General features: G+C 35.0%; 5 protein-coding genes and 2 long non-coding RNA genes across 7 annotated transcripts; 5 read left to right on the top strand and 2 right to left on the bottom strand.

The window, feature by feature from the left end:
• Positions 1-11,333: 11,333 nt before the first annotated feature.
• Positions 11,334-20,521, top strand: LOC142639108 (sodium/calcium exchanger NCL-like). The gene is made up of 7 exons (XM_075813207.1): positions 11,334-12,042; positions 14,260-14,445; positions 17,195-17,376; positions 18,392-18,537; positions 18,624-18,891; positions 19,026-19,334; positions 20,116-20,521. Exons 1-7 carry the CDS (start codon positions 11,667-11,669, stop codon positions 20,362-20,364), a joined length of 1,716 nt encoding a protein of 571 aa, XP_075669322.1. The 5' UTR covers positions 11,334-11,666; the 3' UTR covers positions 20,365-20,521.
• Positions 20,522-26,401: 5,880 nt separating this feature from the next.
• Positions 26,402-36,682, top strand: LOC142639192 (sodium/calcium exchanger NCL-like). The gene is made up of 7 exons (XM_075813318.1): positions 26,402-27,119; positions 29,233-29,418; positions 32,977-33,158; positions 34,382-34,518; positions 34,603-34,879; positions 34,989-35,297; positions 36,265-36,682. The coding sequence occupies exons 1-7, from the start codon at positions 26,747-26,749 to the stop codon at positions 36,511-36,513; spliced, it is 1,713 nt and encodes a 570-aa protein (XP_075669433.1). The 5' UTR covers positions 26,402-26,746; the 3' UTR covers positions 36,514-36,682.
• Positions 35,154-36,047, bottom strand: LOC142639193 (uncharacterized). Its single transcript, XR_012845144.1, has 2 exons — positions 35,931-36,047; positions 35,154-35,700 (listed from the first exon to the last, which is right to left on the bottom strand). It is a non-coding gene; the product is annotated as an uncharacterized LOC142639193 (long non-coding RNA).
• A 1,888-nt stretch (positions 36,683-38,570) lies between the features above and the next one.
• Positions 38,571-41,298, bottom strand: LOC142639070 (uncharacterized). The gene is made up of 3 exons (XR_012845115.1): positions 40,498-41,298; positions 40,143-40,282; positions 38,571-38,864 (listed from the first exon to the last, which is right to left on the bottom strand). It is a non-coding gene; the product is annotated as an uncharacterized LOC142639070 (long non-coding RNA).
• A 1,079-nt stretch (positions 41,299-42,377) lies between these two features.
• Positions 42,378-43,511, top strand: LOC142639726 (uncharacterized). The gene is made up of 2 exons (XM_075813865.1): positions 42,378-42,666; positions 42,763-43,511. Exons 1-2 carry the CDS (start codon positions 42,378-42,380, stop codon positions 43,509-43,511), a joined length of 1,038 nt encoding a protein of 345 aa, XP_075669980.1.
• Positions 43,512-43,589: 78 nt separating this feature from the next.
• On the top strand, positions 43,590-45,500 carry LOC142639725 (uncharacterized). Its single transcript, XM_075813863.1, has 3 exons — positions 43,590-44,175; positions 44,350-44,489; positions 44,736-45,500. The coding sequence occupies exons 1-3, from the start codon at positions 43,590-43,592 to the stop codon at positions 45,498-45,500; spliced, it is 1,491 nt and encodes a 496-aa protein (XP_075669978.1).
• A 1,384-nt stretch (positions 45,501-46,884) lies between these two features.
• Positions 46,885-49,195, top strand: LOC142639724 (uncharacterized). The gene is made up of 4 exons (XM_075813862.1): positions 46,885-47,230; positions 47,789-48,202; positions 48,343-48,412; positions 48,484-49,195. The coding sequence occupies exons 1-4, from the start codon at positions 46,885-46,887 to the stop codon at positions 49,193-49,195; spliced, it is 1,542 nt and encodes a 513-aa protein (XP_075669977.1).
• Positions 49,196-71,450: the final 22,255 nt, after the last annotated feature.

Here is a 71,450-nt window from a genome sequence, read left to right as displayed (position 1 = left end):
ATCAATTTAGAAAAATTTTAATATTACTTTCATGAAAAATATAAAAATGAGTCAAAAAATCAAGGCAAAAATATCATTTTGGTCCTTACATTTTAGGATCACAGTCAATTTGGTTCCTACATTTTGGTAGCAGTCAATCTGGTCCCTATTATTTTCAATTTGCAGTCGATTTGATCCCTACCATTAATTTACTAACGGAAAATGCTTACGTGGCAAACGGTTTGTCTAATTAGCATGTTTAGTGTTAAAATATTAAATCAGATACTAATGCATCTAATTTTTAGTTGCCACATTAGCAAATTACTTGGCAAAAAAAAAGAGTCATATCTTCTTTTAAAAATATTTGTTTTTATACCAATTTTTTTCCTTTTCTAAAAAAAAAAAAAGACCACAAACATACATTGGATTTCAAAAAAAAAAAAAAAAACGTCTCCAACTTACATATGCAAGTCTCAATAACATATATTAAGTACTATAAAAATCTAATCAATGACTACCACCAAATACAAGTCATCATCATCCCTATTATGAACTTAATTCATCTTTTTCTCTGACCTTTCACCTATTGACTCTTGTACTAAGAAATATACCAAGAAAATCTGTGTCTTAACTCTGATTTGTTTTTCTTTATTTTGATGGTACTCTAAATGGATTCTTTGAAATCTAGGATTCCACTAAAAAGAGAACTTTTTCTGGTATTTTTCTTTTGGTAGAACCGAGAGCACCCATTTTCATAGAGACCAAGTGCAAGATTCTCAAGGTTATTGTTGTTTAAGAAGTTAGATTAATTACATCTAATGGATTTGTGTTGTGGCTGTTTTTTTTTTTTTTTTTTTTGGTGGTGCTCTTCCAAATGTTTCTGCCTAGTTCCATGGTGGAAAAGTCTAGAAGTCAATTCTAAAAATTTCAAATTTTTGAGGAAGATGGGTGTGGAAACCCAGCATCTCCAAACTCAGATTCACCACAACCCAACCTTCAAGTACCACAGAACGTCAGAACCACCATGGTGCCTAGTCTGTGGCCACAAATCCGCCCCATTAGCAATCGTGCTGCCACCGCGAAATGACTCAAGAGTCAAGACATCATTGCTGATCTCGTATTGAAATACACGTAACATCGCCGATCTCCTTGCTCTATGATGGATCTGTGGTGCTGGACGGTTGTGTTGCAGTGAATCTGGGTTTAAGGTTTAGTCTGAATTTGGGGATTTTGGCTGAAACTTATGGAGTTAATTTGATCTTTCTTAATTGATGGCATAAAATTTGCTATGATTGAAAGCCAAATTGAAGGTTAGAAAGATTATGATCTGTGATTGTTGGACTATAGATTAGTGTTTGGTTACCAAGAAATGAATTAAAATGAAATTGGTTAAAAAATTGTAAGAATACTCAAAGAAGAAATAAAGAAAACGGAAAAAAATTGGTTAAAAAAATATTAAATCTAATGTGGCTTTTTTTTTCCATGTAATTGTTGATGTGGCCACACATCAACATTTGATTTAATATTTTAACACTAAACATCCAATTGGACAAACCGTTTATCACGTAGGCATTTTCCGTTAGTAAATTAACCGTAGGGATCAAATTGACTGTAAATTAAAAATAATTTGGACCAAATTGACTGCTACCAAAATATAGGGACCAAATTAACCGTGACTCCAAAATATAAGGACCAAAATGGTGTTTTCACCAAAAATCAATTTTTTTTCTTTTCCCAATTCCCATAAAATATTTCTAAAAATATTTTCTAAATTAATATCCTCGGATCATTTAGTAACATTTTCCTTTTTGTATTTAAAATTTTTTAAAAGATGTATCTTTTGTTATAATGGTTAATGAGAGTATTCAAAACTGTTCAAGTAAAACAATTTCTCTGTGTATAATCTTATGTCCCTAACACATTAGATAATTATAAAGAAAAATCCTTTGAATAACTCTAAGATACTTATTAGTACCTTGGAACATAGGATTTCATGAATCTAATAGGAACTTAAGGGGCTACTTGGTTTTCTTTATGTCATCACTCATCACTCCTTACTCAATTTTCGTCACTCATCACTTATCACTTAAAATACTCTAATTTTTCAAACCTCACCCGTTTGGCACTCATCACTCAGTCCTACCGTTACTTTGTTTAAAAAAAAATAAAAAGTCTCAAAAGTCAAGATATGCTAGGCTTTGTTTCAAAAAAAAAAAAAAAACCAGAGTCAAACATTGCGACTCACATTTCAAAATTTGTGGGTTTGATTACGAAAATGCCATTGAAAATTGAGTTTTGAAAACTGAAAATACCTAAAATATATTTTCAATTTTTATAACTTATCACTAAAAAATCAGAGAATTAAGTGATTGAAATAAAAGCTAAACACACTTCTCAACTATAAGTCCCATTATTTTTTAATTATGAGCGAATAAAATAGAGTTATGAATTAAAAAAGTACAAAAATCAATCACCTCCTAAATAACTACTGGTCAACCCTCCGGAATAAAAAGAGCTGAACATGAAAAGGAGATATTTTTTATAAAAAAAATTAAAACAACATCTTTTTGGGGATTTGAAACTTCAATTCTTCAAAGGACGGGAAATATAGTGACTTTATGTCGGGAGGATTTTATTGGGTATAATTTTAACTCAGATGGCCTCGCACGAAAGTGAGGAAATATGCTTTAGCTAATATCCACTGATAGTGCCAAGTGGCCTGTAGATCAACTGATTCATAAACCAATCGAAAAGTTCGAATATTATTTTTCAAAAAATCGAATATTAATGTATCAGTGTCAACTATAAACTTCATGATTTAACGTATAAATTTTGCGGACAAAGAAAAGAATGTGGAGAAAACTTCAAGAGATAATGGCTTATTCATCCAAAATTACAAAAAAGCTTTTGCTTTATAAGAAGAAATGATACTATTACAACCAAACTATGAGAATGGTGATAACCGATAACAGGGCTAACTCTCTATCTCTCCTTAAGACAATACATCAAAAAATAAATACTAAAAGATTTGTTAAAAAAAAACCCCTATAATTTTTATCATATAATATAATAACTTAAATTAAAATAAGGTTGTTATTGGGTAGTCCGAAACTATATTTCCTCCCTCTCATAGAAGGGGTGGTTCTCACCCACCATGGCCCCCCTCTAAGGGAAAGGGAATATAGTCTCAGACTATACAATAATTTTCCATTAAAATATACGCTAAGTGATCTTAATGATGGTAGAGCTAACACCGTGTGGGCTTTTCAGGTGGCATTTGAGGAGCACTTTCAAACGTGGAGAGAGCTACAAAACTTTATTTTGCAATAAGTTTATGCATGCAAATAATTTTTCAAAAATTTTTACATTTGTCTATAAGTAGCAAACTATTAATGGTAGGTAAAAAAGTTATATCAATAGTGAATTTAAATGATAACTAGTAAAAAGTTTTCAACTTAACTATTGCAAAAAAAAAAAATTATAAAAATTTCTGTGTATGTAGCGTTAACTGCTTTTGTTTTTTATGTTCTTAACAATTGTAGATATAGGTCTATATCCATGTAATGCTTTGGACTTTATGGCCTGTTTGGAAGTTTAGAGAGGGAGGAGAGTAGAGGAGAGGAGAGTAGTGGGGAGGAGAGTAGAGTGAAATAATTACTCTCCACCTTGTTTGGATGTTTTCAAAATTAGTAAGGGGGAAGGGAGTAATTAGCCCTTCCCCTTGTTTGGATGTTTTTAAAATTGAGATGGAGAGGAGAGGAAATGATTAAATAGACAAATTTACCCATATTTGAAAATAAATTGCAATATTGGTCTATGATTAATTGGTTTGTAATTTTGTTAATTTAAAAAGGGTAAATTGGAGAATTCATTTGGTCAATAATTTATCTACTCTACTCTCCCTCCAAATCTCTCCAATTTGGGGAAATTAAAAATGAAGGGTTAGAGGTAGTTGAAACCCCCCCAAACCCCTCCAAATCCCTCCCCCTCCTCCCTTAAAAAACTTCCAAACAATGGATTTAAATTACTCTCCCTCCCTCTACTCTACTCTCCCTCCTTTTTTAAACATCCAAACAGGCCATTAGGAAGTTGTTTTTAAGTTGGGTAAAAATAGAGTTGAATGGTGTAGCTCATGTTATGGCTAAGCTTAAAACTTTTTACAATATTGTTTTGTGTTGCAATAAATCTTCCCACTTAGTATTGTTTGGATTGCTTGGAAGAAGGATATTGTTAGTTGTTATGCCTAATAAAATTATAGATTTGTCTGAAAAATAAATCTAATCTACTTTTTTTCTTTTTTCTCTTTTTGTTTTATATTAGAAAATGATAAAACTAATATCAATTTTACTATAAAAAAGTTTATAAACTGATATGATACGAAATGTGATTATTGTCATTGTCACATTAACAACATAGTAAATAAATTATATTTTTTTATGTTATGTTTAAAAGTTAAGGTGTCAATTTGTAGGGTTTATGTATTAAAATTATAGTATTTTTAACATCATTATTTTTTAGGTGAAAGTTATTTTTAACTAGAGGCCAAATTTATAATTAATCTATATTTTATTAATCTTTAACTTGTATTCTTAAGGTACTTATTGACCGGACCACTTAAAAAAATAATAATAATAATAACCCGACCACTTTTTATAATGGCGTTGGAAACTTGGCCACACTCTCACTTTTCAAAAACGGTGTTGCTGTGTTGGGAACTCGGCCATACTCTCATGGAATGGGGTACAACTGCATTTTCCCCGTGGACCCTCTTATCAAACCAAACAATATATATATATTAAGCATGCATTACAATTCATAATTAAACATTTTATTGATCTTTAATGCACACCTTTAAATGCTCATAATCATAACCTTTTTTTTTTTTTATATTGGTGCTAAGATCTTGGCCCACACTCTTAGTTAGGCCTGTCCACAGGTCGGTCTGGGTCAAGTTTGTGCTCAACCTAGAACCGACCTGATCACTTCGGGTCGCCTAAACATGGACCCACCGCCAACCTGCCGATGGCAACGGTTTGGGTGGTCGGACGTCAAAGTTTTCCGATCAGGATCGGACTATGCGAATCACGCCAGTTTTTGCCAAAATCTGCTTAGTTTTGTTGGATCTGACTAGATTTCGAAGAGATCTTGGCTGATCTCAACAAGATTAGGCCGACTCTTGAAGAGATATCAGCAGATCTCAACGAGATTAGGCCCGATCTCAACAGATCGGACAGAATCATACCAGCGAACTACTTCAATCGGCGAAGAAAGCTATTTCCAGTGTGTTTTCTGGTCGGGTCGGTTGAAATCGGTTTTCCATGCTCTAACTCGTTAGGTTTCGGAATCGGAGATCCGTCGCCGACCATCACCGACATCGAGTCAGCCGGTTCTAAGGCCGCATCGGCCTGGTTAGGCGGGTGGGTCGGGTATCAGGTCTGGTTGGACACCCCTACTCTTAGTTAGTTAATTGTCAAAAATGGTGATGGGACCTTGACCTAACTCTCACTTATCAATAATGGTGTTGTAGTGTTAGGAATTTGGCCATATGTACCCTTATTATCTCATGGAATGGGGTACAATAACATTTTCCTTGTGGACCTTCTCGTCAACAAAACAACTACATAAAATCCAATAAAAAAGAAAAGAAAGAAGCTTTGTTTCTTATCACCAAAAAGAAACAAAACAAAAAAAAAAATGAAAAAAAAAATCAACCATCAAGTATTCAAGTTACCTACCTTTTCCATTCCCATTGTCATTCAAAATTCTCATACAACCAAAGACGAAGTCAAGACTGAAAGTTAGAGGGGTGACTCTAACTGTTTGCTTTGCTACTTCTTAGTTGCTGAGATTTTTTTTTTTTTAGTTTTTGATGTGTGCGTTTTCTACTAGGTAAAGACACAATTATTTTGTTTAAAACTTTTTAAAGGGCTGGTTGTTTGTTTTGAGTAGAATTGGTTAATTAGACGTAATTATTTTTTATTTTACTATTAGTAATTTTTGTTATTGCATTAATTTTTTTGGGCTTGTATATTTTGTTTTAGATTTTAGATTTATAAATTTTTTAATGGCCTTTAAATGAGGAAAATGCTAGTGCTACAAATTTTTTTACAAATTACTAATATGGTAAGTGGTTATTAGTAAATAAAAAAGTGATGTAAGTGATGGGCCCAAATGTGAACCAAAAAGAATTTGTACCTCAACGGTTTTTAAAAATGTTGTAGATAAGTTTGTGCCCATAACATTACTCTAAAAAGAATAAATGATATTGTTTTTTTTTTTTAAGAGAGTTTCAACCTATGGTGTTTGCTTTTGATGATGACTCATTATCATCAGATCAAGGTATCGATTGATTTATGGTGTAAGCAGAGATTAAACCCCATATCTCTTATTCAACCATCAAAGATTTTACCAGTTGAGCTAACTGAAACTCACAATCAATGATATTATTAAGGGAGGCAAAATGCAATTTTATTGAACAAAATTGTTAAAATTAGTACATATATATTTTAATAAAAATTTGGGGGGAGGGTGTTGCCCCCTAGTCAATATATGCCTCCGTCCTTGCATACAACCAAATGCAAAAAGAGTTTGGAGTTATTTTAACTAGTATTTAAAGTGTTTTAGTATTTTCAAACGTTGTGGTTTTGCGATAAGCCGATAAGTGATCAATCCATAACGCCAGCCTAAGCAAATTTGCCTTCCAAAATTGAATATCTCAAAATTTTAATGTTTTTGAAAATTATCAAATCACAAGTATCTAAATCATAAGTTTCTTTCAAATAAAAATTTGGGAAAAGTTAAGATGGTTTTTTTTACAAGATATGCAGAGCAGTTACTAGATAACTACCAAGCAGTTTCTGGTTTTCTTGATATTTAGATTTGCTGTGTAGGGGCTAAAAACGTGGAGAGAAGACCAAGACAACATCAGTTAAAGGTTTCCTAAGTCAGACCACAAGTGACAGAATGTCCAAGACCCAGACAGTAACTGCCATAACAGTTATTTCTATGTATATGACCCTAATGTTGTTGGGGGTATCAACAACAGAGTGTATTTGGCATTTGAGAGAATTCTGTGTATTTCTCTAGGCGTGTGATAGGTTTGCTTGGGGTGGGTTCCTTATAAACATAGTGTGTACTCTGTGTGTGTGACCCTAAAGAATTTGTTCTAAGTGTTTCCTACAGTGTGTGTGTGTGCGTGTGGTGTGGTGTTGGCTGAGACTAAGTCAGGAACTTAGGGCCATCATAGACAGAAATTTGAGTGAAAAATTTAACCATGTGACACAATGTGAGGTTGGTGAGAGATTAAATTGAATTAAGAAATTTTAGCACACTCAGCCGTACCGTTCTATTATTGGAATGGTAGTGTGTCAAATGCCAAATTGATTTGGCATTTGACACATCTCATGAGACTTAGTTTTTGGTGTTTAGTGTGCCAAATGCTAAAATTTTAGTATTTGGCACACTTGATGCCAATGCTCTATAAGTGTATGGACACAAATGCTAAAACAAATTATTCTATTTCTCTCTCCTCTCTTTGACTCTCTTTCTTCTCTCTTCTTGCATATCTAATTTCTTCTCTTGTCAAACCTCACACTGTCTTTTCTCGCATATTAGATTTCTTCTCAAATTTTAAATAGAAGATGTGATGTAGGGTGTATTATAAAATGGTGTGCTAAAATAATAAATTAGCCTTTTGATTTATTAAAGTGGTATATTTTTACAATAGCTAATGATGATGCTCTTAATGGCCAACTCCTCCTCAATCGATTTGTTCTATTCAAAACATTTATAAGTTTTTCCAAATTTACAAAAATAAGCATAATTAGCATTAAATTGCATAATTATAAAAATAGTATTTACACGTTAGTTAAAGTGCTCATTCGTTAATATTCTATTTACCATTAAGCCTTGTAGAAGATATTCAATTTTAAATTTCTTTTTTTTTTTTGTGGAGAAAAAGGTAAGTCATCAATTTTAAATTTCTTATTTAAGAAAAAATAAAAATTATCCTTTAAACTAACTAAAATCTAAATAGGGTACCAAAAGCTTTGTAGCTTCACTAGCATTTTCTAATATTTTTAAGTAAGACGTCTACAATTCAAATCTTCAACTCCCAATTATGGATGTATAAAAAATAATCTAAAATAAGGTAATATTCTTAAAAGGAAAAGAATCATATAAATTTTTTTAAAATAATTATAATTTTATATTGTACTATGAAAGTAAATCATACATAATAAACTAAACAAAAGTGTAAAATATTTCTTATCAAACAAAAAAGTGTACAATATTTTACTTATGTTCAAAAAAATGCACAATATTTATACTAATTGTTTTGAATTATTATTAGTATAGTATTTTATTGTTCCCGATTTGGTAAAAAAGGGCGAACACAAAGAGCCATAATCACACAAACGCAATCCGGCCTTCAAACTTTGATGATTTACTAGTGTTGGCTACACGTGCAAGGCGCGTGCTGCCCCAGTAGTGAGAAAATTAATATAGATTTTGTGTGTGAAACCGTAAATTTTGGCTCACCTAATTTGACTATATTAAAAAAGAAGTCTAAGAATACAACAAAATATCACAATATTTTTACAATATCTTCATTTTTAGGATCAGAATAGATATTTTTTAATTTTATTTGAAGAAATGCTACATTCATAACATTTTTAGTACAAATTCTAAATGACAAGTTATTATTGGTTTTAAATTGATAACATTGTAATTGTTATTCTCAAAACATTTATTTTTAGTTGTGGTTGGTCACAGTTTCAAATTTTATTATTTTATTTCAACTTGTAAGAAATTGATACTTCAATATTTGTAAAAATATTGTGAAATTTGTTGTGTCGGTATAACAATATATATGCCAGCTTACATAAATATTTAAAAGAAAAAAAAAACACAAACCGATTACTGGGAAAAAAAAAACTTTAGGCACGGTAGAAATTAATGTTATAATGTTGTGGACTTAGCATTTTTTTATTTGATCTATAAGAAACTAAGATCTCAGCAGTTGTGAAACTATTGTGATAATAATAAGTGTTGTAACATTTTTTCAAAACATTTATTTTCAGTTGTGGTTAGTCACAATTTCATATTTTATTATTTTATTTTGACTTGGAAGAAATTAACACATCAATAATTGTAAAAATATTGTGAAATTTGTTGTGTCAGTATAATAATATATATGCCAGCTTACATAAATATTTCAAAAAAAAAAAAAACACAAACCAATTACTGAAAAAAAAAAAAAAAAACTTTAGGCACTGTAGCTACAGTGCTATCCATCAATAATAGCTTACCTATGATTTGTTGTGAAATTAATATTAAAATATTGTGGATTTAGCAATTTTTAATTTGATATATAAGAAACTGAGATCTCAACAATTGTGAAAATATTATGATAACAATAAGTGTTGTAACATTTTCTCAAAACATTTATTTTCAATTGTGGTTGGTCACAGTCTCATCATATTTTATTTTTTTATTTCGACTTGTAAGAAATTGATACCTCAATAATTGTAAAAATATTGTGAAATTTGTTGTGTCAGTATAATAATATATATGCTAGTTTATATAAATATTTAAAAGAAAAAAAAAACACAAACCGATTACTGGGAAAAAAAAACTTTAGGTACTGTAGAAATTAATGTTAAAATGTTGTGGACTTAGCAATTTTTTTTATTTGATCTATAAGAAACTGAGATATCAACAATTGTGAAAATATTGTGATAACAATAAGTGTTGTAACATTTTTTTCAAAACATTTATTTTCAGTTGTAGTTGGCTACAGTCTCATATTTTATTATTTTATTTCAGCTTGTAAGAAATTGACACATCAATAATTGTGAAAATATTGTGAAATTTGTTGTGTCAGTATAACAATATAAATGTCAGCTTACATCAATATTTAAAAGAAAAAAAGAAACACAAACCGATTACTGAAAAAAAAAAGTGACTAACTAAACCAAAGCACTGTTGTGGCTACAGTGCTACAGTGTATTGTGATAACAATAAGTGCTGTAACATTTTTTTAAAACATTTATTTTCAGTTGTGAAATTTATTGTGTATCATCACATTATTGAGTGTCCATTTGGCAATAAAATGGTCTATTTGGTAAGAGATTTTTAATAACATTATTTAAGTGTTGTGAAACTATGTGTGGGTGAAAAAAATATTGTAAAAATAACTAAATAAGTGTATTGTTATTTAAACAACGAAAACTATTGTTTAAACAACAACACAAAACAAGCCCAGAGCTTTTTGCTAAATGTAAGATAAAAAATATATAATTTTTATATTAAATATGTGACAACAAACTTACACTTATTTTATTTTTTTAAATTGAGATAAAAAGAAAAAGTAAATAAGCAAACATGAAAAAGTCTCGAATGGACACTGATTTTTATTTTATTATTTTATTTCAACTTGTAAGAAATTGACACGTTAATAATTGTGAAAACTAAACCAAAGCACTGTTGTAGCTACAGTGCTATAGTGTATTGTGATAACAATAAGTGTTGAAACATTTTTTTAAAACATTTATTTTCAATTGTGGTTGGCTACAGTCTCATATTTTATTATTTTATTTCGACTTGTAAGAAATTGACAAGTCAATAATTGTGAAAATATTGTGAAATTTTTTGTGTCAGTATAACAATATAAATGTCAGCTTACATCAATATTTAAAAGAAAAAAAAACCGATTACTAAAAAAAAAAAAAAACCAATCTCATATTTTATTTTATTATTTTATTTCGACTTATAAGAAATTGACACGTCAATAATTGTGAAAATATTGTGAAATTTGTTGTGTCTATATAACAATATAAATGTCAGCTTAAATCAATATTTAAAAGAAAAAAAAAACCGATTACTAAAATTGTTGCAGCTACAGTGCTGCACAGTGCCAATACACTGGATGCACAGTGCGAAAGCACTGTAGCGGCATTGTCACTTTTATTTGTGAAATTTTTTGTGTCAGTATAACAATATAAATGTCAGCTTATATCAATATTTAAAAAAAAAACACAAACCGATTGCTGAAAAAAAAACCAATCTCATATTTTATTTTATTATTTTATTTCGACTTGTAAAAAATTGACACGTCAATAATTATGAAAATATTATAAAATTTGTTGGGTCTATATAACAGTATAAATGTCATCTTACTTTAATATTTAAAAGAAAAAAATACATACAAACGGATTACTAAAAAAAAAAAAAACGAAAGCACTGTTGTGGCTACAGTGCTACACAGTATCCATACACGCACGGTGCGAAAGCGCTGTAGCGGCACTGCCGCTTTTATTATAAAGAAAATTTTGATTACAATCGCACCTTCTCGTAAAGAGTCTAAATCTTCAATCTCATCCATTCTAGATCTCCACTCATCACAGGAGATTTGTACTCTCTCATAAAAAGTGACTCAGACGTGTTTCCAACGCTTATCTCACACAAACGCTCTCTCTGTGTACTCTCTCGCTCTTCTCTGTCTCTGTCGCACCTTCTCTGTCTCTGTCGGCTCACACAGACACTCACCACCATTCACGCACTAGTCAAACAACGCTTGCTCTTCTGTCTCTACAATTCTAAAACAGATATATATATAAATACAATAGAACAGAATCGGATTAGCCACAGCACCAAAAAGATAAGAGTGAAGGTTCCCACAACCATCCATGGCTAGTAAGTCTAAGCACCACCTAACCGTCTATATCTTCCTTTTCCTTGTAATCATCCTCTGTGCTCCCACCTATGCCCGATTCATCGCCCTCCGTTCATCGCCGGATCTACTCTCCGATGGGGTCCACCTCACTCTCAACCGATTCGCCGCGGAGACTTCAACGTGCGACGAGACCTACGGCTTCTTACCGTGCACCACCTCGGTTCTCGGAAACATCTTTCTAATCGCTGTGTACGGTATCCTTATGTTCATAGCTGCCAAGTCATTGTCCAATGGGAGCGAGCTCTTGTTGGAAACTCTAGGACCTGGTATTATTGGCGGTCTTTTCCTCCCTATTCTCGGTGCTCTCCCTGATGCCATGCTCATTCTAGGTACGCTTTTCTTTTCTTAAAAAAAAAAAAAAGGGTATATGATAATTACTCTTTATTATTATTATCATTATTATAATTAGCAATATTTTGTTTAGCCACTGGATCTCTTATTATTGGATGATAAATAAACTTGTTGGTTAATAAGAGTTTAACTATCACTTTTTTTTTTTTTTCCTGTTTGGTTCATTGATAGAATATTTGTTGTTTAATAAATCAAGATTTTGAAGCTGGCTATGTCAATGTGTTGTGTTTTTTCACCCAAAAAGAATAAGAAATGAAATAAATGTTAGAGGTTGACGGGACGGGAAGTTTTGGTTACCATACCAGGTTCAGGTGTAGGTGTGTGGGGACCAAAGTATTAAAAAATAGATTTAGCCTTTTGTCCGTACCCACTATTAATGGAAACAGAAATTCAAATTTGGATCCAGATTGAGAGATTGAGATTGAGATTGTTAATAAGTTTTTCTAATTTTTCTTTGCCTTGTGTTAACTTTTTTAAGCGCTTTGTGTGGAGTGGTTGAGATCCATCTATTCTTATCTATTCAGCGCAATCACAGAGAATGTTCACCTTCACATTTCAGATTTTCTTTTCTCATTACTATGCTTGCTTCTGTCCCATCGATTCCTTTAACTTTTTTCTTTTTTTACTTTCCGGCACCGGCACCGGCACCGGCACACTGCCCCTGAATCCATATATAATAAGTCTTTTACACCCCTCTAAAATCGAATACTATCAGAGAGCCCCTTCAATAAAAAATTTCTATTAGGAACTCTTGACTCAAATGATACCTGTGGGTTCAAATATTATGTAATCTCCTATTTTGTAAAAATCAAATAAATAAATAAATTTATCTCCTTATAATACGATTTTTTTTTTTTATTTTATACGTAAATAAGATATATGTCATAACTCATAAGAGTCCCTCATACAAATATTATGCGATCCTTGTTTCTCAAAAATATAAAATGGGCTCCAATTGAAATAAAATTACCTAAACATACTATTGAAGAAATCAAGCCAAATTATCTTGTAAATTAAGCACGTGCTTTTAAAATATTTGTCAATTCTTGTTTGAAGTTTTTAGTTCCATTATTTCTCAATTATCATCAAAAAAGAATTAATTGGATGGGCATAATATTGTAGTAATATATTCAAAATTAAAGGTTGTTGAATGAATGTTTTTTTGCATTCCTTCATATACTCCTACAAAAAATCTAATGATTTTAATTGAATTTTCTGGATAAAAGTATCAAAATAATAGCTAAAGAGCCCGTGCTCAAATGGCGTCTCTTCTCTTTGTATTCTTGATGCAAACATTAAAATAAATCTTGCTCTGTATTTTTGAATGGTTCTTGAGTTTTCAACAAATTAAGTTCTAAAAAATTATTGAAAAGAAATGAAATGACTATCTTCTTTTCTTAATGAACGAACAACATTCTTGACGCCCGATTCTAAAATTTAAACTCTGCAATATCTTGAATAAATTTTCAATGAAAGATATATTGAAAGGACATTGGCTTTTATTGGTTTAAAAAAAAAAATTAACATATTAAGAAAATATTAATTCTAAGATGTCATCATGTGCCACCCTAAAAGAAATTTTTTGCCTTCCACCACTGAATAGGTGAGCAATTATTTGTACATTATTTAGATGCACTAAAGAGGAAATCTTGTAAATGATGCACACCGTTTTTTTGTTTTTGTTTTTTTTCCTTGAAGCTGGAGTAATTTATTCCTTGTTTTCCTGGTACCATTAACAAGAATTGGCAATGTGTACACAAGATTAGGCTTAAAAATGGAACCTATTGGAATAATTAATTTGAAAGGATACACAAGTTAATCCTATGGAATTTGGTGCAATTCAGTCCTTTGCTATTGGATTGCATGAGGAAGATTTTTCAAATCTTTTAATTTTGATAATTTTTCAGTGTTCGTAAGTCAAGTTGCTGACCTTAGTTGACTTACATGTCATCGTCTTGGGTTTTGCTCATTGTTCTTTAAGTGTTCTTATCCTATCGCTTTGTTTACAACCTTTTTCAATATGATTCTTTTGCAATCAAGATATTTCTTACCTAAATTGTACAAAGCTTATAATTAAATTTTGACTATAATCCTCTCTCTCTCGGTACTGCAGTTTATCAATTAGAACTTTCATACAACCTAGACTTGTTACTTGATTTTCTAACGCTTCTAATCAACTTTCTTGTCTTCTATAGTATCTGGTCTTTCTGGATCGACAGACACTGCTCAGAGTCAAGTCTCTGTTGGAATGGGATTGCTAGCTGGGTCAACTGTTATGCTTCTTACAGTAATATGGGGATCGTGTGTTATTGTTGGGAAGTGCGACCTTGTTGATTCGGTTGCAAAAGATGCATTGGATACAAAAGGGTTCAGTTTAACGGGTTTGTACTTGGGAATTTATTTTCTTCATTAGAAGTCTCTATAACTACTTAACAATATCTGTACACACACACACGCATTTGTGAGTGTATAAAGTTCAAAGAGTTGGCTTTGTGAGCCCTCTTTTGGGTACTTGAAACATTGAAAAATGCATTTCTTTTTATTCTGTGTGGGGTGGGAATGGTAATCCCAGTCCTATGTCTATGGTGGCTTTTTTATTAGGGTTGTGTTAACGGGCACCGTAAGGTGCCCGTTAATAATACATTTTGAGTAATTTTTTGTGTAGTTTTTTTAACTTTTGACAATTTTTCAGTTTTTGGAATTTTTTTTTATCTCTTTTAGCAATTTTTTTACAGCTTTTTTTCCACTTTTTAAGTTAAACACAAAAGAGGAAACGTTAACCAGCACCGTGCGGTGCTGGTTAACATTTCCCTTTTTATTAATACAGTACTATGGGATACAGAATATTATTAAGGGATAGCAATGGTTGATAAACAATCCAAGGCATTAGGAGTCTCTCTCTCTCAAAACATGAAGAGAGTGGATAACCATATGTTATGATCCTAATGTGCCACATGGATTAAGTGTAAGCTTAACCATGAGTTTATAGGATGGAGGTAACGATGGAAAATTGTCAAGATATTACAAACTGTAAGGCAATGCTTGGGTTAAAATTAAAAATTTGTTTGAAATGAAGTGTGAAATAAGTAATATAACATTGTTTAATATGAGGCGTTTGATTTATGACAAATCTATTACTCAGGTAAGAGGTTGCCATGAAAGACCAACAGGAGTAATCACATGACATACACATGATTTTTGCTGTATAATCTATAATTTTAGATTGACATTATTACACTTCACCATCCATCCAAGAGAGAAAGAACTAAACAATATTTTTGAAGCCCGATGACAAGAATCCCAATCAATGGTTTTGCTTCTTGTGGGCATTCAAAAGTTTGTTTATTCTAGCTTGTTTGCCTCCATTTCATCTGTGAAGATTCTCTCTCTCTCTCTCTATCATAGTTGCCGAACACTTGTTTGGGATTTTTTGATCGCTCTTCATGATGAAGGTAGAGGGGTTTTATTTTTTGTTTTTAGATAATGTAGGGTAACAATGTCATTTCCATATTATTGATGATGTGACAAAAAAAAAAAGGGTATGTTATATGATCAAATCAAATCATTTAGGATTTAATGAAAAGTTTTAAATGAAGGGTTAAATTATCACAAATCTGATGTTTGTTCAAATTTAAAGTCTAAAAAAACAATTGACACTTAAATCAATGTCTGAAGGAAACATTTGTAAAAATCCCTTAATGTTATCTTCTGACCTGTATGTTGGGGAATTCTTGTGTGTTTATCTGTGTTAGACTAGACTTGTAGTAAAATTTCCTTGCTTTAGGAAACAATATAAAAAACGACATGTGGCTAATTTGGAAAACACAAAACTCCTTGAAGTAGCGTTGGTTTAAGTGTATTTTGTCCCAAAACCCATAGCCTCCTTCCTCTTTTATTTTATTTTTATTCTTTCCCAAACCCATACCAACTTTTTTTTAACCCAATTTTCTTTATAAAAAAAGTAGTATGATTTATATCATGGTTGTGTATGTTTTGTAAAGTACAAGAGAATTATGTAAAATGCTATATTTCAATTTTAATGGTTAGCTGGTCATCCGATTGTCATATTGTCCATTAATAATTTTTATCAAAATTATTACATCAATATTTATTTATTTATTTATTATTACAGAAAAAGTGTGCTTTTCCTCAATTATGGCACACTTGCGCTTTGCACCTATGCTCCAGGAGGCATTTTCGCTGAAACGCACCTCACAATCTTACCAACGCTGCCTTGAAGTTTAAGTGTAACTTTACCCCTATAGTGTCTTAAGTGCAAAACGTTGATCAGTTGAAAAATAGGGGTTTTCAGGTGGGAAACTGTATTGAGGACAAGGAAAGACAAGGATTTTTTCAGCAAAAGCTTGATTTCAGGAAAACGAGGGTTGTTATTTATGCTACTTTCAAATCAAAAAATCAAATGTGTCATCTGACTATATTTTTATTTATTATTATTTTATAATCTGAAAAAAATTGGGTTATTTGGGCCTTTGCCTATTGACTAGAAAACCCAGAACATAGAGTGGAGCCATTGATGCATGCAACCTGGAATGGGGTTTACATGATTTGCTTGATGTCCAGTTTTCATGAACTGTATGTGCCCTTCTTGGTTTTAATTGATGTGCTTAATTGAATACTGTCAATCTGACAAGTTTTTGGTTCAAAATTTGCAACATTGTTATCAGTTTCAATTCTTACCTACATTACATAAATAGTAAAGAGTGCAAAGTACCTAAAAATTCGATATGTTAGAATCACTTTGAGGCCACTGGTGGTGAAAAATTTTAGGCAGTTCTGAAGTGAAACACAGAAACAGATCTTCCCAGGTGGTCACACATGCATATCACTCCTAGTATTGACTCTGATTAAACGTTTTACACATAGAACATGACCACAAGTGGTTGAGAGTTAAACACTTCTAATTTCAAGGGGATTTTGTGTTTTCTGGGTTAACAATAATAGGGGAATTTATTTATTTATTTTTTTTTTATTTATATATTCTCCTTTATTTTAGGATGGATGGCCACTGAATCATATGCATATATGTCCTGTAGAGCAAAATGTCATGTAACTTTGTAATTGTATAATTAAATGGTTCACATAACCGAATTAAATCTCATATCTTTGTAGAATCTGGCATTAGTACTGACATCTGGACTAGCTATGCTGCAATGATGATGGTCATATCTGTCATCCCATTTTTAGTTGTTCAAATACCACAATTTCTCAATTCAACTTCAGGAAGGCGCTTAGCAATCTTGATTGGGCTTATTGTCTCTCTTCTTCTATTGGTTTCTTATTGCCTTTATCAGGTAAGTGTGCCTATAATTATATTTTCTCTGCTGCTTGGTAATCCAGTTTTATCTCCAAAATTTTTTATTCTCTCATAGATAATCTTGATTAATCAAATTTGTCTAATCATATGGGAAATTGGAAATTTTGTGCTACTTTTTTCAGATGTTGCTAAACATGTACTGTAGCTGGTTAGAATGAGTAAACTTCTTCTTGGGCTCCAATTCATGATGAGGAATATGGTCCTGATAAGCAACTGATTCAGTCCATGTTTGAATTGTTAAAATTTGCTGGTTTTTCTATTGGTAATATGTTTGGCCAGTAACATGAATAAAATCAAATGATTGGGTTAGGTAGGGATTGAACTTTGGCGTTTCAAGAGGCACAAGGACAGTCTCAATCATTAAGCTATTTTCCTTTCTTGTTGAGTTACAAAGAATGATGAATTATTTTGAGATTATTAGATTAGTTCACTGAATAATTATATCTTTTCTGGTGGATGGAGTTGAACACTGGCTTCTTAAGAGGCCTAAAAATGCTAAAAGTTAGTTGAACTCTAACTTCTTAAGAGGCTAAACAATGCTAAACCATTGAGCTAAGTTTTTCTTAGGAGAAAAGCTCAAAAAATTAATAATTTAAGAATATTCATGTTTGATATTTAAAAAAAATAATTGTAGTGGCTGACCAACAGTTGGACTAGTGACTTCATCAACTACCGACACCCTTGATCAGATCAACCTTAGTGCAGATTTAATGACTATGATTTTAGATGCTAAGATTTGGAAGCTTCTAAACATGAAGTCTGATTGTGAAGTTTTGAAATTACAATATGATTTTAGTTGTTTGGTTAAGTAAATTTGAAGAAGGAGGTGAGGATAGGATAGGGCCCTATTAAGCATAATTCTGGTTCTACCTCTCAAAAGGAGTGTTTTAATTTCTGAGGTAGCTTAGGCATTCTTTTGTGGTTTGAATGTCTGAAATTCTTTCCGTATTGATGGTTTACTTTTTGATAGAGAAATTTTAAACATTGTGCAGGTCCTTCAGCCTTGGATCCAAAAAAGAAAAATTGCTTATGTGACGCACAAGCATCTTATATTAGGATTTCTGACGCATCTAAAAAAACATGCACTGGGAAGGCTGCTCGATAAGAATGGTGAACCTGACAAAGGCACCATTGAAAAGTTAGTTTTTCATGAAGTAAAAGAAAATTGTTTATTTATTTATTTTTTTTTGTATTTGATTATTTTTTTGTCGGATATTATGGCAGGCTGTTTTCTTCAATTGACGTAAATCACGATGGATACATTTCAGATTCTGAATTGAGAGCATTGATGGTTGGAATTAATTTTGATGAGATTGACCTGGATCAAAATGAGGCTGTAAATAAAATAATGAAAGATTTTGATACAACCGGTGATTCTAAAATTCAAGGTCATGAGTTTTTCAGTGGCATTTCTAGATGGCTGAAGAAGACAATGCAGGCTGCTGCTCGTAATCCTGGCTCAGAGACAAAAGTTTTTGAAGAGATTCACACGGTAAATTGTTTTTTGTTTTTGTTTTTTTTTGAAGCCATCTCAAGGTAAATTGAGCTGATTCATATTCATGTTCTCATATCAGAGCTGGTTTCATATCAGCAGATGCTTATATGATTTCTTGGGAATTCATACAGGAAACAAAGATAGAGCATGATCTGTTGGATGTGGGGAATCAAAGTGAAGAAGCTGTTGAGGGTGTTGAGAATTCCAAATGGACCACCATCAAGGCAGTGCTATTTTTGTTGCTGGGAACTATAATTGCTGCTGCTTTTGCTGATCCCCTGGTAGATGCTGTTGATAACTTCTCTGATGCCACCGGTATTCCTGCTTTCTTCATCTCTTTCATTGCACTGCCTTTGGCTACGAACTCTAGCGAAGCTGTGACAGCAATTATATTTGCTAGCCGTGACAAGCGGACAACTGCCTCCTTAACATTTTCCGAGGTTTGTTTCTCATTCCCTACTCTTATTATCTTATGCTATGTTTGGTGCTCCATAGAGTTGATTCACAGACAAATTACAGAATTTGCAGGATATGTACTAAATGTGCTATTGGTGTCTTAGTCCCTAGATTTTAAACTGCTTTTGTGAAATAGTAGTTAGGATAGTACTGGATCATTTTGATATATGGATTTTTAAATTTCAATTAATTTTGTCACTTCTTCCTCTTACAAGAGTTGGAGGGTGAGGTTGTGAAATCTAAATCTATTAGGTGCATGTGTGACTTTACAACTAATAAAAAAGAGTCAAATAATTTTGGTGGGTTTGAGACTTCCCTAGTGAGTGGAACCAGTCTCTGAGGCCCCTTCACATCCTTGGAAGTAAGAACACCAGACAGCTGAATTTTGACCATAAACCTGCGTTTATTTATTGGTGACATTAAAAGCTCTTTTAGCTGGGCCAAACATCTGAAAAGTATGTGTAACTTGCTTGATTTTTTCTGCGAACTGGCTCATTTTATAACCTGTCAAAAGGAGAATCTGTCAAAATATGGTTGTTATTGATGACAGGCTGGTAATATGATTTTGATGTGATAAGATTCATATGATATGCACCTATGTATCATACTATTCCATTGTAGCTTCACTTAATTTGTTACTAGGTCTATCTAAACGTATTCCAGCATTTGTTAGGTAGCATGAAAAAAATGTGACGTGTATTAGCTATATGCTTTAATTTGAAATTATTGACTTCCGAGATATAAATTATTAATTTCTTGCTGCAGCTATATGGGGCTGCAACGATGAATAATGTCCTCTGCCTCTCAGTCTTCTTGGCCCTTATTTACATCAGGGGATTGACATGGGATTTCACAGCTGAAGTGCTGGTTATTCTTATTGTCTGTCTTGTGATGGGTCTTTTGGGCAGCTTGCGCACCCATTTCCCTCTGTGGACAGCAATATTAGCTATCCTACTTTACCCGTTCTCACTGGCCCTGGTTTATGTTCTTGATTACGTTCTTGGCTGGTCGTAGAATCATGGATGTCCCAAAATTTTGATTGGTGGATATTATATTTCTTGTATGGAGAATCGGGGTTGTTTCTTTTAATCAGGTGTGCCTGTTTAGTTAATAATACATTTTAATTTTAGTAAGACATCTGGAGTATATTATTTTAAGGGTACTTTTGGTACACTGAATATAGATTACATTAGGAATAGTAATCTTTACTACTGGCAATAGAAAATATTGTAATGAAATAATAATAATAATAATAATTAGTATTATTTAAAGACCAAATTTATAATTTATCTATATTTATTAATCTTTAACTTGTATTCTTAAGGTACTTATTAATAGGACCACTTAAACAAAAAAAATAAAATAACAGGACCACTTTTTAAAATGGCGTTGGAAACTTGGCCACACTCACACTTTTCAAAAATAATGTTGCAGTGTTGGGAACTCGTCCATACTCATGGAATGGGGTACAACTACATTTTTCCAGTGGATCCTCTTATTAAACCAAACAACTAACATATATATGAGGGGCATTTTCGACGGTGAACAGGTGTTTGGATACTTTATACATTTACCATAACCCTCTTTTATTATATTGGTACTGGAATCTTGGCCCATACTCTTTAGTCAGTTGTCAAAAATAGCGATGGGAACTTGGCCTAACTCTCACTTGATCAAAAATGGTGTTGCCGTGTTGGGAATTTGGCCATTCGTACTCTCATTATCTTATGGAATGGGGTACAACAACATTTTCCACGTGGACCTTCTCATCAACAAAACAAATTCATAAAATCCAAAACAAAAAAAGAAAAAAAAATTGGAAGAAGCTTTGTTTCTTATCACCAAAAACAAAAAAACAAAAAACAAAAAATAAAAAGCAAAAAAGAAAGAAAGAATATTGAAAAAACAAAAATCAACCATCAAGTATTCAAGTTACCTACCTTTTTCATTCCCATTGTCATTCAAAAGTCCCATACAACAACTAAGGACGGAGCCAGGATTTAAAGTTAGAAAAACGACTCTTATTATTTGCTTTACAACTTCTTAGTAGCTGAGGTTTTTTTTTTTTTTTTTTTTTTTTTTTTTTTTTTTTTTAAAGTAGTTTTTGATGCTTGCATTTTCTACTAGGTAAAGATACAATTATTTTTTTAAAAACTTTTTAAAGGCTTGGTTGTTTGTTTGAGTAAAATTGGTTAATTAGGCTTAATTATTTTTAACTTTACTATTGATAATTTTTGTTATTGCATTAATTTTTTTGGGCTTGTATATTTTGTTTTAGATTTTAGATCTATAAATTTTTTAGGCGTAAATGCACTTTTGATCCTTACATTTTTGGTCGATTCTCGATTTGGTCCCTAAATTGATTTCGCCCCTAAGTTAGTCATTGATTTTAAAAAATTATTTTTATTTTGATCCCTGCCGTCAACCCAGTAACAGAAAAATCTGAAGTGGCAAACGGAGTGCATAGGTGGCATGTTAGATGCTGGTGTGGCTAATAAAATAATATTAAAAAATTTATTTTGCTTTTAAAAATGACAAGTCAGCATTTTAATTAATAAAAAAAATTTAAACTGAAAAAAATTAAAAAAAAAAAACTTTTTCAATTTTAAATATTGAGAAAACAATTTGTAGCAACTATTTCAATTTTTCTTGAACTTTCTTAAGAAACAAACATTAACGCTCTGTTTGTTTCGCTGAAAAACCTTCTATAAAGATAGTTTTCTATATTTTTCAGTGTTTGGTAGCACAAAAAAAACTGGTCAACGGAAAACTGTCTTTAGTCAATGGAAAATCCTAATAAAAATAAAGCTTGTATTCTATAGGTTGTTTTCCAAAAAAAAATTTTGGAAAACAATCTTTCTCATGATACACTCTCTTACTCTTTCTCTCTTCCCTTTTCTTTTTCTTTCCTCACACCCTCACCATCACTAACTCTGGTCTCCCCTCTTCTATAGATCTCTCTCTCTCTCTCCATGTTTCTCTTCCCTTTTATAACACAGTTTTCTGATTAGATTTTTTCCCCTCATTGCTCAGTAATTATTTCATTCCTCTCCACCAACTTGCAAAGGAGAACATATTTGCAGCGGTAATTATTTCATTCCTCTCTACCAAAATCCTAATTCTTTACTTTGAATTTCAAACTTGATTTTATTTTTTTCTCTAAGAAATTTTTGGTTTGATGGATTTCATGTAGTTCTTTTTTGCACATAAAAGTGCTAAAAAATAAAAAATAAAAAGAAAAAAAAGAAGAAAGAATGAATGAAGTAAAAGACGAAAACCAAATTCATTCTTAGTTATTTTATTTTATTTTATTTATATTGATTACATTAGTTAGTTTCCATAATACACATATTTTAAATTACATAAGAAATATAAAAAATAAAAATAAAAATTTGCATACCAAACACCAGAAAACATTCTTAAGCTCATTTTCAAAATCGTTACCAAACACTGGAAAATGATACAGTTTTTTAGAAAATGTTCTTTGAAAAATGAACCATTTTCCAAAAAACGTTTATGCTGAAACAAACAGAGTGTAAGTTAACACCCCTTCTCATTCTAGGCTGGCGTGCTTGTGTTTGTGTTTGTATCTATTTCATTTTCTTCTTTCTTTTAAGACAAACCAAAAAAGGAAAAATCAAAACAAAAATAACTTCAAAAATAAATATTATTGATGAGTGTTTGTGTCTGTATCTTTTTTTTTTTTTTTTCCAGATCCTCTCTTTCTCTGTCTCTTGGTGCGTATTTGTGTTTGTCTCTTTCTTTTTCTTCTTTCTTTGTTCAAGTTTTCAATCCCTCTCTCTATCTTAATCTCTGACTTTTTCTCTCTCTCTAAACCCAACTCTCTAATCTCTGGGTTTTTCTAGTTTTCCGTTGGGTGGTAGGTAATGGAGGTGGAGATTAGTGGTCGGGGTGGAGATCGGTGTGGCCATGGGTCTTGGATTATGGGCTTGGTTTGGTTGGAGATGGAGATGGAGTTGGCTGGGTTTGGTTGGAGATGGCTGGAGATGGCCGTAGAGATCGGTGTGGCCGTATTTGTGTTGCGGAGATGGAGATGTCTCGGTGAGTTTGGTTTCGTGTTTGTGTTTGTGTTTTTTTTTTTTTTTTTTTTAATGTGAATTTGTATGTTTATTTATTGGATTTATTGGGTTTGATTTACTAGAGGTTTATGGGTTTGATTTCTTGGATTTATTGGGTTGGGTTGGGTTTGATTTCTTGGATTTATTGGGTGGTTTATGAGTTTGATTTTTGGATTTATTGGGTTTGATTTACTGAATGTTTATGGGTTTGATTTCTTGGATTTATTGGGTTTTATTTGGAGAAGAACATGACGCATGAAGTTCATGTCCTGGGGAAGAAGAAGACCAATGTTCTTCCGAAAAATAATGAAAAGCAAAAAAAAGAAGGTGTTTTTAAAAAATTTATTTCGTTATTTGTTTTTTAATTTTCTGAGATGGCTTTTTTATTTATTAAAATGCTGACATGGATGCTGATGTAGTATTTATTAATGTTATTTTATTAGCCACATCAGCATTTAACATACCACCTATGCACTCCGTTTGCCACCTTAGATTTTTCTATATTACTGGGTTGACAGCAGGGACCAAAATAAAAACGATTTTTTGAAATTAGGGACTAACCTAGGAGCGAAATCAATTGAGGGAGCAATTCGAGAATCGGCTCTAAATGTAGGGACCAAAAGTGCATTTACGCCAATTTCTTAATGGCTTTTAAATGAGGAAAATGCTATAGTTGCAAATTTTTTTACAAATTACTAATATGGTGAGTGGTTATTGGCAAGTAGAAAAGTGATGTAAGTGGTGAGCCCAAATGTGAACCAATAAGAATTTGTACCTCAACAGTTTGTAAAAATGTTATAGATAAGTTTGTGCCTATATAACATTACTCTAAAAAGAATCAATGATATTGTTTGGCGTCTACTTCTGATGATAGCTCGTTATCATCAGACCAAAACATCAATCGGTTTTTAGTGTAGGCGGGGATTAAACCCCAGATCTCTTATTCAACCATCATAGAGTTTACCAGTTAAGCTAACCGAAACTCACAATCAATGATGTTATTAAGAGGGGTAGATGCAATTTTATTAAACAAAATTGTTAAAATTAGTACATATATATTTTAATAAAAAAATTGGTGGTAATATATGCCTCCGTCTTTGCATACAACCAAATGCAAAAAGAGTTTGGAGTTATTTTAACTAGTATTTAGAGTGTTTTAGTATTTTCAAACGTTGTGGTTTTGCGATAAGTGATCAAACCATAACGCCAGCCTAAGCAAATTTGCCTTCCAAAATTGAATATGTCAAAATTTTTATGTTTTTGAAAATTATCTAATCACAAATATCTAAGGCATAAGTTTCTTTCAAGTAAAAATTTGGGAAAAGTTAACAGATGGTTTTTTATTTATTTATTTTTTTTAATATGCAGGAGCAGTTACTAAGCAGTTATCAAGTAGTTTCTGGTTTTCTTGATGTTTAGACTTGCTGTGTAGGGGCTAAAAATATGGAGAGAAAACCAAGACAACATCAGTTAAAGGTGTCTTAAGTTAGACCACAAGTGACAAAATGTCCAAGACCCAAACAGTAGCTGCCATAACAGTTATTTCTATGTATATGACCCTAATGTTTTTGGGGGTGTCAACAGCAGAGTGTATTTGGCATTTGGGAGAATTCTGTGTATTTCTCTAGGCTTGTGAAAGGTTTCCTTTGTACTTGAGATTAAGTAATAAATGTTAGGGGTGGGTTCCTTGTAAACATAGTGTATACTGTGTGTGTGTAACCCTAACAAATTTATTCTAAGTGTTTCCTGCAGTGTGTGTGTGTGTGTGTGGTGTTGGCTAAGACTAAGTCAGGGACTTAAAACCATCATAAACAGAATTTTGAGTGAAAAATTTAACCTTGTGATACATTGTGAGATTGGTGAGAGAGATTAAATTGGATTAAAATATTTTAGCACACTCAGCCGTAAAGTTCTATTATTGGAACGGTAGTGTGTCAAATGCCAAATTGATTTAGCATTTGACACATCTCATGAGGCTTAGTTTTTGGTGTTTAGTGTGCCAAATGCTAAAATTTTAGTATTTGGCTCACCTGATGCCAATGCTTTAGAAGCGTATGGACACAAATGCTAAAACAAATTATTCTATTTCTCTCTCCTCTCTCTGACTTTCTTTCTTCTCTCTTCTCGCATATCTAATTCTCAAACCTCACACTCTCTTTCTTCTCTCTCTTTTTGTGCATATCAAATTTCTTCTCAGATCTAACATAAAAGATGTGATGTAAGGTGTATTGTAAAATGATGTGCTAAAATAATAAAGTAGCTTTTTGATCTATTAAAATGGTACATTTTTACAATAGCTAATGATGATGCTCTTAATGGCCAACTCCTCAAGCTATTTGTTCTATTCAAAACATTTATAAGTTTTTCCAAATTTACAAAAATAAGCATAATTAGTATTAAATTGCATAATTATAAAAGTAGTATTTACACGTTAGTTAAAGTGCTCATTTGTTAATATTCTATTTACCATTAAGCCTTGTAGAGGATATTCAATTATAAATTTCTTTTTTTTTTGAGAAAAAGGTAAGTCATCAATTTTAAATTTCTTATTTAAGAAAAAATAAAAATGATCCTTTAAACTAACTAAAATCTAATTAGGGTACCAAAAGCTTTGTAGCTTCACTGACATTTTCTAATATTTTTAAATAAGACATCTACAATTCAAATCTTCAACTCCCAATTATGGATGTATAAAAAATAATCTTAAATAAGGTAATATTCTTAAAAGGAAAAGAATCATATAAATTTTTTTTTAAATAATTATAATTTTATATTGTACTATCAAAGTAAATCATACATAATAAACTACACAAAAGTGTACAATATTTCTTATTGAACAAAAAAGTGTACAATATATTATTTATGTTCAAAAAAATGCACAATATTTATACTAGTTGTTTTTAATTATTATTAGTATAGTATTTTATTATTCCCGATTTCGTAAAAAAGGGCGAAAACGAAGAGTAATAATCACACAAACACAATCCGGCCTTCAAACTTTGATGATTTAAAATTTTGATTACAATCGCACCTTCTCATAAAACGTCCAAACCTTCTCATAAAAAGTGACAGAAAGATTTGTACTCTCTCATTAAAAGTGACTCAGACGCGGTTCCAACGCTTCTCTCACACACACGCACTCTCTCTCTCTCTCTCTCTGTCGACTCCCACAGACACTCACCACCATTCACGCACTAGTCAAACAACGCTTTCTCTTCTGTCTCTACAATTCTAAAACAGATGTATATATAAATACAACAGATTCGGATTAGCCACAGCACCAAAAAGATAAGGAGTGAAGATTCCCACAACCATCCATGGCTAATAAGTCTAAGCACCACCTAACCGTATATATCTTCCTTTTCCTTGTAATCCTCTCTGGTCCCACCTATGCCCGATTCATCGCCCACCGTTCATCGCCGGATCTACTCTCCGATGGGGTCCACCTCACTCTCAACCGATTCGCCGCGGAGACTTCAACGTGCGACGAGACATACGGGTTCTTACCCTGCACCACCTCGGTTCTCGGAAACATCTTTCTAATCGCTGTGTACGGGTTCCTTATGTTCATATCTGCCAAGTTATTGTCCAATGGGAGCGAGCTCTTGTTGGAAATATTAGGACCTGGTATTATTGGCGGTCTCTTCCTCCCTATTCTCGGTGCTCTCCCTGATGCCATGCTCATTCTCGGTACGCTTTTCTTTTCTTATCTATTTTTTTTAAAGAAAGATTAAAATAAAAAAAGGTATATGATAATTACTTTTTATTATAATAAACTTATTGGTTAATAAGAAGAGTTGAACTGTCACCTTTTCTGTTTGGTTCATAGAAGAATGTTTGTTGTTTGATAAATCAAGATGATTTTGAAGCTAATCTTCTTAAAATTTTGTGTTGGCTGGTCTGGCCTGGGCTGGATATGTGAATGTGTTGTGTTTTTTCACCCAAAAAGAAAAAAAGGAGTGAATGAAATAAATGTTAGAGGTTGACGGGACGGGAGGTTTTGGTTACCATACCAGGTCCAGGTCCAGGTCCAGGTCCAGGTGTAGGTGTGTGGGGACCAAAGTATTAAAAAATAGATTTAGCCTTTTGTCCGTACCCACTAATGGAAACAGAAATTCAAATTTGGATCCAGATCCAGATTGAGATTGAGATTGTTAATAAGTTTTTCTAATTTTTCTTTGCCTTGTGTTACTTTTTTAAGCGCTTTGTGTGGAGTGGTTGAGATCCATCTATTCTTATCTATTCAGCGCAATCACAGAGAATGTTCACCTTTACATTTCAGATTTTCTTTTCTCATTACTATGCTTGCTTCTGCCTCACTCTTGCCTCATTTCTCCTTTTTGGACTACTATTGATTCCTTTAACTTTTTTTTTTCTTAGGAACTCTTGACTCAAATAATACCTGTGGGTTCAAATATTATGTAATCTCCTATTTCGTAAAAAAAAAAAAAAAAAAGTATCTCCTTATAATACGATTTTTTTTTAAATTTTATTATATACGTAAATAAGATATATGTCATAACTCATAAGAGTTCCTCATACAAATATTATGCGATCCTTGTTTCTCAAAAATATAAAATGGGCTCCAATTGAAATAAAATTACCTAAACATACTACTGAAGAAATCAAGCCAAATTATCTTCTAAATTAAGCACGTGCTTTTAAAATATCTGTCAATTCTTGTTAGAAGTGTTTAGTTCCATTATATCTCAATTATCATAAAAAATGAATTAATTGGATGAGCATAATATTATAGTAATATATTCAAAATTAAAGGTTGTTGAATGATTGTTTTTTTTTTTTTTGCATTCCTTCATATACTCCAACAAAAAATCTAATGATTTTAATTGAATTTTCTGGATAAAAGTATCAAAATAAAAGCTAATGAGCTCGTGCTCAAATGGCATCTCTTCTCTTTGTATTCTTGATGCAAACATTAAAATAAATCTTGCTCTGTATTTTTGAATGGTTCTTGAGTTTTCAACAAATTAAGTTCTAAAAAATTATTGAAAAGAAATGAAATAACCATCTTCTCTTATTAATGAACAAACAACATTCTTTACGTGCGATCCTAAAATTTAAACTCTGCAATATCTTGAATAAATTTTCAATGAAAGATATATACATTGAAAGGACATTGGCTTTTATTGGTTTTTTAAATTTTTTGCCTTCACCACTGAATAGGTGAGCAATTATTTGTACATTATTTAGATGCACTAAAGAGGAAATCTCGTAAATGATGCACAACGTTTTTTTTTTCCTTGAAGCTGGAGTAATTTATTCCTTGTTTTCCTGGTACCATTAACAAGAATTGGCAATGTGTACGCAAGATTAGGCTTAAAAATGGAACCTATTGGAATAATTAATTTGAAAGGATACATAAATTAATCCTATGGAATTTGGTGCAATTCAGTCCTTTGCTATTGGATGCAGGTTGCATGAGGAAGTTTTTTCAAATCTTTTAATTTTGATAATTTTTCAGTGTTCGTAAGACAAGTTGCTGACCTTAGTTGACTTACATGTCTTATCGACTTGGGTTTTGCTCATTGTGCTTAAGTGTTCTTATCCTATCGCTTTGTTTACAACCTTTTTCAATATGATTCTTTTGCAATCAAGATATTTCTTACCTAAATTGTACAATGCTTATATTTAAATTTTGACTTTAATCCTCTCTCTCTCTCTCTCCCTCTCTCTCTCTCTCTCTCTCTCTCAGTACTGCAGTTTATCAATTAGAACTTTCATACAACCTAGACTTGTTACTTGATTTTCTAACGCTTCTAATCAACTTTCTTGTATTTTATAGTATCTGGTCTTTCTGGATCGACAGACACTGCTCAGAGTCAAGTCTCTGTTGGAATGGGATTGCTAGCTGGGTCAACTGTTATGCTTCTTACAGTAATATGGGGATCGTGTGTTATTGTTGGGAAGTGCGACCTTGTTGATTCAGTTGCACAAGATGCACAGGATACAAAAGGGTTCAGTTTAACTGGTATGTACTTGGGAATTTTTTTCTTCATTAGCAATCTCTATAACTACTTAACAATATCTGTACACACACTTATCAGGAAAAAAAAAAAAAATCTATACACACACACATATATTTGTGTGTATAAAGTTCAAAGAATTGGCTCTGTGTGCCCTTTTTTGGGTACTTGAAACATTAAAAAATGCATTTCTTTTTACTTGGTGTGGGGTGGGAATGGGAATCCCAGGCCCACCATGTCTATGGTGGCTTTTTAATTGATACAGTACTATGGGATACATAATATTATTAAGGGATAGCAATGGTTGATAAACAATCCAAGGCATTAGGAGTCTCTCTCTCTCTCTCTCTCAAAACATGAAGACATTGGGTAACCATCTGCCATAGGTTGGAGTTAACAATGGAAAATTGTCAAGTTATTACAAATTGTAAGACACTGCTTGGTTTAAAAATAAAAATTGTTTAAAATGAAGTGTGAAATAAGTAATCTCTCTCTCTCTCTCTCTCTCTCAAAACATGAAGACATTGGGTAACCATCTACCATAGGATGGAGTTAACGATGGAAAATTGTCAAGTAATTACAAACTGTAAGACAAAGCTTGGTTTAAAATGAAGTGTGAAATAAGTAATATTACATTCTTTAATATTAGGCGTTTTTACAAATGTTGATTTTTGTTGTGGGTGTTAATTTGGTTCTTCAACTTTTTATTTGATGACAAATTGATTACTCAGGTAAGAGGTTTCCGTGAAAGACCAAAATGAGTAATCACATGACATACACATGATTTTTGCTATATCATCTATAAGTTTATAATGACATTATTACACTTCACCATCCATCTAAGAGGGAAAGAACTAAACAATAGTTTTGAAGCACGATCACAAGAATTCCAATCAATGGTTTTGCTTCTTGTGGGCATTCAAAAGGTTGTTTATTCTAGCTTGTTTGCCTCCATTTCATCTGAAGATTCTCTCTCTCTCTCTCTCATAGTTGCCAAACACTTGTTTGGGATTTTTATTTTTTATTTTTTTTATTGTTCTTCAAAATGAAGGTTGAGGGTTTTTATTTTTTATTTTTTATTTTTAGATAATGTAGGGTAACGATGTCATTTCCAAATTGTTAATGATGTGACAAAAATAACGGGTATGTTTTATGATTAAATCATGGGAAATGCTAACGGATGCCCTTAAGGCAATGGTTAACAATCCATTTAAAGAAAAATTTTATGGGGAAAAAAAACAATTAATGTTTTGATAGATTTTTTCATTTCTCATAAAAGTGGTGTCAAAACTTTCCTAAATTGGATTGTTAACCATTGTCCTAAGGACACTTGTTAGCATGACTCTTAAATCATTTAGGATTTAATAAAAAGTTTTAAAAGAAGGGTTAAATTATCACAAATTTGACGTTTGTTCAAATTGAAAGTCGAAAAAAACATTTGGCACTTAGATCAATGTCTGAAAGGAAATGTTTTTAAAAATCCCTTAATGTTATCTTATGACCAAGATGTTGGGGAATTCTTGTGTGGTTATCTGTGTAAGACTAGACTTGTTCTTCGCTAAGCAGTGATAGTTGTACTGAAGCTCTCTTCCAACGCCGCCATAAAATTTCCTTGCTTTAGGGAACAATATAAAAAACCTCATGTGGCTAATTTGGAAAACACGAAACTCATTGAAGTAGTGTTGGTAAAAGTGCACTTTTATCCCGAAATCTATATCCTCCTTCCTCCTCTCTCTTTTTTCTTTTTAAAATATTTTATTTTATTTATTATTATTATTATTCTTTCCCGAATCCATACCAACTATTTTTTTTAAACCCATTTTCTTAAAAAAAAAGGGTATGATTGTTATCATGGTTGTGTATGTTTTGTAAAGTAGAAGAGAGTTATGTAAAAAGCCATATTTCAATCTTGAATGATTGGTTGATCATTTGATTTTCATATTGTCCATGGTTGTGTATGTTTTCAAAATTATTGCATCAATTTTTTTTTATTATTATTTTTTTAAATTGTGCTTTTCTTCAATCATATGCACACTCGTGCTTTGCACCTAGGCTTCAGGAGGCTTTTTCGCTGAAATGCACCTCACAATCTTACCAACGCTGCCTTCAATTTTAAATGTAACTTTACCCCCCATAGTATCTTAATTGAAACACGTTAATTTCCATCAATATTTACGTGTGGGTATCATAAACACCAATAATAAGAGTTTTCAGGTGGGAAACTGTATGAGGACAAGAAGGTTGTCAAATTTTTTTTTTCCTTGTCATAGACCAGAAAGACAAGGATTTTTCAGCAAAAGCTTGATTTCAGGAAAACAAGGGTTTTCATTTATGCTACTTTCAAATCAGAAAATCAAATGCGTCATCTGCCTTTATTTTTATTTTTATTGACTAGAAATCCCAGAACATAGTGGAGCCAATGACCCGTGCAACCTGGAATGGGGTTTATGTGATTTTCTTCATTAAGAGCCCGTTTGGATAGGCTGTTCTAAAAGCCTTAACAAGTGTTTTCAGCCAAATTTGCGTTTTTAAAACGATAGATTTTTTGCATTTTAGACAAAGAAGCTCTCTTGTGCTTTTTCAGATTTGCGTGATTTGTTGATTTTCAAGTTTTTGCATCACTTATTTAAAAAATGCTGGTTTTGGCAACAGCCAAAGCAAACGGGTCCTAAATAGATAGTAAAGACTGAAAAGTACCTAAATTTGATATGTTAGAGTCAATTTGAGGTCACTGAAAAATTTTAGGCAGTTCTGATGTGAAAAACAGAAACATTGCATTTGGTGGGAAAAAATTGTATTTGCTTTTTGATAATCAATTAATTGGATGGCAAAGTTATGATTTCAAGCTCCTGCATGTTAAGGTACATTAGGGTCCTTGTTTTTCTGCTGTGAAAATGACATGGGGAAGAACTGATGGGAACCAATATAAGCGGTTGGTTACTTCATTTGATACCATTATAGCATCACCTTCTTGGCCCTCCTGCTTCATTTATGCTACTTTTAAATTTGAAATCCAAAATGTCAATGCTTTTCATTTGATACCATTTTAGTGTGGCTCTCTGCTCTTTGGATCATTTCATTATGTTTTCTGTTGAAGAAAAAGCAACAAGAGTAAAGTGCTGCCCCTTTATGTGTTGCTATATGGTTGTAAAAGATCTTCCCAGGTGGTCACACATGTATATCACTGCAAGTATTGACTGTGATTAAACGTTTTAGACATAAAACATGGCCACAAGCGGTTAAGAATTAAACACTTATAACTTCAAGGGGGTTTTGTGTTTTCTGGGTTAACTATAGGGGAGCTTTTTATATATTCTCCTTTATTTTAGGATGGATGGTATCATACATGGGACCCACTTAATACATGGCAAACATGCCTCAACCATGTCATCTACTAAGTGTGCGACAGTCTGATTTTTGATAGCGAGCTGTGGATGGTTAAGTTGTTATCCTGGACTACTGAATCATTTGCATCTATGTCCTGTAGAGTGAAATGTTCTGTAACTGTGTAATTGTATAATTTAATGGTTCACATAACTGAATAAAATCTCATATCTTTGCAGAATCTGGCGTTAGTACTGACATCTGGACTAGCTATGCTGCAAGGATGATGGTCATATCTGTCATTCCGTTTTTAGTTGTTCAAATACCACAACTTCTCAATTCAACTTCAGGGAGACACTTAGCAGTCTTGATTGGGCTTATTGTCTCTTTTATTCTATTGATTGCTTATTGCCTTTTTCAGGTAAGTGTGCCTATAATTATATTTTCTTTGCTGCTTGGTAATCCAGTTATATCTCCAAAATTGTTTATTCTCTTATAGACAATCTTGATTAATCAAATTTGTCTAATTATATGGACAATTGGAAATTTTGTGCTACTCATTTTTTCAGATGTTGCTAAAATGTACTGTAGCTGGTTAGAGTGAGTGAACCTTTGCCTTCATGTTGCGGAATATGGCTCTGATAAGCAAGTGATTCAGGCCGTGTTTGGATTGTTAAAATGTGCTGGATTTTCTATTGATACTATGTTTGGCCAGTAACGTGAATAAAATCAAATGATTAGGGTAGGAAGGAGTTGAACTTAGGCATTTAAAGAGGCATAAGGACATTCTCAATCATTAAGCTATTTTCCTTTCTTGTTGAGTTACAAAAAAAGATGAATTATTTTGAGATTATTGGCAGTTCACTGAATAATTATATCTTTTCTGGTGGAGGGAGTATTTGGAACCCTATAGGCATATATATAATAATTGTGGTAATGCTGCATTTAGTTAGTTAGTTACAATAGGATTAAGGGGATAATAGAGGCAATAAGATAAAGCCATGTGGGCAATAGAATAGCTTTATAGTTCTATAAATACCTAATTGTAATCATATTTGGGGATCATTGAATAATCTTACAAATTGTTGCCTGTGTGCATTTTCTGTCTCTTAACCTTTCTAATGGAAGGTGGCTACCGAATCAAGTCAAATCCCATTCCATTCCCACCCATTTCTATACACTCCCCATCCATCCCCTTTAGGAACTAGTGGTTCCTAACAGGGAGTTTAACACTGGCTTCATAAGAGGCCTAAAAATGCTAAAAGGTAGTTGACTCTGACCTCTTAAGAGGCTTAACAATGCTAAATTACCGAGCTAAGTTTTTCTTAGGAGAAAGCCCACAAAGCTAATAATTTGAGAATATGTTTGTTTGATATTTTTAAATAATAATTATAGTGGCTGACCAACAGTTGGACTAGTGACGTTATCAACAACTGACACCCTTGACCAGGTCAACCTCAGTGCAGTTATAATGACTATGATTTTAAAAGTGGGAGGTTTAAAAGTTGTTATGTACTGCAACTATCTTCACAGTGGATTTTGTTTGCTGGGCTAGGTCTCAGAGAGTTTTTCTCTTTTGGGTTTCTTATATATATTTTTAATTTACAATTATTTCTGATAGAGAGAGTTAAAAACATTGTGCAGGTTCTTCAGCCTTGGATCCAAAGAAGAAAACTCACTTATGTGAGACACAAGCATGTTATATTAGGATTTCTAAAACAACATGCATTGGAAAGGCTGCTCAAGGAGGATGGTAATCCTGACACAGAAACCATTGAAAAGTTAGTCTTTATTAACAGAAAATTGTTCATATATTTTATTTTAGTTTTTGTATTTGATGAATTTTTGGTTGGATATTATGGCAGGCTGTTTACTGCAACTGACACAGATCGTGATAAAGAAATTTCAGATATTGAATTGAGAGCATTGATTGTTGGAATTCAGTTTGAAGAGATTAGTGACCTGGATTTCGATGATGCAGTAGATAAAATAATGAAAGATTTTGATACATCCCGTAATAATAAAATTGACAAGCGTGAGTTTGTCGATGGCATTTCTAAATGGCTAAATAAGATAAAGCGGGTGGCTGCTTGTAATGCTGGTCGGTACTCAATGACAAATTTTTTTGATAACTTTCGCGAGGTAAATTGGGCTGATTCATATTCATGTTCATATTCTCACATAAGAGCTGTTTAATATTCATATTTTCATATCAGCATATGCTTATATGATTTCTTGGAAATTCATACAGGAAACAAAGAGAGAGGAGGATCTGCTGGATGTGGGGGGTCAAAGTGACGAAGTTAATGAGGGTGGTGAGAATTCCAAATGGACCACAATCAAGGCAGTGCTATTGTTGTTGCTGGGAACTATAATTGCTGCTGCTTTTGCTGATCCTCTGGTAGATGCTGTTGATAACTTCTCTGATGCCACTAGTATTCCTGCTTTCTTCATCTCGTTCATTGCACTGCCTTTGGCTACCAACTCTAGCGAAGCTGTCTCAGCAATTATATTTGCCAGTCGTGACAAGCGGAAAACTGCCTCATTGACATTTTCTGAGGTTTGTTTCTCATTTCTTACTTTTCTTATCTATGTTATGTTTAGTGCTAACTCCATAGAGTTGATACACAGATATTGCAAGATATTTAGTAAATGTGTTATTGGTGTCTTAGCTAGCGTCTCAAAATTTTAAACTGCTCTTGTGAAATAATAGTCAGTAACTCAGGATAGTATTGGATCATTTTGATATATGGATTTTTAAATGTCCATTATTTTTGGTACTTCCTCACAAGAATTGGAGGGTGAGGTTGTGGATTCTAAATCCGTTGGGTGTGTGTTTGACCCAAATTAAAAAAGAAAAAAGAAAAACAAAAGTCAATTACTTTTGGTGGTTCTGAGACTTCCCTGGTTAGTAAAACCAGTCACGGAGGCTACTTACACAGGATTCAGATCCTCTAGAGTTCCTAGGTACTCTACCAAGTAGAGTTCATTAAATCCTAACCACTCTTTAATGATTTAATGGTTTAGATTCTGCCATGTCAGCATTTCATTAATAATATTCTTAAAATAATAAAATAATGTTGTAAACAAAACAATTAAGATGATTGTTAATGAAATGCTGACATGGCAGAATCTAGACCATTAAATCATTAAAGAGTGGTTAGGATTTAATGAACTCTACTTGGTAGAGTACCCTAGGAACTCTAGAGGATTTGAATCCACTTACACATCTATGGAAGTTAAGGAACACCAGGCACCTGAATTTATATATTAGTGGCGTTAAAAGCACTTTTAGCTGGCTAAAGATCAGACAAGACTGTGTAACTTGCTTGATTTTCTCTGTATACTCATTTTACTACCTGTAAAAGGAGAACAATCCGTCAAAATACGGTCGTCATTGATGACAGGTTGGTATTATGAATTTGATGTCATACCTCTATTGTAGCTTCACTAATCTGTTAATAGGTCTATCTAAACGTATTCCAGCATTTGATTTTTGAGGGATAAATTATTAACTCTTTCTGCAGCTATATGGGGCTGCAACGATGAATAATGTCCTCTGCCTCTCAGTCTTCTTGGCCCTTGTTTACATCAGGGGATTGACATGGGATTTCTCAGCTGAAGTGTTGGTTATTCTTATTGTCTGTCTTGTGATGGGTCTTTTGGGCAGCTTCCGCACCCATTACCCTCTGTGGACATCAATATTAGCTATCCTACTTTACCCATTCTCTCTGGCCCTGATATACGTTCTTGATTACGTTCTTGGCTGGTCATAGAATCATGTATGTCCCAAAATTTTGATTGGCGGATATTACATTTCATGTATGGAGAATCGGGGTTGTTTCTTTTAATCAGGTGTGCCTATTTAATGTATAACATTTTAATTTGAGTAAGACATTTGGATTATCTATACTACTATTTAAGGGGCTTCTCCTGTTTGGGTCAGATTTTTTTTATTATCTAAAATACCCTTATTTCCCTAAGTTTAAGTAGAGACAAAATTAAAGGACAACAAAGTAAAAATACATATTTTTTCAATCACAGAAAACCTAAAGGTGCAATGAGTATTATGCATTTGTATCAAATATTAAATATAATAATTGATACAAATTATTTAATTTTACAAAAAAAATAGAAGAGCCTCTAAGTACGCGCGTGAGCTCGTACTTAGAGGCTAATATTATTTTAAGTGTTTTGAGCTGGCATGGTATGAGAAATTTTTGTAGTTGTATAATTATTTTTTTCAACCTTTGGGGCTTATGGCCTTAAAAAACGGAAATAATTGTTTTCCATCTTAATGATGGTGGAATATTGGAATATCATCTAGGTTGGAATATTAGTTAGTATTGTTTCCAAACTATTTAAGGAACTAACATGTCAAGTTTAAGACTTAAGTTCATTGTAGCAACTCGAGTCTCAAAAACAGTTCCATGTGTTGGCAGATCTGAGGTGGAAAATTTTTCTACGTGAAACTCAAGTCTTAAACAAATCCAGAAAACAATAACCCACTGCTCTCATCTTCTCTCAACAAACCCAGCTTTCATCTTCTCTCAACAAACCCTGAAAACAATAACAAAACAAGAACCAAACCCCAATCCTAATCCCACGCTCTTATCTTCTCTCAACAACAGACCCATAAAACAACAACAAAACAAGAACCAAACCCCAATCCTAATCCCAATCCCATGCTCTCATCTTCTCTCAGGCAATTGCTTTCAAAGCAATTGTTGGCAATGAGAAGGGAGAACGGAGAGTTGGTGGGGTGGCAAATGGATGGATTGGGTCATAAATGAGTTGGGTCATAAATAGGTTGGGTGTGTAATTATCTATTTATCCATTTATAACCCATTTATATAAATTAATTATCCATTACCTGCCCAACTTATTTAATTAATAACCCACGCATTTAACTCAATATGACCAAAATACTTCTAAAACTAGTTGAATACCTTATTGACTTCCAAAATTACCAAAATACCCTTAAATACCCAAAATAACCCAAATACCCCCTACACTTCCAAAATTACCAATATACCCTTGGACATCCAAAATTACCAAAATACCCCTAGAAATGTATTTAGGTGTACAACGTTTAGATTCATAAAATTTGATAGCTTCCATGTTTTGCAAATTCTTTTAATTATATTCAAGGTAGCACTGCATGCCAGTGAACCTGGACTATGTACCTTTTATTTTCAGAAGCCGAAACAGTAAAACTTATATGGATTTTAAGACCCAACCTCCAGTTAACTGAGTGTCATATTTGATAGTCATCACTAACTCATCACAATAACTCTTAAAGGACTTCAAAGTTCTGAAAAGTGATCTCTGCCAAGCCAATGACACCATTGAAAGATGCATCAATCTGATCAAGCCTATGGCTGAGATAGCATCTCAACTGGATGAGAATATAGATTCATAATTCAGCTTGTTTGGTAGATGGTCTCAAAGAAACAAATCCAAAAGCAATTAAACAACACAACTGACACTCAAACAGAATTCATTACTAAAAAAAAAAAAAAAAAAAAATTTGAAGGCAAATCAAAACCTGTAATTCAAAGGAAAATAACTCAGAATGCCCACAAAATCTGAATCTTATTGCAAGCAAATCAGTTTGAATACAATGCCACAAAAAAGAAAAAAGAAAAAAGAAAAATTGCACGGTCATCAGCAGAAACAATTTTTTCAATTACATTCCCCACTGAAACCGAAGCAGATCACAACAATATGAAAGAACCATAACACTGATCCACACAAATAAGCAAAAGGACAAGTGCCCATCAATCTCAACAAGTATCTAGTGGCACACATGCATTAAAAAAACAAACTTCAAGAAATAATATGGTACTGGATATATAAGAGTTAAAATTAAGCTTAAGTAGAATGATAAGAATAACTCAAATTAAACTTTAAAACTGAAGGGTGAGTACCATAGCATTCTACCCAATTTCGTTCATTTGTCATGTCCAACAAAACAAAGCAATAAACCATCCCAACTTTTGAACCAACAACTGCCTAAAATAAAACTAGGGCTTCCAAGCAATCAAAAACAAAAGAGTAAGGCAAGCAGGGATTGGCACCATCCTTTATGTCCCATGCTTTCTGAAGTACTTAAGCGTCAGCAAATCTGCAAACCAAGGTGAATAAATTTAGTCAAAGTCACTGAAATATGAGATCTAAATTTGATTCTAAAATAGGACACATGCTAGAAGAAAAAAAAACACCAACAATATTGTAATCCAAAAAAGGTAATTGTCCGATAAGGGGAACACAACTAGACAGCTTGCGAGGGTGGTGGTTTTCCATTGAAATGTGGGGAGACCCCAACCTATAATCATCAAATCATTTGACATAGAAAGCTACCCACCTGTGGTAGATGGGGGTGCCCTTTATCCCAAGGGTTAGGGGCAAGCTAAGAAGGAATCCCATACTGATATGGCAGCCAGAACCACAAAGGTCCTGAGCCATGACCACAGGACAGAACAACAGACCATCTTAAGTTTTGCGCTCTGAATTGAACACAAAATTAAACCAAAACTGATCTCTCCAAGCACCTGATAACAATCGATCTTTCCAGGCTTTTGCTGATTCCTAAATCTTTTGATAGGGCGAATCATGCAAAACTATTGAGTTATTAAGTTTTTTTACTGAACATTGTTGTAAGCAAAATCTAAATCTGCTAGTATCACTCTTTTTTTTTTCCCCTTTTTAATGCTTGGTTTAGTTACACCATGAAAAGAATTTAGATACGTAAAAATTTGTCTAAAGATTTTCCAATGAAGTGCTACAAACAATGACAACTGTTGCTGATGAGATTGAATCAAAACAAACTCGGCTACAGATAAGAAGAGTTAAAGGACAACTTGAGTATTTAATAGCAAAGGACATGGCCAAACTATGTGGACTTCCCTTCTCACATATACCATCTCCCATTCAATAAATAATCTTTTATCCAAAGTGAAAAAGAAATGGAAACAAGAATGACAAAAGGTTTTAAGAAATGCACTGCTGTTGGCCTATTCCTACATGATGCAGTTTTGGCAGAAATCAAGTAAAGGAAAGGACAAAAGATTTTTATGGAAGTGATCTATCTCTCTCTCATATCCAAAAAGCTAAGAACTCTCTGTTAAGTTTACAAAGAAAATCTACAAGAACAAAAAGTTTCTTCAAAATTGTGACACTAGACTTGTAAAACCACTCACCTACTTAGCAAATTTCAAGAACCACAGGTCCACAGCTAGATATTTCAAATCAACCAAAATCACAAAAGGCAGAAACATAGGTGACAATTTGAACAGAACCCAAAAGGTAAAAATGGATAGATGCAAATCATCAAACACCCAGAAAAGAAAAAGACATTAACTTAGAACTCAAAACCCAATTGAGAGAGGGATCTTAATCTTACCTTGAAAATGGGTCCAAAGCCACCTTCACCGAGCTTGTGAGTTATGTGAAAATCTTTAGTAGCAGCAACTAAGGTCTCAAAGGGAAATAGCTTCTGTTCTTGTTAAGCTATCTTCTCCAAGTCTATTTCATTGCTTCCCTCTAATCAAACCCCAAAAAAAAAAAAAAAAATCATGGTCAGCAACAATCACAAAACAATAAACCAAAAATACGAAGTGGGCTTTGCTTGAACCGAATTTGAAATGCTTAAAACCCCAAACATATTTTGAACCGAAATTTTTTATCTCCGAAAACCCCAAACCCACAATTCTCAAAAACTTTAACTTAGAAATCAACCCAAGAATTGAGTGACTTACCTGAGAAATCTAATGCTTTCAACGACCTTCTACGCCACCATTGAAGCCCGACCTCACATCTGCTCTTCAGGTACCTTCCATCTCTCTCTAGAATTTCCTTAATTTGAAGTTCCAATCTGTTTGGTTACTAAGAAAATCTGAGGAAAAGTGTATTTTATTGTTAAGGAGAGTGAGACTGAGAGTGTGACGAGGGCCGAATTTTTTGGTTTAGAAATTTAGGGCTACGTTGTTTATTTAAATTTTAGATTTTAGATGGGTTTAATTGGTATTTGTGGGTTTATTTAAATTTAGATTTTAGATCAGTTTAGATTTTACATGTGTTCTGAATTATTTAAATAATGGTACAACACGATGCATACTGTTTAGTAGTATTTCGAAGAATAATCGCAAAAACCTTTCCTCTATGTAGGAGCTATTTCTCTCGTCTAATGAGCCTTATCTCCCTTAGATTTACTCTTGAGGGTCTGCCTTTATTCTTTTTTCTTTCCTCATTGCATGATGGTGGACGATGTGATCAACGGTATGGGTAACATGAAACTAACTACAGATGAGGAAGAGGTGATAGCGGTATCAGATGAAGGACGAAAGGATGAAATTGAGAGCTGCACGCTGAGCTTGATTGGCAAACTGCTGACATGTAAATCTTTCAATAAGAGGGCGGCTCAGAATACTTTCAAGAAAGTGTGGGGTTTGGAGGAAGGAGTACAAATACTTGAAGTGGGAGCAAACTTGTTTCAATTCAAGTTCAACACAGAATTTGACATGGAAAGGATTCTTAAAGGAGGACCTTGGTCGTTTGACAAGCAAGTTCTTATGCTCCGTCGTTGGCAGAAGGGAATGACAGCAGCGAATGTGAAGTTTGAGTCAGTTTCGTTATGGGTTCAGGTTTGGGATGCTCCTTTTAAGATGATCTCTCCAAAGGTGGCGGAGGAGATAGGGAGTCGGATAGGTATAGTGGAAGCAGTGGAGAAGAGGATTAAGCAGCAAGCACAAAACCGATTCATGAGAGTTAGAGTTGCTATTCCTATGTCTAAACCAATTCGGAGAGGAGGCTTTGTGGCGGGATCGGATAGCGAGCGCTTCTGGGTCAATTTTAAGTATGAGCGTCTGCCGATGTTCTGCCATCATTGCGGGCTGTTGGGACATGATCTCAACCACTGTGCAAGCAATTACGCAATATCGAAAAATGGTGGAGAGGTGTGATTCCAATACGGCGATTGGTTGCGTGCAACTGGGATACGTTCATGGTCACCATCGAAACGTGATTCATCCCGGTTCAGTTCCAGCAGTACGGAAGGGGGAACGACGGCTAACCAAGAGGGCAAGACAAGAGACCATCAACTGGCGGCAGACACACCATTCGATGCTACACCTCGCAGTAATGTAGCGTACCAAAACGGAAACAACGGAAATAAGGGAGTGACACCGAAACTTCAGGAATTTAAAGGAGTTAATGCTGGCAGTGGTGATTCGGCAACGGTAATGACGAAAGTAAATTCCGAAGTTACAAATCCGGAGGAAGATAATGCTGAGAAGTATGATTCGGAAACGGTGATTCAGAAATTAAATTTGAAAACAGCAGCCTTGATGGAGGAGAATGAATTGGGTAGAATTAATGCAATACTTGATGGGTATAATAAGCCACATTTTGGACCTCACAAAACTAAGCCTAAATGGACTAGGGTCCCACGCATGGATTGTGGGCCTAGCAGGGTGGAGGAAGGAGAGCCTAGATTAATGGGAAAGAGGGATGCAACACAGAGGGATATAGAGGAAACGAACCAAGGAAAAGAAGCACATGCTCTGAAGCGCAACAAAAAAAATGGTGACCATTCTATTGACTCAACGGTGGGGGTGTCAGAACACCCTTGCCGAGCACAATGAGGATATTAAGTTGGAACTGCCAAGGGCTTGGGAACCCTTGGACAGTTCGAAGTCTTCGCAATATTGTGAAGAATCAAGTTCCCACGGTTTGTTTTCTTATGGAATCAAGGTTGGACAAGGAAGGCTTTAAGAAACACTACAGGAATGCACCTTTTCCGAATCAGTTTATTGTTAAAAAACCTGATTTAGGTGGGAGCTTGGTGCTATTATGGAAAGACGAGGTGGTGATTGATGTTATTAACTTTACTGCAAATCATATTCTCGCAAAAGTGACTGAGGATGATGGTTTCACATGGTACTTGACTGGGTTTTATGGCTGGCTGGAATCAAACTAGAAGTCTAAATCTTGGGCTTTGTTAACTCACTTGTTGTCCTTTGTAGGTGGTCCTTGGTTATGCATAGAGGACTTCAATGCTATCTTACACTCCTCAGAGAAACTAAGCAGACGGCCGCTAACATACAACCAAATGAACGAGTTTAAAGAGGCCTTGGAGGTGTGTCAATTATCAGACTTGGGGTTCATTGGATATCCTTATACTTGGAACAACAAAAGGCCAGGTCTTGCCAATACAAGAGAGTGTCTGGATAGGGCTGTAGCTACGAAGAATTGGAAAACAAAGTTCCCAGTAAGCACTCTAACTCATTTATTTTCTCATGCTTCAGACCATGTACCTATAATTCTACATATAAGAACTGCCAGGAGAACTAGTCCATCAAATTCAAGATGCTTTAAATTTGAGGAATCATGGTTGTTCTGGGAGGATTGTGAGAATGTGATACATGAAGCATGGAATAGAGAGGGAGGGGCAAATTCGTGTTTGGCAAGGGTCAAGGACAAAATAGCTAGCTATGGAGCAGATTTGCATGCATGGGGGTCCTCCAAAACTCATCCCGATATTGAAAAAATTAAAAGACTCCAAAAACAGGTTGAAGCACTCAGTATGGGAGAATTAACTAAAGAGAGCAAAGAAGTATTTTTGGTAACAAGCAAGGAGTTGGATGATCTCTTATTGAAACAAGAAATTTATTGGGCGCAACGCTCAAGAGTTTCTTGGTTGAAACATGGGGACAAAAACACGAAGTTCTTCCATTCCAAAGCTTCACAGAGAAAGAGGAAGAACTTTATTTAGGGGATTAGGGACCATGAGAACAATTGGGTGGAGGAGAATGAGGAGATTGCAGGGGTGGCAATAGATTATTTTGAGAACATGTTCAAAGTAGGCGAATGTGACTGGATGGAGGAATCCCTTGATGCTGTTCATTACAGGATTACTCCTGATATGCAACAAATACTCTTAAGTGAATTTAGTGCGGAAGAAATTAAAGCAGCGGTGTTTCAAATGGGACCAACAAAGGCTCCTAGACCAGACGGTATGAATGCTCTCTTTTATCAAAAATTTTGGCATATTGTTGGGGATGATGTGATTAATGCAGTTTTAGAATTTTTGAATTCTGGAAATATGATACCTGATGTAAATGTAACTCTAATTGTTCTCATTCCAAAGATTAAGTCCCCGGAAAAAATTTCAGATTTTAGGCCAATCAGTTTGTGTAATGTTATCTACAAAACTATATCAAAGGTTTTAGCAAACAGATTGAAGCAAATACTTCCCCAGTTGATCTCTCCCACTCAGAGTGCCTTTATCCCTAGTCGCCTCATCACTGATAATATCTTGGTGGCCTATGAAGCACTTCATGCTTTGCATGACCGCAAGAAAGGCAAAATTTGCTCCCTTGCTTTGAAGCTGGATGTCAGTAAGGCCTATGATCGGGTGGAGTGGGCCTTCCTGAAAGGTATTATGACAAAATTGGCTTTTCCTTAATTTTGGATAGACCGGGTAATGAGTTGTATTTCCACCCCTTCATTTTCTGTTTGTGTCAATGGTAAATCATATGGCAACATCAAACCCTCTAGAGGGCTCCGTCAAGGAGACCCATTATCTCCTTATTTGTTTCTTCTATGTGCAGAAGGGTTTACATCACTATTAGCAAAAGCTGAGTTGGAGGATAGGCTACATGGGGTGGCCATATGCCGAAGAGCACCTAGCATATCACATCTACTCTTTGCAGATGACTTATTATTATTTTGCCGAGCCAACAGAGAAGAAGTACACATGATTATGGAGATTTTGTAGCTGTATGCACTGGCCTCTGGTCAATGCATAAATCTAGAAAAATCATCAGTATTTTTTAGCAGCAATATGAATGCAAGGCAAAGGATTTGGATAAAAAATAAGCTGGGGGTAAAGGAGGTTGATAGATTTGAATCATACTTGGGCCTACCAACTCTAATTGGTCGTTCAAGATATCAAACTTTTTCCTTCCTTAAGGATAGAGTTTGGAAAAAATTGCAGGGATGGAAGGGCAAATTATTATCTAAAGCGGGGAAGGAGGTGCTTATAAAAGCTGTGGCTCAATCCATTCCTACATACACTATGGGTGTTTTTCAATTGCCAATAAAGCTTTGCAATGAGTTGAATGCCATGTGTGCAAGATTTTTGTGGGGTCAAGTGGGAAATGAAAGGAAGATTCATTGGAAAAACTGGGAATTGTTGTCTAAACCAAAGAAGGAAGGAGGGATGGTATTTAGAGACATCTGGAGTTTTAATTTGGCAATGCTAGCAAAACAGGGATGGAGATTGATGCAGGCAAAGGATTCATTGTTTTATGGGTGCTTTAAAGCAAAATACTTCCCAAGGTGCAGCTTCTTGGAGGCGGTGGAGACTCCAAATTGTTCATTTGTTTGGAGGAGTATAATGGCAGGCCAAGAGATTTTAAAGCAAGGATGTTGCTGGAGAGTTGGTAATGGTTCGACCATTCGGGTGACTAAAGATAAGTGGATCCCTAATCATCCAACGAATAAGTTGATTCATCCACCCCGAGAAGATGAATGGGAGTGGCGGGTGGTGGAGCTTATTGACTGGACAACTCGGACATGGGATAGAAATTTGGTCGAGACAATGTTTCATAGAGATGATGCAGAGGCCATTCTTCGAATCCCACTGAGCAGAAGATATACTGATGATACTCTGTTTTGGCTACACAATAGGAAAGGGAAGTACACAGTTAAATTTGGATATCATGTTGCAAGACAGATTTGGAGGGAAGCACAATCATAAGGGGAGTGCTCTACGGGTACAGGGGTCAGTCCGGTTTGGGGCAAAATATGGAAACTCCACATCCCAAATAAGATAAAAGTGTTTGGTTGGCGTGCTTGTTAGAACATTCTCCCAACCCGCGATAATTTAGCTCGAAGACATATAGTTGAAGACAGCACATGTGAGTTGTGCAAGAGAGCAAAAGAATCTGTACTACATGTCTTGTGGGAATGCAGCGTTGCAATGGATGTTTGGGCTGGGAGTACGAGGAGATTACAAAAAAGTATGAGTGTCCAAACTGACTTTCAGCAGCTAGTGGAAGACATGATACGAAAATTGCCAGTGGAGGAAGTTGAACTGTTCCTAGTGCAAGCTTGGATGATATGGACCCAACGGAATGTGGTTACCAATGGAGGCACATTGCAAGATCTGTCTCAACTAGTGAAACGAGCCTCTGTTTTTCTGGACTATTTCAGAGCGTCCTAGGAGCAGCTGGCTGTACCGAATCCAGTAGTGAGGGAGGCGAGATGGGTTCCTCCACCCGGAAACTGTTTCAAACTAGATTTTGATGCGGCTATCTTTCAGGATCTACAAGCTTCTGGTTTTGGGGCAATAATACGGAATGCTAATGGAGAAGTGATGGCGTCAATCTCAGCCAGAGGACCACCGGTTTTTGATAGTGAGGAGGCAGAAATGTTAGCTTGCCGAAAAGCTTTAGAATTTGCAGTGGACGTGGGTTTCAGGGATTAATTGTTGAGGGAGATAAAATGGTGGTCATGACCTCCATTACAAGCTTTCAAACTATATCATCTTCTCGGTTGGGACACTTGTATGAAGACGTTAATTGTATCGCAGCAGGGATAGGCAATATAATTGTGAATTGTGTTCCCTAAATAGCCAATACAGTAGCTCATGCACTAGCAAGATATGCTAGAAACATTGAGGATGAGTTGGTTTGGTTGGAGGATTCCCCTCCGCCTGCCTTGGAAGCGTTGTATTTTGGCTCTTCATAATAATCAATGAAGTTTGCCTTCGGTTTCAAAAACAATAATGGTACAAAACCTCAAAACTTCCATGAAACACATATTGTCCTTATTCCCAAAGTTAAATACCCAACTAAGGTTTCAGAATATAGGCCTATTAGTTTATCTAATGTGGTTTATAAACTGGCTTCTAAGGCTCTTGCAAATAGGCTTAAAACATTTATCCCCTCATTTATTACTAAAACCAAAGTGCTTTTCTATCTGAGAGGCTTATTACAAATAATGTGCTTGTTGCTTTTGAGGTTATGAACAACATTAGCCAAAGAAAAATTGGGAAAACTAGGTCCATGGCCTTAAAACTAGACATGAGTAAAGCTTTTGATAGGGTTGAATGGAGTTGTTTAGAAAAAATCATGACAAAAATGGGTTTTCATTCTAGGTGGATTTCTATGATTATGAGCTGTGTAACTTCTTTCATATACTCTATTCGCATTGATGGTGACCTTCAAGGGCGTATTACCCCAACTAGCGGTTTACGTCAAAGGGATCCTCTCTTTCCAGATTTGTTTTTGTTATGTGCAGAAAGTCTTTCATCTTTAATCCACAAATCAGCGGAGATGGGAACTCTTCGAGGTCTTCAGGTTTGCAAACGCAGCCCTCACATCACCCATCTTTTCTTTGTTGATGACAGTTTATTGTTCTGTAATGCTACCACTGCTGATTGTGATGAAGTACAAAGACTGCTTATGGTCTATGAAAGGGCAACGGGTCAGCAAGTAAATAGACAAAAATCCTCATTATTTTTCAACCTTAACACTTCATCAGAGATCCAAGAAGAGGTGAAGCAAAGATTTGGTGCGGATATTATTCGTCAGCATGAGAAGTAGTTGGGTTTGCCTTCATTAGTTGGCCGAAATAAATGCAACACTTTTCAACAACTTAAGGAAAGAGTAGCTAATAAACTCTCTGGATGGAAAGAGAAGTTTTTATCTATGGTTGGCAAGGAAGCACCTATAAAGGCAGTCGTCCAAGCAATACCAACGCATACAATGAGTTGTTTTCTTCTTCCGGAGTCTCTTTGTGATGAACTAAATAGTATGGTGAGCAAATTTTGGTGGGGGCAGAAACATGATGAGCGAAAAATGGTGTGGATGAAATGGAACAAGTTGTGTAGTCCAAAGGCTAAGGGTGACATGGGTTTTAGAGACCTTTAAGCTTTTAATCTTGCTCTCCTAGCAAAGCAAGGATGGAGATTGCAACAAGAATCAAACTCTCTCTTTTATCGTGTTTTCAAGAGTAAGTATTTCCTTGATACTTCTTTTGTAGATGCGCGAAAGGGTAGAAATCCATCTTATGCTCGGCGTAGCATCCTTGCAGCCCAGCCTATTATTCCACAAGAGATGCGTTGGCAAATTGGAAATGGTAAGAAGGTTTGTATTTGGAAGGATAAGTGGACACCTTTCCCATCTACATATAGGGTTGTGTCACCTCAAATTCTGCTACATGAAGACACAACAGTAGATACTCTTATTAACTTTGACCATGCGTCATGGAGGGCTGATCTTGTAAGGGAATTATTCTTAAATTTTGAAGCTGAAAAAATCTTAAGTATTCCTTTGAGTACTCGTATGCCTCTAGATAAATTAGTTTGGGCTGCCACACCTAATGGTACTTTTACAGTTAAAAGCGCTTATTGGATTGCTATGGAAATGAAAGAGGCAAAGCAAGAAGGAACTTCTGGTAATGCTAGCTAAAGCAGGCTTTGGAAAACTATTTGGTTGGTGAGGTGCCGAACAAAATTAAAAACTTTGTTTGGCGGGCTTGTCAAAATATTCTACCCACAAAATCCAACCTTTTTCATTGGCATGTGCTCAGTTCAGATGTTTGTGACCAGTGTGGTCAGAGTAGTGAGACGACAAGTCATGTGCTGTTATTTTGTGACTTTTCCAGGTCTGTGTGGGAATCTTGTAATCTGTTGGTGGATTATCATTGGAATTTTGCTGATGTGGTTTGGAGGATAGGTTGTATGTGGGATCATCAACTACTTCTCTTGCTCAGTTTATGGCAATCGCATGGAGTATATGGAGGAATAGGAATGGTATTCGACATGGTGAACAACCAAAGAAAAAGGAAAATCTGATCCTCGAAGCGTCAAGGTTTATCTCTGAGTTTCAAGCTATCCAAGACCCTCAAGCTATCCAAGACCCTCCAATACAATCTGTTTGTTGTTCTCGAACTAGTTGGTTACCTCCTGTGCTGAGTGTCTACAAAGCTAATGTGGATGGGGCTGTTTTTAAAAATCTTTCTAGTGCTGGAATGGGTGTTCTTATCCGGGATTATAAGGGTCAAGTTGTGGCAGCTTTAAGCCAATGTCTTTTTGCTCCTTTGGGTCCTCTTAAGGTTGAAGCCAAGGCAATGGAAGCAGTTGTAATTTTTGCAAGAGATGTTGGTATTCAGAATATTATATTTGAGGGGGACTCTTTGCAAGTCTACAACTGTTTACATGGAAGCTCCAAAGCCCCTCCTGCTATTGCTAATGCTCTTAATGGCATTTTGTTTCACCTTCAATCTTTTTGTTCTTTTAATTTTTCACATATTAGGAGGGAAGGAAACAAGCCTGCCCATATTATAGCTCAACATGCTAAATTAGTTGATGATTTTGTGGCATGGGTTGAGGAAACCCCCAGTTTCTTAGAAACTGTTATTACTTGTGATGTACTAGACTCTATATGATTGCTATTAATATTATGTTGTTTTTCCCATAAAAAAAAAGATTTATTTTTTTAGATCCATCTAATTAAATAATCTATTGGTCTTTACTTATTTAATTCAAATATTCAAATGGGGTAGGATAAGACTTATCCAAAGAGTTATTTTGCAAAAAGAAGTTTTATTTTGGTTATCCATAAGATAATAAGCCCCTGATTGGACCCTCTAGATTTAGAGTCTGTTCGTCAAAGTTGTTGAGAAACGTGCATTTTGTATAAAAAAATGCATCGCAAAAAAGTGTTTGTGTTTAAAAATTGCGTTTTAGAAAAAGCATACTTCTTTTCTAGTTTTAGAACTCAACTTTTGGGAGTTTTTAAAAAGGGAAAAGGTAATGAATGCCCTTAGGGCATTTGTTAATAAATCATTTTAGGAAAGTTTTTATGAGAAAAAAAAAATTAATGTTTTGATAGCTTTTTCAATTTTTCATAAAAATGCTATGAAAAAATTTCTGAAATGGTTTATTAATAATTGCCATAAAGGCACTCGTTAACATGACCCTTTTAAAAATGCAACTTTGTAAAAACTGCTAACCCATATTGTGAGAGATCAGGAACTTGGCTCTCAAAAAAAAGAGTTAGGCATTGGCACCTCTTTTTTTGGGATTATATGGAGTTGTCACTTATTTTATAAGAAAAATAAGAAAACTATACAAAAGATTATAGGATGTCTTGAAGAATACACGTTCTCATTAATTTAAATGAATACAACTTGATAGAAGGAACTATACATAGCTTTGTTTCTTAGTTACAATCTAGTAAAAATTACATGGCTTTGTTTCCTAGTTACAATCTATCAAAAGAAAATAAGACACCATTCTACAAACCTAAAATCTAAAGTTCGGGGCTAGCTTACAGAATGGGAAGATATTAGGCACCTATTCTGCTTAGACAGAGTCTGGTCTTCTAGACTTTAAATGACCATTTAAATACCCTTAAAAAAATGACATGCAACTTGTTGTATTAATATTCTTAGATCTATGGTTGGTTAATATGCAAAAATCTTAGATTTGTTGCATTTATGTAAGAAGAAATCAAATCTGAATTTTAATTACAGGAAAAGGATTTTTAAAGAGGAGTTTCAAATCTAATTTTTAAATTAACAAACAAAATGAATTTTTGATAAAAAACTCAGATCTGATTTTTAAAATTAAAAAGAATGGATTTTAAAAAGAGTTTTCAAATATGATTTTTAAAATACAAAAGGAATGATATTTTAAAAGAGAAATTTCAGATCTGATTCTTTGTTTAGAAAAGAGAAGAGGTTTTTTAAAAGAATCTCCAAATCTGATTTTTTACTTAAAGAACAGAATAAACTTCAAAGAGAAAATTAAAATCTGATTTTTTAATTAAAATGGGCTTTGAAAGGAATTTTCTCCAAATCTGTTTTTTTAATTAAAGAACAGAATAAATTGCAAAGAAAAAAAATTCAAATCTGATTTTTTAATTAAAAAACAGAATGGGTTTTGAAAGAAATTTTCAGATCTAATTTTTTTATTTAGAAAACAGAAGAGGCTTTGAAAATAATTTTCAGATTTGTTTTTTAGTTTAGAAAAAAATAGAGATTTTGAAAGTAAATTTCAGATCTGATTTTTAGTTTATAAAATAGAAGAGATTTTAAAAATAATTTTCAGATATGATTTTTAATTTAGAAAACAATAGGGATTTTGAATATAATTTTCAGATTTGATTTTTAGTTTAGAAAACAATAGAGATTTTGAAAGTAAATTTCAGATCTGATTTTTAATTTAGAAAATAATAGGGATTTTGAAGATTTGATTTTTATTTTAGAAAACAATAGAGATTTTGAAAATAATTTTCAGATTTGATTTTTAGCTTAGAAAACAATAGAGATTTCGAAAGTAAATTTCAGATCTGATTTTTAATTTAGAAAAAAATAGGGATTTTGAAGATCTGATTTTTAGTTTAGAAAACAATAGAGATTTTGAAAATAATTTTCAGATTTGATTTTTAGCTTAGAAAACAATAGAGATTTTGAAAGTAAATTTCAGATCTGATTTTTTGTTTAGAAAACAAAAAAAGGTTTTGAAAATAATTTTCAGATCTAGTTTTAATTTACAAAGAGCAATAGGTCTTAAGATTTTATCATATGTATGATACATCTACATGATAAAACACATGCACATAATCAAACAATCATGATATGTTTACTTGAAATAAAGAAAAATCCAAAAACAGAAGAAAGTTCATGTTAGAGAGGCATGGAAAATTGAATTGGATGCACAAATATGTAGATAAAAAAAAGTAGAAGCTTACCTGCATCAATGAATTCTACAAGGGTGGGAAAAGTACTTTAGAGTTAGAGAGAGGGTGAGTCTCTCTAAGTCCTAAAAAAGTTATACTTAACAGAAAAGAAAGTCTTAAAGTTGAACTTTCAAAATTTCTTTAACGTTAAGAGCAGAGGGGTTCTGAATTTTGAATTTAATTTTGTATTTATAGAGGTGTTGTGCTTAAAAAAAGCTAGGTTGCTTAGAAAATCAGCAGATACAAGTTAGGTCAAGTTTTATCCCTAAAAAATCAAATATGATGTGTTTAGACCTGATCTAAAAGTTTCTAGGCTGGATTATGAACCCGTGCCAATCGGCACTGTGAAAGTGCAGATCGGCACTCCCAGAGTGTTGATTGGCACTCTCGGGTGCTCGGCCCAGTTTTCTCTTTTGGTTCAATTTAGACTCTTTTTTAGGCATTTTCTAAGTCGGGAATTGCACCTGGACACTTTTTAAACTTGTATTCCAAATAAAATCCATTTCAATTTAATACTTAGGTCCTTAAAAGAATAATTATTTGAAAGATAATTATTTTTAAAAAGCTTAATTATCAACAATTCCCTTATTGTCTGATTATCCATTTTATTTCTATGCAACTAAGCTTATTTTTGATCAAATCCAATAGCTAATCACATAAATTGCTTAATTAAATTTAATTATCAACCAATAAAAATTAATTTCAATTAATCTCACGTGATTAGCTTCATCCACACAAAATGCATGCAGAGCGTGAAAACTTAACCTTGTGATATCTTTCAATCCGATGGTCCAAGTTTAATTGATTAATTAGCCAAATTTATTAATTAATCAAATTAACATGCAATGTACATGGTAGCACAAACAAATCACCAACTAAAATAAAAATGCAGCGGAAAATAAAGTTGACAAGACGATTTGTTTTCAAATGGAGAAAACCTCCAAGGCAAAAACCCCACCGAGTGATTTTAAGGTCACCACTCCCGTGAATTCACTATTATTACAACAAGCGGTTACATAAAGGAATCTCAGTACCTCATACCAACCTACAGTTGAACCCTTATCCCAATACTCAATTGGACTTGTTCTGTAGTGACAATCTCTCTTTTTAGTGCACGACTCCCAGTACATGACTAACCAATAGATGAACAGATCCCAGTACGCGATTTAATCACCAACTTGAGAAGGATGTTGGCTGAAAATTTCTTTAGTTCATCACACGATGAATATTATGAAGCTCATTGGTCACAAAACCCTATGGTGTACAAACATAGCAGCTTCTTCAAGAGAAAGATGAACTAGGGCATATGTCTCCGGTTCACAATATGCTTGTGAAGAATTTTTGCATTGATGTGCATCAGCTGTGACGACCCTTAAAATAATCCTTATATATGTTTAAGGTTGTAAGAAAAGAAAGCCCAAACATATATTCACGGATTGGAATGAAATCAGAACTGAAAATCTGATTTTCATAATTCTCAATAGATACCCTATCTATCGAGCAGTTGTCGAGTTTCGGGCTTAAACAGCTTATTAAACCATGAGAGATACTAGCTGTTGAGATTTAAAAACTAGCACTTCTTCACTTGTTTCTTGGACAGACTTGCATGGCTTTAAAACTTGAATTTGAAACCTTATTCCTTGAAGCATTAAACACATCCTAGATCTACCCAATTACAAGTAAAGTGCGTTTTGTCAAAAGATTAGCCAATATATGATGACATATGTTCCTAACATGAATCACATATGTTCTAACAATCTCCCATTTGGCAATCCGTGACACAACCACAACAAAAAAATGAACATATGAAAGAAGTCATAAATCACTCAACTCATATTCACTTGTTAAATACAATAAAATCTATCCTGACACAAACTCTTGAAAAACTTTGCAAGAAGAGAGTTCATCACAAGGAAGACTTTGACAACCTATATTTCTAAAACACTTTAAACAAAATTCATCAAGGCAACTTAGTGTGAAACGAAAATAAAAGATTGCATACAACATATAAGAAGCATGTGCATAAAGAAAGAAAAGAAACAAAACATGAAGAGATAGGTGAAAGAACTGTAATAATAACCTCATCATATATATATATATATATATATATATATATATATATATATCAATAAAGAATACAAAGTTTGCTATCACAAAGTAAGAACAATGTATCTAAAAAGTAAAGAAAAGAAAGGATACAAAAAGTCCTCACTACATCCCTCAAAGTATATACACTCCCTCTAACAAAAATCTCCTATGTACTAACTTTCCTCCTAAATACATGACTACTCTTATACCCAAAACCACTTCCCCTTTTTGTCATGAATGACAAAGGACAAGTAACTCAAGCAGTCATCTCATCATCGCTGGAAGAGCTAGCACCATCATCCTCATCATCACCATCATCAGAGCCACCATCGTTGTCCTCATCCTCAGAAGTCTTTGGAGAAGGAGTAGTAGACTCAATAAAGCCACCAAGCTGAGCTTGTCATCGTGTAATACTACCGACACGGGTGTTCACCTGACACAACTTATCGTTAAGAGTGTCAAGGCGAGCATCCATGCGCTGAAGCTATGCCATGATCGCATCAAGAGTTGCACCACCCGCAGAACAAGAGGGAGCGGATGTGGATGGAGTTGAAGAAGCTGAGGTGTCGTCGTCTCAATCTGTGGCCGCTTTGGTCGAAACTAAGCCTCACTCTGTCTGACGGTCATCGCATCGATGGCACACATGACAGGGAAATGATCAGAAACAAGAAAGGAGACATAAAAATGGCAAAGAATTCTCTTGATAGCTGAAGGAATGATGAGCTTATCACAGGTCGCTGTATCCTTATATACATCAATAGGGGGGAGGATGAAATGAGAAGGGAAGTCTATAGTAAGATGCTCTAGGAGGGATAACAAAAATCGAGCACAAGGCTTTGTGATAGAGTTATAGTGAGACAAAGGATGTAGAACAAAAGTCATCACCATATTAAAAAACCTCGGACCTTTAGCAAAGGCTAAGCAACGGGTTTTCTGACTATCACCCCAAGAAGAAGGAGTCTTACAAATGAGAGACATAAGCTCATCTTTAGACATAGTCTTAAGACGCTCACAACCGGGGTAGTTAGGATGTGCCACCTTTGGGACATGAAGCACCTCTGATACAATATTCGGAGTGACCATAATGCGCGTACCTCAAACACGAGTAGAAAAACGAGGCACTAAATAATCGAATCCGTGCATATTGGAGTAAAACTCCTATATGATCACGGAGGGACAAGTGACCAGGACGCCACACAGTGACTCCCAACCCCTACTGTGAATGACAGTGGGTATGTCAGTATCGGAGAAGTCCGACAAAATGACTTGGCATTCCGAATGAATGCCTCATCGAGAAAAGTTCTTCGAGAAGTCCTTACGGGCTTTCTCATCACGGAATCGAAGATGAGAAGGGATAGGATCAGAGGAAGATGCCCCGGAACGAAGAGGGTTCTGAGACGGAGTGGATTTAAGCTTAGGTGCCATGATGCAAACTGAAAGAAGGAGAGAGAAGGAGATAGGCAAAAAAGCACCAAAACAATTCAATATATGAAGATGAAGAAATGAAGGTACGTATGTATGAAAAATGCATGAACATATGACATGCAAACTTAAAAGCATCATGGGCTTAGCCAAATCCAAACCTACCAGCACATAAGTTTGCAACAAAGTAAACACACATCTAAAATGCATGAAACATTGTTATAATACAAATGTGATGCAATGCATGATCATTTAGGATCAAGTATACAAAACCCATCCCAAAATTTTGCAAAAACCTCTTCAATTTTGTAAAACCCCAAAATTTTCAACAAACCCCAAAGTTAGGTCACAAAAGATGAAATGCATGAAGAAATGAATGAGAAAGAATCTTACCAGAGAAAAGAAATGATCTTGAGACCGTAGAACACTTGGGGGAGAGGTTTGGAGTGAGAGAGAGGTGTTTGGGAAGGTGAGAGGTCAGAAAGTATCCAGAGAGATCGAGAAATGTGAAGCTGAAATCACGCTGACCCTTTAAATAGAAGTTCATAATTCTTGATGGATCAAGAGCTATTGAGAATTAAAAAGCGAGAAATAGCTATTGAGCTAGCTATTGAGGAGCTGTCTAGAGGTTTCCATAGCAAAGGGGCTCGATGGATCGAGAAGCTATTAAGCATTTATCGAGGAGACATAAACTTTCTCGATGGATTGAGGAGCTATCGAGATTGCGATAAAAAGAAGCTGAAGAGCTCGATAGATAGCCTAGTTGTCGAGAGGTATCGAGAAGCTGTCGAGATTGCTTAAAAACAGTTTTTTAAGAAAAGAAAAACACAGATATGAATGCAATCAAGCATGCTACTCAACCAAAGATCCAAACAAAAATTTTAGCTCTCAAAAACATCTCTCAATCAAGAAAAATGTCAAGCAATTAGATCCAAAACACACACACACACACACACACACCCACTAAACAAGTCTAACCAATTTTATATTTAAAAAAACAAGTCAAGACAGTTTAGTGGGTATGCATAAACACATGTATTCCTTGTGATGACAAAATCACATTGTACCTGCACATGTATCAAAAGTAGTAAAGAATATTGCATGTTGTGTGTGAAAAATATCGCAAGATTGCATAAGTGTCTATATGTTATGACAATTTGAGATATGAGTAAATCAATTTAACTCACACACGATCATAACTGCTTGATGGGGACTATCACCTTCGAGGTACATCCTATAACTCACACATCTCCTAGAATACACGCTTGCAACCAAATTTCAAAGCATTTTGATTCTTTTTGCTTTAATTTTTTCTTTGCATATTTTTCTTTTAAGCATATCATGCATGTGCATATAAGAGAGAGAAAAGAAATACCCAATTATGTTAAGTTTTTGACATTGCACTTTTGCTATACTGAAGCACACAGATGTCATTTCATGATTGGTGGGCAACAACGGTGAGATGATTATTTATACATTTCTCTTAGGATTTTCTAGTCCTTCCCATCAAAAAGAGTGATACGAGTGTTAAGTACAAGAGATTACTTAATCTTACTCATCACAAACACGAGCCACAAAGGTCACTTGCTTAGTTGTGCATAGAGATGCTCATCTAAGCTACAAGAGATACAACGTTTAGAAAACTTTGTTTCATTGGCCATTCAAGGTACACAAGTACCAATGTACACAAACACACTTTTTTTTTTTGTTGTAGTTTTCTGATTTTTCAATTTTTTTTTTATGAAAAACAAAATAAGGCAAAGCTGAAAACTCACAAACAAAAACATGTTAAACAAAGCAATGCATAGAAATTAGATTGACTCAAAACAATAAAGCAAAACACATAAGTAATGCAAACAAAAAAAAAATAGAGGGAGAGAGAAAAGAGACTAAATCACTTAGAGCATTTTTCCTTCCACACCCTAGAAGAACATTTCCTTTTAGCAAACCCTTGAACCAGCGATGAGGGGGATGATTTGCAACCATTCAAGTTCGAAAGGAACATAAGGGCTGTGAAGGCTTTGAGGAGATCTCCAAGACGAGCAAGAGAATATGGAAACTGACTTAGGTTTCCCAATGAAACAATGTTGTTGCTCTATTGAGTGGCTAGCCACTTATAGCAATTAGGTCAAGTATGTCTACCTGTTCCACATTGATGACAAAGATGCTACTTCTTTTGATTAGACTTTTGAGCATTACTCTTCTTAGCCTTAGGGTTTTTAGTTTATTTCTTAGCAAGTTTAGGGGGTGCTTCTAAGATAGATTTACCCTTGCCTATGTTCTCACTAGCTATCACAATTTTAACATCATTGTTCTCATATTCAACATTCTTAGCAGGAGAAAAAAAAACAATAGTACTAGAAGAAGCAATATTAGGAAAAGAGAAATCATACCCTAAACCATTTCGATCAGAAGCAGATTTTTGAAGACTGAACATCTCATCAAGCTTTGCACTTGAAGTCCTCTCCAGCTGAGCTCTGACTTGAAATAGCTCTGCTTCAAGCTTCTTGGTTTTCTCAACCAAGAAATTGTTTTCAAACCTTAGTGCTCCAATAGTCTAATTGGCTTCATCAAACTTTGTAGAGATTTCTTCTCGTTCAAGCTCCACATCACTGAGTTTCTTGGTGGCCAACCTATACAACTTCTCATGCTTTTTGGAGACCTTGTATAACTTTGCATAGGCAGTATGAATGCCATCGTGTTTATCCATCTTCTTAAACTTTGACTCCACTAAGTCCTCTTCTTCATCCACATCTTCTACAATTCCCTCAGTAGGATTGACAGTGGCGGTAAAGGCATTTAGGATCCCGTCATCCTCATTTTTGGAATTATCCTTAGGTTCGGTGTCGCTCAAAGTAGCAGCAAGTGCCTTACTCTTCCCGATGGACTTGAGATAAGTAGGGCACTCTTGTTTCATGTGACTGAAGCCTTGACACCCGAAACACTTGGGTCCCGAGGGAACAGTGTACTGACCACCATCCCTAGCATCCTTCTTCCCTTTGTCTTTGCTCTTAGACTAAGTAGAACTAGATTGCCTATGGTCCTTGTCGAAGCCCTTCGTATTGGCATTCTTCATGAACTTCTTGAATTGCCTTGTGATGTAGGACTTCATTTTAGAATCTTCATCGTCTGAAGACTCATCTGTGTCACGGTTCTTGGCCTTCAGTGTCATACTCTTGCCCTTACTTGATTTCCCAATCCTTGTCAAACCCAACTCAGAGGTTTGCAGATTGCCAACTAGCTCTGTCAAAGGATTTTTATCGATGTCCTTTAATTCCTCAATAGCGGTGATCTTGGCATGAAATCTCTTGGGTAGAGATTTGAGTACCTTTCTTATAATCTTGGGGTTGGGAATGGTTTCCCCAAGATTAAAAGCTGAGTTCACTATGTCCTTGAGCTTGACATAGAACTCATCAAATGACTCATCCTCCTCCATCTTGATTTCTTCAATGCTTGTAGTGAGCCTCTGAATTTTTGAATCCTTGACAGCCTTGGTTCCTTTATAGGTTGTCTGGGGAATGGTCTACGCTTCCTTCACAGTTTTAGTGGAGGATATCTTCTTGAACTACTCATTTGTGACCGTACTAAATAAAGCATTTAATGCCCTACTGTTGAAGTTTGCCGCCTTGATCTTAGCATCATCCCAATCGGCCGGTGCTTCCTTTGGCTTGGTCTAGCCTATTTCCATAGCTTGCCGCACTTTCTTATCTAAAGACTGCAAGAAGGCTCTCGTATGTACTTTCTAGTATGCATAGTTATTACCATCAAATAAAGGAGGTATAATGAGTGAATGTCCTCTATCCCTGACAAACAGGGGTCAATGGATCACACAGCAAAGATTAAACCCTAATCAAAGTGTGCCTGCTCTGATACCACTTGATAGGCCAAGAATGTATTGACCCTTGTGATGAATTAGTTGATTAATTAGCCAAGTTTATTAATTAATCAAATTAACAGATATGTACGTGGCAGCATAAACAAATCACCAACTAACAGTGAAAAATAATGTTGACAGGGTGATTTGTTTTCGAATGGGGAAAACCTCCAAGGTAAAAACTCCATCGGGTGATTTTAAGGTCACCACTCCCGAGAATTTACTATTATCACAACAAGTGGTTACAAGTAAAGGAATCCCAATACCTAATACCAACCTACAGTTGAACCCTTACTCCAATACCCAATTGGACTTGTTCTGTTGTGACAATATCTCCTTTTAATGCACAACTCCCAATATGTGACTAACTAATAGATGCGTGGATCCCAGTATGCGACTTAATCACCAAGTTGAGAAGGATGTTGGTTGCAAAGTTCTTCAGTTCATCACACGATGAAGATCACGAAGCTCCTTGGTCACAAAACCCTACGGTGTACAAACATAGCAGCTTCTTCAAGAGAAAGATGAACTAGGGCATATGTCTCCGGTTCACAATATGCTTATGAAGAACTTTTAAATTGATGTGCATCAGCTGTGATGACCCTTAAAACAATCCTTATATATGTTTAGGGTTGTGAGAAAAGAAAGCCCAAACATCTATTCATCGATTGGAATGAAATTAGAACTGAAATCTGATTTTCATAATTCTCGATGAATACCCTATCTGTCGAGTAGTTGTCGAGCTTCGGGCTTAAACAGCTAATTAAACCTCGATAGATACTAGCTATCGAGCTAGCTGTTGAGATTTAAAAACCATCACTTCTTCACTTGTTTCTTGGACAGACTTGCATGGTTTTAATACTTGAACTTGAAACCTTGTTCCTTGAAGCATTAAACACATCCTAGATCTACCCAATCACAAGTAAAGTGCGTTTTGTCAAAGGATTAGCCAATACATGATGACATATGTTCCTAACATGAACCACATATGTCCTAACACTTTCCACTATTTTTTTTGGTTAACTTTGATTTTGTTGGTTAACTTTGATATTGTTGGTTGGATTGTACTTTGAGTATCTTTTCTGCACTTCAGTAGTATATACTTTGCTTATACATTATCCATTTGCCTATGCTTCTTTGATTATAAGTTGAATAAATCAATAAATATGAATTCTCACAAACCAATTAGAGAAAGAAAATAAAAAGAGTTATTCTGCTACAATTTTTTTTTATATAGCTTTAAAAATTGGTATCTTCTTCACTTTCAAATTCAAAACAGAAAAATATTTATAAATTTTTTTTAGTATATTGTTGTTGATTCTAAAATAGTTATGTTTGATTTGTTTTGCAGGATTGGATTTCAGAATTGGGCCACAGTTTAGGGCTTAAAGTTTCAGGAAAACATAATTTGTTTTTCAATATTGGGCCACGGATTGGACCCTGAAGTACCATGGCGGGGCGGGTTTGGGGGTAAAAAAATCCGTTTAGTAAATGGGGCAGATTCGGGTTTTAGACGGCGGGTGGCAAGTCAGGTTCGGGGATAAAGAAACCCACCCCAAACCCAACCTGTTGCCATTCCCACTTTTAAAATCCAAAAATGCTCTTGAAAATTGTGGGCTCCTACAAGTTTGGGTGGATAACAAAGGGTTCAAAAAGAGTGGTTTTAGGGTTTGCTATTGTCAACATCAATGTGCATGCTCTTGACATATGTATGGTTCTTTTAGAGAGTAGAACCATAATTTCTAATTTCTTGAATCTTGATTATTTGGGATACACGAACAAATTGTCATTGTAAAAGTCTTTTTACTTCAAAATTGAGATCGAAAATCTAAGTTGGTATAAAATGAGATGTCTATAATTTTATTGAGGTAAATGAATTTTTCGATTTTTCACAATTGAATTGTCATTTTTGGCTTGAAATGTGTTTGGCAAAAGCTTTCAATGATTTTGAAGAATCTTTTATCTAGTATTGTTTCTTAATGGTTTCTTGCTAATCTTTTATCTTTTATTATGCTTTTGTAAATTATATTGTTATTACATAAGAGCATTAGCAATAGAGGGGTTAAAAAGCTATAAAACTATTTTCAACACCTCAAACTCCAAAAAATGCCATTTATCAATGGTGTTGAAGGCAAATGTTTTTGGCAACTTGCTACAGTTCACTATAGCAACAAGGGATTAAAAAAAAAAAACTTTATTACATTTCTCTCTCCTCTTCTCTTTTTGTCTCTCACCCCAGCACCTCCCTCTTCTCTCTCAACTGAAACTAATCCTCTCACTCTCTCTTTCTTGGATCTGAATGGGTCTACTCCTCTTTTTTCAACAAATTTTGCCAATGGGTTTGTTGGTGGAGTGGGTTTGTCGGTGTTGGTCATGTTGTGAGTTGTTGTGGTGGTGGTGGGTCGTTGATCAGCCAATGGAGGTGGCAGGTGTGGTGGTTCAAGCCAAGGGTGTGGTTAGTTGGGTCATGCTGTGTGGTTTGTGTGGTGGTTTTTGGCTAATTTGGGTTGTTGGGTTGTGATGTGGTTGTTGGTGGTGGTGTGGTTGTGGTATGGTTGGTGGGTTTGTGGTGGTTGGGTTTGCTGGCAGTGGGTTGTGCATGGTGGTTATGGGTGGTTGTTCGTGCTTGCTAGTTGTTATTGCTGCAAAGGAGAGAGAGAGAGAGAGAGAGAGAGAGAGAGAGGAGAGAGAGAAAGAGAAATATAGGAATACTAATAAAAGAATATTTAAATGAAGTGGTAAAAAAAATAGAACCATTGATGTTGAGTGTATTGTAAAGTGCGGTGTTAAAATAGAGAAGGTAGCTTTTTGAGTTGCTAAAAGCTAAATTTTTTAGGACTACCAATACAGTTACTCTAAGGTTTGGAAGCTAGTCTTAATAGTATTTTGTTAATGCAAATGTCTGAATTTTAGTGGGCAGCCCAATTTTAATTACATGGAAAATATATTTTATTTGAACATGATGACTGTTTTTTTTTTCGATGATTTTTTGGTGCAACTATTTATGGGTTGAAAATTGGCATAGATGGTCACAAAGTAAGCAAGATAGAGAAGAAGAAAAATAAGGAATGAAAATTCTTCATGTTATGAAGGGCTTTCAAAATTTATTTAATTGAATCACTCAATGACATAATATTATTTCAAAATTTATCAACTTTCATCACTTGATCGAGGGTTCATTTTAAAACAAAATCTTAGCCATACCCTTTAGTTATGTAGAAATTCAAGTTTTTTTTTTTTAATAAAATTTATGAGAAAGAAGACTAAAAGTATTATTGTGAAAACTCAACCATATCAGCTAAAACATTATTGACGTGTGGAGGAACATCCTCCATCCACCTCGATCGATAAACTGCTGAAGTTACATTGTATATGAATTTTCAAAAAAAAAAAAAAAATTACTTGCATTAGTTATATATAAAAATAAAAATAAAAATTATTATGGAAAGACTCCATTTCAATTTATTATGGTTTTAATTATTAAAATAAAATTATATGTTATATAAGCTCAACTCCCAATCACCTCATATATTATACTATATAATAAAAGTTATGTTCTAGACATTACATTTGTGTGAAGTGGCCGCTCTCTAATTTTTTCACCATGTATCATGTGATTCACTAGATTAAAATAATTAAAATAGTTACTTGTGAAACTCGATGGCCAAAGTTTCAAAAACTTTTAAAAATACAACTTTGATTAAAATTCTACTACCAAGAATTTCTAAAATTGTGAGTTTCAGTTAAGAAATCTAGAGTTCGGTCTCCACTTACACCAATACCAATTGATGTCTTGGTCTAATGATAAATAACAATTATCACGAGCAAACGTTATAGATTTAAACTATCTCTTAAAAAAAAAAAGAGTTTCGTCATTATAGGTTTTAATTAACTCAACTGGTAAAGTCTCTAATGATTGAATAAGAAATCTGAGATTCAATTCCCACCTACACCAAAAACTGATTGTTGTCTTGGTCTGATGATAAAGAGTTATCATCCGGAGTGAGTAATCTTTTAATATAAAAAAAATATTATGTAGTCATAATGTTGGGTATTTTAATAAAAAAATATATTTAAAATATATTTTCCCATTTATCATGTAGTCAAATTTTGACCATGAGTTTTTATTTCTTGATGAGAACTTTTAATTTTTATTGAGAATTATTATCATTATTTCATATTTATTTGATATATTATTCTTTTCGTAACTTACTCATCCATTTGATCTATAAATCTAATTATATATTATAAAAGTTGGATAACATAACTAGTGATGTTTAATGGTATTTGATAGCTCGTTCATGGAAGCTGTGATATATAGGTAATAACCCATCCTATGTGTGGTAGATAGGGACATTATCAAGGAGGGCTCACGGTGTAGGGTGAGGGATGGCAGAAGGATAAGAGTCTCTACTCATAAATGGCTGTCACACAAACCGGTGTTTATTGGAGAGGATAGACCTTATATGTATGTGAGTGACCTCATTGATGAAGACACACGGCAGTGGGATAGAACTAAGATTTTTGAGCTATTCGCACCAAAAACCCGGATGGAGATTTTGGCTATTCCACTTACGAGAGGGAGGGATGTGCAGTTGTGGATGGAAAAGAAGGCGTGCAGTTTTCAGTTAAGACAGCATACCACGTCGCTCTCTCCCTCAAATAGCAAACTGGTATTATTGAACATTCAGCAGCGCACACAGATGGTACTATATGGAAGACGGTGTAATGTGCCCCCCAAAGGTTAGGACATTTATTTGGAAAGCTTTGTTAAAACATTCCCCCAACAAGAGCTACTTAAAGTGATACATTACGGTTGGAATATCTATACAGAAGTTCTGAAATTTGAGTGCCTTTTGGGTATGACAATCTGCACCTTTTGGAATATGTCATTCGTTTTTGTTAAATCACAATAGAGCTCTTGAAAATGTGTTCTATTGATTAGCAAGGATATTCTCTTCAGAATTATGAGTTGTTTTCTTTTTCGTACATCAGTTGTCTTATATATTTTAGTCTTAGATTTACATTGCAAGTTTAAATTTTAATTGGTTGTCATCTATATACAATTTTGTTCCCTGTATGTTAATTTATAATGTTTTCTCCTTTTGAATTTCAAGTAGCCAATACTTGAATTAAAATTACGTAATGGGTTGCTAATTTTGAGATAATACCTATAATCATTATCCATGTAGTGACTTTCGTTTGTATCAATTCTTTTTTGAATCGTAATCTTGGTTTTGAGTTATTGAATCAAATAATGAGCGTGTGTTTGTATATTTCATTGTGAAGTGCTCCAATGTAGAACCAAGTGAGATAAAATTGTGAATCAATGGTAACCCTCATCCATTTCTTAGCCATTAGAAATTATAAACAATATTCATATAATTTTTTTTTTTTTTTTTGTTTCAAGTGAGACAATACTCAAATCTTATTGTCCGGTTTCTTTCCTTCCACTTTCAAGAAAGAGATCTATGTTTAGTGTCTTTATGCTACTCTTAAAATTCATGATGAGTAATGTAAGGACTAGAATTTGAACCATAGCCCACCAAGAACAATGGATGATGGCCCAACAGGCCCAAAACAATATATTTGTTAGAGAATGAGTTTTACAAGAAAACGTCTCAGCAAATTAAGTAGGGGCCATAGCTAGTAGGATTCATGCCGACAAGATTGAAAACACAAATTGAGCGAATTAACACTCCTTGATCAAGTTTGAGGATGAGATGTTCTTATATTAACTCAAGTTTCTCTGTATACAGTGTGTTCTTCTTTTTTTCTTCCTTCTCAGATTACATGCCCATTTTTCATGGTGACCCCTTCCTTATATAGTCCTTCAACCCTTCATCCTAACCTTTTACCTGTTGATTTAGCAGAAAATCCTTTGGATGCTTGTCCCATCAGGACCTCTTAGAAGATTTGTTAGTAGCTATGAGCTGAGTTGCCATTGTTCAGGTGTCATTTCTCTTTAAATGCGGCCAGTTCATTAGGTGCAGTGCATTTAATGTGGTGGTGGCAGCCTTCTTCCTAGATATCTCGTCTTTCATGATTGACTGAGTTTTTTGCTACTTTCCCTGAAGCTTTCCCGAGGTGGCCTAGGTCTTCAAAAATTAGAGTTGACCCATCGTTCTTTTCCTTCGTCCTCGGCCCATTGACCCAGGCCCAGCAATCCCATTAACCATCCTCGGGCATATCATCATCCTCAGGTATGGCCCATAGCCCAACATGCCTGCTCGGACTTCCCACCCCCACAATAGCCCCTTAAAACTCCAACTCTTTCTTTTCTGATAAAAGTGGGGTTTTGATTCTTTCCCCAAAACCTTGCACACTTAAGGAATGTTCCAACGTGGTAAGGTCTTTTCACCTGCTTTGCACACACTCCTAATGCTTTGGCATTCGCGACGCACCATTAATTGCTTTGCACGACGCTCTATCCCCCACGTTCTACAACATGATGAAGATCCTATGACAAGGATTTTTCATGGGATTTCGAGCGGGAACATTCCCGCTCATCTTTTGTCCCTATATAAAGGGTGTGAGGGGTTCCTTTCCTCTATTTCCCAAATCTTCAATCTCTCAAAGAAGCGGTCCGAGGTGCTCCTTACATCCTTCTCTGTAAGTACGATTTAGTTCATATTCTAACTTTATGATCCTTTCCTCCTAGATGGGTAGGTTTGCTAGTTTGGTAGATACACCCAAGGGAAGAGAAGCTTTTAAAACTAGGTACAATATACCACCTGGGGTTAACATACAACATTGCCTTTTAAGGGAATGGCATGCTCTTAGGTTGGAAGGGGCTGTGGTGATCCCAATGATCGCCTTTAGGATCCGTTTAGTTGGAGGAGTGGAAAAGTGGGAGGATGGAAAATTGTGGGAGGGTGGAAAAGTGGGAGGATAGAAAATATTTGGTTTTCCCTCTTGTGTGTTTGGTTGGAGGGGTGGAAAAGTGCGAGGGTGGAAAACTCTTTTGTTTGGTTGGAGAGAAAAAGGGAAGGATGGAAAATGTAATTTATATAAATTGACTATTATACCCTTGTTACATAATATGTGAGGGGTAGATGAGAGAGTATTTGTGTAAAATGGATTTCTCATTACTTTTCTCTCCTCATTTTCCTCCTAATTTGGGAGGATAAAAAAAGTGGGCCCAGGAGGGAAAACTTTCTCCCCTATTTTCTGTCTCTCCTATTTTCCTTCCTCAACCGAACAGTGGAAAACAACATTTTCCACCCTATTTTCCTCTCCCTATTTTCCATTCTCCTTATTTTCACTCTAACCAAACACACCCTTATAGGGGGGGGGGGGGAATGCAAATCCCTATAGGAAGAGTAACTAGGGATTTTTTAATTGCCCACAGACTCTGCCCAACCCAATGCTCCCCAAACTTGTTTAGAATACTGAGCAGTGTTGATTCCTTGAACCTAAAAATGGGGGTACACCTTTCCCACCATGAAGTCAACTGGGTATATAATTGCCAATATCTTAAAGACACCAGGTATTTCCTCAAAACTAGGGTTCCCTCGGTCAAACTAATTTCGTGCCTCCCTGAATCCAACAAGGGCTTGGACCAAGATTTCTTAATTGTCTTAAGTGAATGGCACGATGGCCTACATTGTCCGACGTGGGATGGTCAGCTTGGTGGGGTGTTCTAGGATTAAGTAGCCCACTATTTCTCCTCTCCATAGCGAAAATCTCAATTTTGTAGTCCTTTTTCTTTCAAATTCTTGAATGCCCTTTTCTACTCTTTGTCTAATCACCCTTTTATTTTTGGTTTCTGCAAATAAGCATTTTACAACTCCCAACTTTGGTTTAGTTAACAAGGCAGATTGCAATAGGATTCTTCGGTCTGAGATCTTTCTTCACACGGACGGCCAACTACATGCTGCCCACGTTATCCTCGGGTATAAGCCTATTTCATCCAGCTTTCAATCACCTAAGAATGTCATCAAAGTTAAAGATCCTTGGATGCACTAGATAAATTTTACAGTGCTTGGATTCCTCACTGGACCTCCCCCTAAAGGAACCCATCAGGTTGAGCTTCCCGACCAGCATGCCACTGAGGAAGAGGTGATCTCCTCGGACTCAACTCAAGAAGAAGCTGTCAGGGTATTTGAAGTGGTAGATTCGGAGGAAGAAGATTTTGAAGTATTTGACCGACCATACCCTACAGAATCTCCAAGTACCACTTCTAGGCCTCTACCCTTTACTCAAATTAGTAGCAATCAAGAGCCAGTTGACATACGAGAAGCCATGGTGCTCGAACGTAAGAAGAACACTAGTCTCCTTGAGCTACTAGAGTCACACGCAGGAGGGTCCACACCTGAAGTAGCCGTCCAACCTCGGCCCTCAACTCCCCTTCCTACCCGTACTTCCCCATTCCAAATAGCCAGAAAAGAAGAGGAAAAGGGAAAAGAAGGGTAAAGAAGTATCTGAGGAAGGTGAAATTGTTCCTTCTAAAGACCCTAGGCCCTAGAGGGGGGCAAAAATCGCTAAAGGGGCACAAAGAAAAAACATGACAGAGGGCTCGAGTACGGAGATGGTTTTGGACCGCCGCCCTAGGGTTTCGATCTGGAACCCATCGCTTGAGTTGGATGGAGCCCCACTCCCGTTGGACTCCTCCATTAAGGACCTCCAAAAGGGGAAAGCGGGTTATGTGATCGACGCTCTGGAACAACCCCTACTCCTACCATAAGACATGTCCGACCTGAGGACCTTAAAAAAGCATGAGGTCTTCTTAACCTTGAAAAGGGACTTGGCAATGGTATGAGCTTCTACTTATTTCTTATCATATATATATATATATATATATATATATATATATATATCTATTTACTTAGAAAAAATCTCTCTCTTCTACTTCTTTTTTTATTAATGTGACTTATTGGCCTTTCCTCACGTTGTTACTTTCTTTCAGGAAATCCAAACAACAAACATTGCCGAGGAATGGGTGGACCATGCCCATGGTCAACTAAAAGATGAGGAGGCACGCCTAGTATCTGCTGTCAAGACTCTGGCTGTGGCCGAAAAGAAGATCAAAGACCTTGACACAAAGTTGACCGAGGTAGATAGAGAGAGAAAGAGTGCCGAAGCCTCTTTTTTCGGCGCCAAGAAGCAAGCTGAGGATCAACGTCAGCAACTTCATCAAGCTGAAGAGCAAATGGTAATTGCTCAGGAGTAGATTGAAGCTTAGAAAAAAGAGCTAGAGAAGAAAGAAGAAGCTCTTGCTCAAGCCAAGCAATCCAGCTATGATATTGGGGTGAAAGAAACAGAAGATATTTTGAGGCACTGAACCTGCCCGAGGTGGATGCTTCCTTGGATTTGAGGAACACCAAGAATATCTTCTACCCTCTAGCCCTACGGGTAGCAGCACAATCAACCTTCCAGCCAACCACTAGTCCCCATGCTCCTCCAACCACAGAGCCTTTTGACGCTGATGCTATTGGGTTGCTTCGAAACTAGCCAAGGAAAAGGAGACTGAGCACTCCAATCCACCCCCAACAGCCAACACCGATCCTACTCCATCAGTCAACACTTAGGACAATGCTTCTCTATTTTACTTATGCTTTTATGTATTTTTTTTTATTATTCTGTTTTTATGTTTAAGCTTGCAATCTACTCATGTACCCTGTTCATATTAGTGAAAAACTTTAATGAAAAGTTTTAGTTCATTCTAAGTGTGTATTGCTACATACATATCATCATCATCATCATCATCATTATTATTATTATTATTATTATTATTATTATTATAATATTTTAAGAATATGACCTATCAAAGAAAAACATGATCTGATGTATTGGAATCCCAGGATCCACGGAATTGAAATATTAACCCTGTCCAAGTCCATAATTAGAGATAAAGATTGAACATTTAAGAACATTTAAGTAAACAAAAAGCATTATTTACCTAAGGTATGTGGTCTGAGAAACCAGGCATGACCAAGGTTTTGTTTAACACTTAGTCAAATAAAGAGCATTAATTTACCCAAGGTAGGTGGTTTGACAAACCAGGCATGACCGAGGTTCTGTTTAACCCTTAAAAAAATAAAGAGCATTAATTTACCCAAAGTATGTGGTTCGAGGCACCAAGCATGAACGAGGTTCTGTTTAACACTTAAACAAATAAAGAGCATTAATTTACTCAAGGTATGTGATACAAGGAACCAGGCATGAACGAGGTTCTATTTAACACTTAAACAAATAAAGGGAATACTGAACAACAATAATCAAAATAAAAGATGGCAAGATTGCTTTTCATTAATAATAATACATTCAAAGGTTATTTACATTCCATGGATGTGGTACAACATTTTCATCCAGATCTTCCAAAAAATAAGCACCTATTCCAGCTACCGAGGTGATGTGATACGACCTTTCACAATTAAGTCCTAGTTTTCCCTAGGATGGGTTCCTTGCAGTTCCTACCACTTTTCTCAACACCAAATCCTCTAGTGCTAATGGTCTGACCCTCACCCCCATGTCATACCCTTGCTTACCTTTTGCTGATAATTTGCCAACTAGACCATGGTCACTTCCCTCCGTTTATCAACTAGATCCAGACTCTCTTGGAGTAACTGATAATTTTTGTTGGGATCGAATAGACTTGTTTTCAATGTTGGAAATTATGTCTCCATAGGGATCACAACCTCGGAACCATAGGTCATGGAAAACGGGGTTTCCCCAGTTGATAGACGAGAAGTAGTTTGATATGTCCAAAGAACATGTGGAAGCTCGTCAACCTAATTGCCCTTAGCTTCATCTAATCTCTTCTTCAGCCCATTAACTATGACCTTATTAACTGCCTAAGCTTGATCATTCCCTTGCGGATAGGCCGGGGTTGAGTACCTATTCCTGATGCCTAACTCACCACAGTACCTCCTGAAAGCTTTGCTATCAAACTAGAGCCCATTGTCCAAGATAAGGGTGTGGGGAATACCAAATCTGGTAACAATATTCTTCCACACAAACTTTTTTGCATCAAAATCCCTAATATTGGACACCGGCTCTACCTAAACCCACTTTGTGAAGTAATTTGTTCCAACAAGATGCCATCATCGGTTTCCCACTACTTTAGGAAATGGCCCTACAATATCCAAACCCCATTGCGCAAATGGCCACAGACTAGAAAGAGGATTTAGCATGCTCCCAGGCTGATGGATGCTCGGGGCAAACCTTTGGCACTGATCACACTTCCTAACATAATTTGAGCTTCTTTTTGCATACTTGGCCACCAGTAACCCTGAGTAAGGGCTCTATACGATAACGACCTTCCTCCTGTATGACTACCATAGATTCCTTCATGCAATTCCTCTAGCAGTGGCTCCACTACTTCAGGGTGAATGCAAAGTAAACATGGCCATGAAAAAGAGCGTAAATACGGCCTTGAAAAAGAGCGCTTATACAATTTTTGCTCCTTAGACAACCGAAAACGGGAAGCTTTTCATCGTATTTTCTCTACCTCTCCCTTCTCAGTGGGCAACGTTCCCTCCTTCAAGAATGCAACTATGGAGTCCATCCAACTTGGACCAACTCTTATCTGGTGTATTCCGACCTTTATCAACCTTGGCTTGGCAGGCATTAATAAATCCTTGACGAGCATGACTCGAGGAGGGCCTTGTTCTGAAGAAGTTGCTAAAGTTGCCAAAGAGTCTACATGAGTATTCTTGCTCCTCGGGATTTACTGAATAGAGAAAGACTCAAAACCATGTTGTAATTGTTGAGCTTTACTAAGGTATCCTTGCATCCTATGATCCCTGGCCTCCAGCTCACCCTTAACTTGTCCGATGACCAACCTTAAGTTTGAAAAGATCTCAACAGCCTTTCCATCTAGCTTCTTCACCATAGAAACTCGAGTTAACAATGCTTCATACTTGGCCTCATTATTAGTGGCTGTAAAGCCCAATCTCAAGGATTTCTCAATAGTAATCCTTTCTGGGGACCCTATCACTATCCCAACTCCAGACCCTCTTTGGTTGGCCATCCTATCAACATAAAGCTTCTATGTTGGATGTCCGTGGACAGCAACTGCTATGACCTGCACCCATATTGATTCCCCCTCCTCGGCAACAACTGCTCCCGGGTATTCAATAAATTCTGTCACTAAGTCTGCAAGCACCTGCCCCTTAATAGCGGTACGAGGCATATACTTTATGTCAAATTCTCCCAAAATCGTCCCCCACTTGGCGATCCTTCCCGTATAATCAGATCTTCGAAGTAATGACTATAGAGGGAGTTGAATGAGGACCACAACGGTATGCGCTGGGAAGTAGTGAGGGAGCTTCCACGTAGCGTACACAATGGCCAAAATGGCTTTCTCTAGTGGTAGGTAATGGATCTTTGCCTCCTGCAAAAATTTACTCACATAATAGACCGGTTTCTACACCTTGGCCTCCATCCTTACTAAAACTCAACTCAAGGCATGACATGTTACCACAATATAAGCAAAAAGGACTTCTGCCTTTTTTGGCCTGGAAAGAATAGGTGGTTGGGATAGGTATTCCTTTAACTCCTCAAAAGCAAGGTTGCATTCTTCAGTCCACTCAAATCCCTTCCACTTATGGAGTTGAAAAAATGGTCTACA

Source organism: Castanea sativa, chromosome 6 (assembly GCF_040712315.1).
Source record: "Castanea sativa cultivar Marrone di Chiusa Pesio chromosome 6, ASM4071231v1".
Classification (NCBI taxonomy): domain Eukaryota; kingdom Viridiplantae; phylum Streptophyta; class Magnoliopsida; order Fagales; family Fagaceae; genus Castanea; species Castanea sativa.
Note: the sequence above shows the minus strand (reverse complement) of the source record. Positions and strands in the feature narration are given on the sequence as shown.

Bases quoted from the DNA above. Each gene is read 5' to 3' on its own strand.
- LOC142639108 (XM_075813207.1), top strand. From the start codon at position 11,667: ATGGCTAGTAAGTCTAAGCACCACCTAACCGTCTATATCTTCCTTTTC. The intron at 14,446-17,194 runs GTTTGTACTTGG...ATATCTTTGTAG, and splicing joins AAAAGGGTTCAGTTTAACGG to AATCTGGCATTAGTACTGAC. The intron at 18,892-19,025 runs GTAAATTGTTTT...GAATTCATACAG, and splicing joins TTTTTGAAGAGATTCACACG to GAAACAAAGATAGAGCATGA.
- LOC142639192 (XM_075813318.1), top strand. From the start codon at position 26,747: ATGGCTAATAAGTCTAAGCACCACCTAACCGTATATATCTTCCTTTTC. The intron at 33,159-34,381 runs GTAAGTGTGCCT...AACATTGTGCAG, and splicing joins TTGCTTATTGCCTTTTTCAG to GTTCTTCAGCCTTGGATCCA. The intron at 35,298-36,264 runs GTTTGTTTCTCA...CTCTTTCTGCAG, and splicing joins CCTCATTGACATTTTCTGAG to CTATATGGGGCTGCAACGAT.
- LOC142639726 (XM_075813865.1), top strand. From the start codon at position 42,378: ATGAGGATATTAAGTTGGAACTGCCAAGGGCTTGGGAACCCTTGGACA. The intron at 42,667-42,762 runs GTTTCACATGGT...TGTCCTTTGTAG, and splicing joins AAAAGTGACTGAGGATGATG to GTGGTCCTTGGTTATGCATA.
- LOC142639725 (XM_075813863.1), top strand. From the start codon at position 43,590: ATGTTCAAAGTAGGCGAATGTGACTGGATGGAGGAATCCCTTGATGCT. The intron at 44,176-44,349 runs GTATTATGACAA...TTCTATGTGCAG, and splicing joins GGAGTGGGCCTTCCTGAAAG to AAGGGTTTACATCACTATTA. The intron at 44,490-44,735 runs GTACACATGATT...AAAAAATTGCAG, and splicing joins GCCGAGCCAACAGAGAAGAA to GGATGGAAGGGCAAATTATT.
- LOC142639724 (XM_075813862.1), top strand. From the start codon at position 46,885: ATGGGTTTTCATTCTAGGTGGATTTCTATGATTATGAGCTGTGTAACT. The intron at 48,203-48,342 runs GTAATGCTAGCT...TGCTCAGTTCAG, and splicing joins AAAGCAAGAAGGAACTTCTG to ATGTTTGTGACCAGTGTGGT. The intron at 48,413-48,483 runs GTCTGTGTGGGA...TTTGGAGGATAG, and splicing joins TTATTTTGTGACTTTTCCAG to GTTGTATGTGGGATCATCAA.